Source organism: Erigeron canadensis, chromosome 2, assembly GCF_010389155.1.
Source record: "Erigeron canadensis isolate Cc75 chromosome 2, C_canadensis_v1, whole genome shotgun sequence".
NCBI classification, from domain to species: domain Eukaryota; kingdom Viridiplantae; phylum Streptophyta; class Magnoliopsida; order Asterales; family Asteraceae; genus Erigeron; species Erigeron canadensis.
The window spans coordinates 29,927,942-29,988,455 of NC_057762.1; the positions used below are offsets into that span (position 1 = coordinate 29,927,942).

Consider the following 60,514-nt stretch of genomic DNA (forward strand, 5'->3'; position numbering starts at 1 on the left):
GTTGAAGTAGAAGAAATCACTTCATTAAGATCTTGACAAAATGTTAAGTGAAACTAACTTGAATTCAAAAGATTACGCAACCATGACTAATTGTTTCACTTCATCTCCATAGATGTATAGAGATTTAGCTACTCATAGTATTAAAAGATAAAGATTCAAATAAAAAGAAAGACATAATGTACCAAATATAAAATAATAATCCAAATCGAGGATACAATCGAGCTACAATGAGTAATAAGAGCCAAAATTAGTCTTCAAGTCTTCAAATATGTTGGAGTGATGAAAAACCCTTGAAAACCCTTCAAAAACGGCTAGAAACAAAGTATGTGTGCTCAAGTGTCCAAGATTAGGGTTATGGTTGAGTGGTTGTTGGTATTTATACCTCAAGAGAAAGAAAATGGTGATGTCAGCTCGATCTCACATCGCCAGGACTTCGGGTCACGCCGCTAGAGGTGTTTTTGAGCAATTCTGATCGACGAACATCGAAACTCGCGCGGCGAGCTAGCCCCGCTAGTTTGGCCTGGAGTCGCCTATTCAGCTTTGTTCTTCATCAATACTCATCAATTAGTGCATATGGACCATTCCTAAGTCGTTTTCTACCATTTGTGAGCGATAAACTTGCTTTAGACTTGAAATCACTAGCAAATACCATAAAGCACCACAAAACTTGTATAAACGACTATCAAATGTGTCTAAAACGTCCAAATTGTATGAGGGAAACATGTATAAACTGAGACATATCAAACAATGCAAAAATATATAAAGAGACAAGGATTATAATATAAGGGGGGAGAAGTACCCATCGGGTAGGGGTTTGGGTACCCCGACCACGATCGGCTACACCATTTCTAGTGCTCAGGTATGATTCGGGTAAGGGTTTGTTTAGTGAAACCGAGCTTGGGTTCAAAACTTTTGAACGTTGGGTGGCGGACCTCACATGGACAACGACTCGTTTGGAGAATAAAAATAAAAATAAAATTAACTTCCCTCATAAAATTGTTTTTTCTTCAACTTCACCTATATATATATATATACATACGCAACTGTCTATATATGTATATATATACAACCACCACCATCCTCTATTCACCTTCTTCACAATGGAACCATCTAGAGGTAACCAACGAAACCACCGCCAGGTTTATCGTCAACCACCACCACCGAATCAAGGATATCTTCAACCACTACCAAATCAAAGTTATTTTCAACCACCACCGAATCAAGTGTACCGTCGACACCATACACAGCCACCACCATCGACTCAATATTCCCAACAACAACAACCACAATACTATACACCACAACCCGCTAGCCCAGTTTACGGTTACCACATAGGTCCTCCTCCTACCGTTGAACCTCAACATATTGAACTTGCGCAAATAGGAGACTTTGCTGCATTTGAAGATCTCGCGACCGACGACGTTATACCCGAAACATAACAGGTCGAAGAAGATGATGAAATTGAAGAGGTCGATGCGCGTGGGAAGAAATAGATGTTTGCCGGGAGGAAGCCGTGTGAACATTGGACGGAAGAACAAAAGGTCGCGTTGGCTCAAGCATGGATTCAAATCTCAGAGTGTAAGAAATATGGCAATGAACAAAAGGACGCAGGGTTTTGGAAACGGATTCTTAGCACTATGCGTGCACCTTGGGTTTGACTACGTGAACCTTTCATAGCTTGACTACAAAGTGAAAGACGATGAATATGGAGATGGGTGTTTTCAACGGGTTATGGATTCAAGCGGTATTTAAGTTTATATATATACGTACACTGTTTTCATATATATATATACACGTGATATGATATGTACATATATGTATAGGTTTAATAGTTGATGGATTGTTTGATTTATGTAGTTTCGTGCGAAGGGGAGGAAGCAATGACTTGGATGTTATGTTGACCGCTTTGTCCGATTACCATACCAAAACGGACAAGCATTTTACTCATCTACCGGCGTAGAAAGTGGTAAAAGATCATGACAAATGGAAGCAACAAGAATGTTTCTCTGATATTGTAGGAATGAGAATCGGTTCGTCTAGCGGATCTTCAAAAAGAAACTCGACGAATTATGAATCGGGAAACAACGACAATGTCCTTCCCGAGATGAATGAAGACCCATGCCTGCCCTTGGAGCCAAGAAAGATGAAGAAGAAGCAAGTCGCCTCATCCTGCAACTCGGTGTCAAATGTAGTCGAGGAACTCACCGAGTACAAACAAAGGGGGAGCCTCTATATGGACATGGAGGAGGAGAAAGAAGACTTAGCGAAGCGTTTGATGGCTACATAACTCGAGGGGGAGATGTTCAAGAACCGCCGACGTGAATGGAAGGTTTTTATGGCGCCCCATGATCACATTGTCGATCCCGCTTTGTTGGCATGCGTTCTCGAGGAAAAACGCGCTCTTGGTAAAAAAAACGGATGACCATGTAATTTTTAAATTTATTGAACTTGTAGTTTTAATTTTTATTTTAATGTGTTAGAACTATTTATTTTTATGTGATTGTGTGTTTTTTTTAAAAAACTATTATGTAATGTTTGTTTTTATTTATTGAATGTTTGAATTTAATTAGTATTCATATTTATATAGTTAAATTAATAATTTAATTTAAAAAGATGAAAAAGAAAATGAAATTGGATAAGTTTAATGAATTGGGTATGTATTGCCTGTGATTTGGGTAAGAATTAGGTAGTTGTGAGTTGAAGGGTTTTGATTGGAAGATGATTTGAGTAAGAATAATTAACTGGATAGTATTCCCTCCTAGGGATGAGAAAAAAACCGTGACCTCTGACCCGATCCGGAACTGGCCCTAACCGACCCGCCCGTAAGGCTAACGGGTTGGGTCACGGATCAAGCTTTTGTGGCATTTTCGGGTCACGGGTTGCGCGGTTCGGGCCGGGTCAAGCCAAAAACCGGAAAAAAGTGAAGGAAACCCGTGACCCGCCCGAACCCGACCCGACCCTTCACGGGCCGGGTCACGGTTCCTATTTTCATGCACTTGCGGGTCGCGCGTCGGGACATTTGCACATCCCTATTCCCCCCCCCCCCCCCCCTTACACTATGTTCTTGAGTTTTTTTAAGAAAAGAAAAGAAAGGAATACAATGGATTATTAAATTAGTTGTGTTCTTGAGTTTATTTTTAGGATAGAAATGAAGTGAAATGATATGATTTGAAGGGATAATTTATTTGTTTTTGTTTAAAAAACTTTCTCCCCACATTTGGGGTGAATAAATTTATCTTCCAATCTCTTTTTTTCTTTTATAAATTAATTTCAAGAATACGGTGTAACTGTGTAAGGGTCCAACAAATCCATGTTTGAACATTTTTTGGCCCATGAATGTTCAATATCGTGTATTGGATCATTCTTAGTGGACTCTTGTTTCTTTAACAGCTTTTATTACATTCAACAAAAAAGATTAGAACAACATGATATAGCTTAATTATTTGTGATCGTTTTCTTTCGTATCTTTTTCTGACCACCCTAGATGTTACATAAATAGAATAATTGGTTTTACCTAAGAGCCCAGGATTGATAATAGAAGAAACAAGTGGAGTAAGAGCGAAATAAAGCCAAACGTCAAAGGGCTTCAACATACATGTGAAAGAAAAAAAACACTTTCATGTGATCCCTGCTAGCTTCATATAAACTCAGCCATTTGTTTCTTCAATCCTCCTTTCATTTTTTATATACATTTAAAAAAAAAAAAGAAGTAAAAGAGCAAGTCGACAACCCAAAAGGACAAAACGACACCGTATACACTTTAATTAGTTCTACCGTAAAGAGATCTGTTAAAAATAGATTTATCGTATTTGGCGCTAATATTATTTTCTAGAGATCCTCAACCAAATAAACCTCTTCCTTTCAATACACAACACACACACACAGAGTGATATATACTTTTCTCTCTCTCTCTCTCACACACACACATACATTCAACAGTTTCAAGTAAAGGATCTTTACGTCCTCACTTCTTTGAACACTTTATATCAAATCCTAATAATCGTTGTTATCAATAGTTGTGAATTGTGATGGAGATATTGTTTCAACCATGTCCTAATTTAACGGCCGCGAAATTAGGATTTGATGCACAATTATCTGGTCGGCTGTTTGCAATCAACAACAAACGGCGGAGTAGTGCACAAAGGAAATGGTGGCATGGGAAATTGAGATGGAAGTGCAGCAGCACGATGAATATGTCGTCAGGTGATGGTGGAGGATCGAAAAAGGAAGGAGTGTTATTAGGTGCTGAGAAAGATGAATCTGGCTCTATTGTTGGCTTCAATTTCCTTTCCGCTCCTGCAGGTATATCTATATCTATATCTATATAATTCTATTACTACATTATAAAACATTTATTTCCTCCCTTTTTATTCGTTAGTTAAAATACCAATAATATTTCTAATAAATTTAATTTACAACATCTACCCTTAACTCTGAAATAACGACGCCCTTTTAGTTTTTTACATTAATAACCACACTGCTACCGCCCGACGCTACCACTACTACACCTTATCCGTACTTCGTGTGAAATATTATTATATTTTTAGTGTTATTTTTGGGTCATGTGACTTTCAGGTCCCCCTAATTATCTTTCTTAGACAATCTCCAATGGGGGTGTTCTTAGGTGTCTTTAGGTGCCCTTAGTTGTTCATGGATATCCTTTGGCATTGAAGCTTGTCCAAAGCTAAAGATTTTTTGATGTATGCCCTTACCTAAGGGCATGCCCTTAGGCTATCTCCAATACTTTTTTGTTTGTTTGTATATAGATGTAAGGAACTAAAGGATATGTAAGGATGTTTGTATGGTTAGAGGTAAAAGTAAAGGATCTTAAGGATGTGTAAGGATTTTAAGGATTTGTAAGGATATGATGTGGCAGCTCAAGAACGCCTAAGGAAGTCCTTAGCATTGGAGATAGCCTTAGTGATATGTCTGGGTTACAGGGTTCAGGACCCTACTCTTCATCTCAAGCTTCACCACTGTATGTATATGTGGGCTAAGTTATATATATATGGTTATCTATTCCATTGATAGATGTTACTTCAATTAGACAGTGTGTGTGTGTGTGTTTACTAAAAAAACTCAATTTAGATTCATTTTAGTCTTTCTGAATGTGGAGGGTAGAGTGGTAGATTGGCCGACCACATGATTGGTAATAATGTGTGAAACCATAAAATCCTTTACAGAAATTTCAGGAAGTGTGTAGTTGTTCATCATTATATAAAGTTCTTTATAGACGGTATTAGTTGTTCTTTAAGATGAATTTCAGCTATTGATGATGATGATGATGTACAATTAGTTGCCTAATTAAAATGCTTAAACTCCCAGCTGACACCAAAATCGGCAACTCTCCTGATAATATTTCAAATGATCAAGAAGAAGTCATCGTGGATGATGTCTTAGCAGAGGAAACATCTACAAAAGTGACCCACAACATTGTTTTTGTTACGTCTGAGGCAGCACCATACTCCAAAACTGGAGGCTTGGGAGACGTTTGTGGCTCTTTGCCCATTGCACTTGCAGCACGTGGGCATCGTGTAATGGTTGTTACACCTAGATATTTGTGTGGTGGACCGGCAGATAAGAAGTTTGCTAGTGCTGTTGATCTTGATTGTCGAATTAAGGTTTCTTGTTCCGGCGGGGTACAGGAGGTTGCATTTTTTCACGAGTATAGAGCAGGTGTTGATTGGGTAAGAAAGTTACCTCAGTTACTTGTTAGTTTTTTATAAATGACTTTATGTATATAACAAAAAGTAGTGAAATTTCTATTTTAGGTAATCAACTTCGTTTACCCCAGAAGCTATTTAAGTTTTGTACAATTTGATCTAAGGTAACTTGATCTGATGACCCGACCATAATATTGATGTGACAATTAATATATTGATAACTTTGATGGCCTTTTGTTCTCTGATGCATTGCAACATGGGGACTAGAAATTATTTAACTTGAAAGATCACCTTAAATCAAATTTCTAATTCTTTGAAGGTTTTTAATGCAGTATAAAAAGTTGGTTACCTGGAAGATAAATTTGACTATATGCAATTTTCCTTCTGTAAACCTTGATCATCTTATGGCAAGTTTCTTTTGGTGATTTTAGGTGTTTGTGGACCACCCTTCTTTCCACCGTCCTGGAACTCCATATGGTGACGCTTATGGTGCATTTGGTGATAATCAGGTACTAATCGAGGAAGTTACAGTATATGTGGCCAAAGTGATGGAGTAGTGGGTCAATGTGTGTTACTATTCTTACATGACAAAAAGGGTAGGGCTTTTTTTTATTTTTATCTCAGACATTTTTTTGTTACCAAAATTTCAGTCTGTCAAATGTGGTTACAAAATATTCCTTACTCCACATAGATCTCAGCTTGTTTAATCAAGTTAATTCATCTACATTTTTAAGTTATATTTTGTGTGTTATCCTATGACATGTTAAATGTTAAACCTAAAGTCCTAAACTCAACCAATTCATTTATAAGTAAACGGGTTGAAGTTGCCACCTCTAGCTATATCGAGTGTTTATTTATTTTGTTTTAACAATTACTTCCTTTTCTTTTGGAGCAGTTTCGGTTCACCTTACTCTGTCATGCAGCATGTGAGGCTCCTTTAGTACTTCCTTTGGGAGGGTTTACATATGGTGAAAGATGTTTGTTCCTTGCCAACGATTGGCATGCAGGTCTTGTGCCAGTGTATGTCATTAACTCAATTAATACTCTTGGTTATTGTTTCTGTATATCCTACTATGCATCATGTTTACAATTCCACCATTATAAAATAAAAAAGAAGCTTTTCTTGCTCTTTTTCTATCCCCCACAGTCTGACACCTTTGTGTTATGCTTTAGACTATTGGCAGCAAAGTATCGCCCCTATGGAGTTTACAAAGATGCCAGGAGTATTGTTGTGATACATAATCTTGCACACCAGGTAGGTTCCTTCTCTTAATTGTGGAAGCAAATTGTTGGTAGTCACGCAACAACTTCTCAGCAAAAGTTGCCCAAATCTTACACGAAATATCATACTGATGTGTCTCATAAGTGCTCAATAGAAAAACTTGAGTTACCTACCATCTTTATCAATAAGCAAGGATTGGTTACATATTGTATCATGTCATTCTTGTTCAGGATAATATCGTACCACCAAAAGGTTTTATTGAGTTTGCTATGTAATATTTTGTGGATTTCATCTTAATTTTCCCTCCACCGTGATTGCATGTGGCAGTTTCAACATATTTAGTTATGGATGGTTGATTGTTATTATGTTTTATCTCTAACGTATCAAACGGGTAAACTAACGGAGATAATTTAGGTCAAAGTTGCCAAAGTTATTTCTATTGCATAAATATGCTACTATGGTGTAATCATATTATATACTGATTAATTATAATATATCTGGAAAACACTCAAAAGAAATGAAATAAAGAAAAGAAATGGACAACAAACTATATAAGGTTAACCCAACCAGATCACGCCAAAAGATTACCCTTTTTTACCTTTTACCCGACCTGCCTTATCCACCTGCCATCTTTAGCTATGACTAACTGTGGCTCATTATGAAATGCATTTCTTCGCACACCCTCTTGCTAGACTAGTTGAACCCTATTGGGATGCATTAACTTTATGGTATTCAGGCAAAGGCATTCGCTTGACAAGTTTCTAATTGTTAATATTTTTTTTTTTTTGGGTGATATCATCTTGTAAATCCTGCAGGGAGTTGAGCCTGCATCAACTTATAACAATTTTGGGCTGCCCCCAGAGTGGTATGGAGCTTTGGGGTGGGTTTTTCCTACTTGGGCAAGAACACATGCTCTTGACACTGGTGAAGCTGTTAATATTCTAAAAGGTGCACTTGTCACTGCTGACCGGATACTGACAGTTAGCCAGGTAACGTATAGACGAAATTACCCACTTCATGAGGTTTTATGATCATTACATATATAACCAAGTATAAGTATATAGGATGTTTATGTGTTTGATTGTTATGATCAGGGCTATTCTTGGGAAATTACAACTCCAGAAGGTGGAAACGGTTTGGACGAGCTCCTCACTAGTCGAAAAACTGTTGTGAATGGTATGCAGTTTGCAGTCCACATATCATACTAACTTGTCAATAGTGAATGTTTATAGTAAAGGCGTAAAGGTGCCAAGACCGTGGTGTCAGGCAGATTGAGTAACAAGTATGGCTGAGATGGATTTTTAAGTAGGCGTCAAACCGGATCCGGTTGGGTTGATCCCTAACATATTTGCCCATTTCTAAAAGCAATTATAAATAGTTATCCCTCTATTATAACTACAAAAACAACATTGTACATTAATCTCTATCTAATCTTTGAACAAAACAATTTGGAGATTTTATGCTTGAAAATAGACTTTAGACGAATAATAACCTGTATGAGTTTATGGCCCTCTACTCTTTTTGCTAGTTATTTTTATGTTTGACCGATACGAGATAAAGCATGATTAAACACAGTATCTATACTCCAGAATAGAGGAGAGGGTCTTGGATGTATGGTTTCAGAACTGTATGGAGGCTTCTTTTTAAGTGAGGATTCAAGGCATGTCAAGCATAATAACTTTGACCATGCCACGTTAACTTGCCTGCTCACAATTTCACCTTGTTTTCACTCTTTTTACTTTGATCATATGTGTGAGCGATATCATTATATGGTTGTGTAGGGATCACAAATGGTATTGACACGACCGAATGGAATCCCTCTCTAGATGAGCACATTCCTTCGCATTACTCTATGGATGATCTTTCAGGAAAGGTTGTTATCTCTTCTTTTCCTTTACTTCAACAGAAGGGGGTGGTATCAATGAACTGACATATAAACACCGTAAGGGAAAAGGCTATATATTGCCACTTAAGGTCAAGCTAAAAAAGGTCTCCCAACCCATATGCATAAAAAGATAACACTTGATAAATAACAAATGGAAATAGTTAATAGCTAATGGCAAGCTAACAATCTTTGTTCATTTTCTCATATATAACTAATGCTCTAACTGTGATCATAAAAAAGATATTATTATCACAATATTAATCTAAATCTTTTATTTAGTCGATTTAACAGGTTGTATGCTTTAAGAAATGACTTTGGATGACTTTCAAACCATTTGACTACTTGACATGTTCCCCCTTTTTTACCCGTTTACAAGTAAATACCTCTAGAAATAGTTAATACTTAAAAAAACATCCATCTGTGATATGCAGATCGAATGCAAGATTGCTCTTCAAAAGGAATTAGGTTTACCAGTTCGGCCAGATGTCCCATTGGTAAGATTTATACCCATTGTGTATTTTGACAAAATACAACACAAGTTGCAGAATTTAACACTTTTTACAGATAGGATTTATTGGGAGGTTGGACTACCAAAAAGGAATTGATATAATTCTCTCAGGTACTCCAGACCTGTTGCAAGATGATGTTCAGTTTGTAAGTCTCTTACAGTCTTACTTAAAGGTAGCACTTGTTAAGAATTGAATCCCATATGAGCAAAAATCGAAACTGTTTCAGATAATGCTTGGGTCTGGAGAAAAACAATATGAAGAGTGGATGAGAGCCACTGAAGCAACATTCAAAGATAAATTCCGTGGATGGGTTGGGTTTAATGTTCCCATTTCTCACCGGATAACAGCAGGGTAAATCTCACGAGTTTATGTTCAAGAAAATTCATGATCAGAGATCGGAAAATGTGTGGGTCAGGCGGGTTATGTAATACATAAAATGGGCAACTTTGTGCTTGTGATATGGGTTGGGTTTGGTTGACCCACATATACCTTTGCGTTCTTTAGAAAGGACATTTATGCATATTTAATGAGTAGATTGATTGCAAAAACTTTGTTATTTTTATATTTATTATAAATACTATTTTGAAATTACAATGATAATCTAAATTTTTTGATGGAAGGATCTAAGGGGTTAGATGTACGAAAATCCACTTTGGTGACTTTTGACTTGTTTCACCCATTCTCTTGACTAGTTCTTTTTCAGTTTGACCTGATTTGAGATATAATATACCCCAAGTTTACCTCAGCCATAAGTAAATGGGTCGACCTGCCATTTCTTCTAAAAGGACAAGGCTCACATTAATTTTACTCGATATGCAGATGTGATATTCTACTAATGCCCTCAAGGTTTGAGCCATGTGGTCTAAATCAGCTGTATGCTATGAGATATGGAACTATACCAGTAGTCCATGGAACTGGAGGACTTGGAGTGAGTTAAAAATTTAAAATCAAGTTTATGTATGTTGTTAAAATTTCTTTCTAAAGACTACAGAAGCTGACTTTCTGTTATCCAGGACACTGTGAAGACTTTCAATCCATTTGCTAATGAAGGCAGAGGTGAAGGTACCGGGTATGTAATTGCTTAAAAAGACCATGTAGGAGGACGAAACAAGTTAAAGAAACCAGCAGATTCATTAACACGAAATATTTTCGGTCTTGTTCTTGCATTAATTTACATTGTCTTAACAGGTGGGCTTTCAAACCATTGACAAGAGAAAGCATGTTGGATGTAAGTACCGTCAAACTCCAAACAGTATGCTGGATGTCTTTCAAGTCATTCTGAATACGGTATCACTAAGAGGCTAAGAGCTAGATTTGGAAATGTCGACCCAATTACTTAATATATGGGCCAATTTGGGCTATGTTTTATCTCTAACGGGTTAAAGAGATGTAAGAAAAACAGACTAGCTAAAGAAGAAATGGGTCCAAAACAAAAGTCACCTCAAGTGTATTTCTTAAGCACATTACCTCCTAAATCATTTTACTAAAAATACATTATCGTTAAGATAATGTTATTTTATAAATGTTGGCTCACTAAATTAGTATAGAAACTCCTACAATTTAAGACAAAAAGTGTTTAGGGCAAGCTTAACCCAACCTACTTACATGAAGCTTAAAACTATAATATGGTGGATCTTGCAGGCACTGCGGGTTGCTATAGAGACTTACAGGAAACACAAACCTTCTTGGGCTGGGTTGATGAAGAGAGGAATGGAAAGGGATTACTCATGGAATAATGCTGCAGTCCAGTATGAGGAAATTTTTGAATGGGTTTTCATTGATCCTCCTTATGTCGGCTGATTAATATGGAATTTTGAGATATCCAAGGAGTTACAGTCGAGGAAGTAGATACTTGATAGGTCAACTACAAGGATCTTTATTCTGCAGAGTTCCATACATGGTTGCAACCAATCTGATTCAGTCTGCTGGATATAGTTCTACATGAGGATCTAGTCAGGTTCTAAACAACATTGCATCATGATAGCAAGTTCTGGAGTGCCAGTCTGTTCTCAGTCGGTGGGTGCCTTCCATATAACTGGAGTGTATTATATTAAAGAGATAGGTTCTAATAACATTCTTATTGACCATATCTTAGAGGAATATACAGATTTTGTTACATAAATAAGCTTGTAATAAATTACTCAAGTATGTTCATGGAAACTTGGTCCAATTTGACAAAACAATTAGAGGTGGCAAAATCAACAGGTTGGGTAAACAAGCTTTCTTAGTACGTGATAGGTTAGGTTAACCTGCAGACATTTTTATTTTGTCTTTTTTCGTATTAACAGTTAATGTTACTATATTACAAAAACTACATTATGACTATAATAACTCTTACGAATATAGTAAAATAAAACAATTACAAGCTTTGACTCTGCAGCACGTTGGAGCTTAAACGGCTGAGATAGTGCACAAACATTTTGTTTAAGGTAGAAATAAAATCAGCATGGCTTGGAAGCAATTTATTTTCAATATTCAAGCTAAACAGCTAGTTTGAACTTTGATTTAGAGGTGGAAAAAGTGGTGTGCGGCTGGAGCTGGTAACGAGTCAAAATGGGTTGTGTTGCAATCAATGGTTGATTTGTACATGTCCTAACAGGTCATATTGGGTTGCCACATAACACTTCGTCTAGAAATTTTGTTTTATTTATGAATTAATATGGTAAGAAATTTCAGTTCACAACTTGCATGTAAGAAGTTTCAATTCACAATTATTGCAGTTACGGAGTATTTGAATTCTGATACAACTGTAGATCGGTGATGTGGCACCAGTATGATGATATGGCATAACACATGACAACTTGTATAGCTACCATATCAGCAAAAATCTTACAAAAAAGGAAAGTTTACTGGTATGTGACGAAGAGGTCATCAAATACATATAGTATCACTCAGTTTAAAGTTTGGCACCTTAGAAGATTTAATTTAAACTTCAATGCTCACAGAACGAGGATTAATTGTTGGGTACATTTAGCTGTACTTTGCCCTCAAAAGTATGGCGGAAAAATTGATAACAGAAACTTCATAGAAAGGTCTACAAACAGATATAAGCTGAAGCCGAGAGTCTTGAAACTTTACAAAATCAATTCTTAGTTTTTAGTTTGTATAAGGAACAAGTTTGATCATCTAATAGGCCGAACTGTATAGTATCTGCGTATGTGGTCTGTGGTGGCTGCAATTATACCAATGGGCAAGGTAAAGGCTATACTTTCAATTTGTTTATAAATGATTTTAAATATTAAATTTATAAGCAAATTATTAATAGTAATTTATAACGAGTATGACAATACTTGATCAAACAATATCATAATAATGGCCCAATAGACCATATATGGTTTCTCTGATGAAAACGACTAACTTTTATGTTTGAAAAATTGATAAAGTTAGGTAAACATGAGAAAAGATAAATCATGTAACATTATGGGTAAATGATTTAGGGAAGAATTGGTGCTGCCATCGGTTTGATACCGGTATCTAATACCAAAAGCTCACCCGTCTCGGCTCGATGAGTAGAAACAAGTTGAATTAGAAGCAATTAACATAAATGTTTTATATTATTGGTTCTAGTTGAGCTAGTCTTATCAACTTGTTATGAACTCATTCAATTAGACACTTTTGTCACCCAATACTAATGGTGTAGTTAAGTCGAATAAAAGAAACATAAATAAATGATCAGTTAAAGTTAAGGCTGTATCGAACCTATAATTAATGAAATGGCCTCCTTCCACATGCTAGGAGCTAATGTCATTCATGTTACATTTAAGAAGAAAATTTTAATACTTTGAACAAAAGGGTGTGGTCCGTGCCAATGTGCCATAGTATATGTTGAATTGTTGATGGATGGATGCACCAATCGATAGTAATGTTTACACATAGATTATCTTCTTTTTCAATTTTTTAAGCATTTTAGTTTTGATAAATATTACTCTAACTCAAATTAGCTTTCTAATTAAAAAGAGGAAATGTCTAAATGGATTACATGTGACAATATAAGTTAACTCTAAAATTTAAAATTTTAAAGTTCACTAATTATCTTAATCTTATTATAGTAACAGAAAATTATATTTTCCCTTTGTTTCATCAATTTTCCTAAACTAGCATAGTACTAGCAGCGAGATTAAATTTTTTCTTTTATGGTGTTCAATGATTTTTAATATAGTGATTGTTTCAATTCCGTTGGTAGTCTAATAGCATAGAAGTTTAAGCGAGGCATGCAACTTTCTAAGATAAAAAAATGTTTCAATGATATCGTTTATTAATAAGTTAACCTTAAAATAGGAATCTTTTATATTGTTTTTTATGTGTATTATAATAAGAAGTAATATAAAAATAAAAATAATGTATAAGCAGAGGTAAAATTAACTGATGCCAATTATTTTTAAAAACTGCGTAGGACCAAAGGAATTAAGCAATATAATCATATCCATGAGGACCATGACATTGTACTTGAAAGATTTTAGCGTACACGAAATTTTTGTTGTTAAATATTTTTTTTTGTACCATAACTATGGCTTTCATGTCAATTTCACCTACAATGCATATCGCGTTTTATTAATTTATTGCAAACACTGTACTTCTATCGGTGTGCATATATCAATCTACCTGATCGACTATATATTCTTCACCATTTATATCATTAAAAAAATCCAACTATAAAAACACAAACGAGAAATAGATTGAGAGAAAGTAATGTGAGATCGATAGTTTTGGTTCATATTCGTTTATTGTATTTTAAATTTCGTAATTCTTTTTCTTTTAATTTAGTCTTTATTATCATCTAATTATTAGCTCATTGGTTACAATGTATAACGCATAATCCATATATATGAACATCTCTAATATTTTTATTACTAATCCTAGTATATACGGTAGCTATAGAAATTATATCATAAATAAATTCAAATATGTCTCATACATTATTCGTGAGTATAAAATAGATTGTGATTAACGTAAATCGATGATTGATGTTAAATTATAATAAACAATAATCATAAATATAATATATGTTTAATTAGTGTTTTAGATTTACCTTTTTAGAACTACAAAAAATCGGAACTTGTAAACATAATTAATAATGACAAATAGCTTATTATATAATTTTTAAGTATTTATGTTAATAACTTATTATATAATTTTGTACAACCGTGTATTTGACACGGGTCTAAAATCTAGTAACTTATTATAATGAATATAAGTAATTGTATGTAGTTGAAGAATTGAGGGGAAAAAAGACACAATTTGCTAATAAGAAAACGATCAATCAAATAAGGTTATAATATTTTTTGTATTAATAAGGCAAGAGTTAGAGTTTAATTTTAATTATAATAAGGAAATTGAATTTATATACAACTAAAAAAACTACTTCAACAAAATAAGGTTATAATATCTTTTGTATTAATAAGGCAAGAATTAGAGTTTAATCTTAATTAAGTCTAATAAGTAAATTGAATTTATATACAACTAAAAAAGCTACTTCAACAAAATAAATAAATTAAAAAGACACGTATCGATTACGCCACGTGTTGTTTCAAGAATATGTTAATCATTTTTTAGTTTATTGGTAGACTATTGTATATATATATATATATACTAGGTATTTTACCCGCACGATGTGCGACAAGAAAAAGAATTGTTTAATATATACATGGAAAAAGGTTTTTTAGGGAAAAAATATAGGGTTAAGTGCGCCGGAATACAACTATGGCTGAAACGTTATATGTGCACAATTTCAAGTTGACCTTTATTGTATACGTGGACTTCCAAAAAGAATGATAAATCTTTTTCAGATTCATTAATAAAACTTACAAACTTATTTTTTTATTTATATATATATATATTTTTGTAAAACTAAGTCATTGAATTGAAAGGATGGAAAGAACTCACATTGTTTTGGATGAATTAGAATGAAAACTCATTGTGTTGGACAGATTTTTCATAATAGACATGAAAGATATTGAAGAAAATTGCTAAACTAAAAAGATAAATAAATATATACACTCAAGATTTATAATATATGTAACTATCTTTGCCTACAAAATTTGAATCTAATATTATTATTTTTATACGGGATATGAGATTTAATGATAAATAATTGGATGCAATATATTGATGTCTTTGTATATGTTGTTTTTTTTTAAATTTAATATTTATTTAATAGAAAAATATTGTTAAAAACATATGGAGATGTCATGTAGATAAAATCCAACGTAAGAACTTTTTAACATAAATTTGGCTTTAAAGATAATTTTAAAAGGCTTGAATTACTATTCTTTTAATAATTATATAGATATATATAGTTTGACTTAATTTGACGGTCAAGAATTTACTGACTTTTTCTAAACTATTATCTCATATACGTCTAGAAAAAAAATTAATAATAAGTAAATCCTAAAATAAAATTAAAAAAACACAAATTTTTTTAATTATGTTCAACGAATAAAAGCCCAATTACCCAGGTAACCCAATGCTTCTCATCAATGAATAAAAGCCCAATTACGAACAAAATATAATAATTTTTTTCTAATATTCAACAAGCCGAGCCGAGCCTGATCCTTTTAATGGCAGTGCTTGAACCTTGATGTTTAAACTCAAGCTCAGATCGTGGTGTATTAAGAAAGACCGGGCCCAACTCGAGATCGGCTCTTTGTCATAAAAAAAAAACTAAACGAATTCGAGCTTAACTCGTTTACACCCTTAATAAAAAACGACATTTCTGCCCGCAAACGCAAACGCAAACAACGCTTAGTAGTGAAGCCCACCAGCTTTATTCGAGAAAAAACCCCACATATAGCAAAGTGAAAATTGAATATTCGTTGTGAGTAAAATCTGAATCATCACTCGCTAAATGTGGATTATTGGCTATAATAAAGTTCAAATCATTTATGGATTTTACCTAATAAAAAATTAATATATATATATATACACATTTGTCTCGTGCAAATAAAATACTCGATCAACATAGTAGTTGTAGGAGTGCATATGTAGCTTAATTGCTAGTAGTATAAAAGTATGAAGGGTGAGGTGTTATTGTTTTCATGTGAAATTGAAGGTTTATAGTAAGTAAGGAGCGTTTATAACATTCAATATGACCCCCACCCCCTCATACTACAACCCATATATACCTCTACGATCACGACTTCAATATTCACCTATCATGGACTATTCTCCGCTGCCGGACTTTAGAGAACCTTTATCTACACCACCTAAACTCTCACTCTTTTCCTTACCTTCTAAACCATCTACGCTTCCGGATGGCCCTACTCCGCCACCCAACATGGTGGCCAATGTCCCATTTCTATGGGAGGAAGCTCCCGGAAAACCAAGAAAAACTTATGTCACCACCACCGGTAGTACTAGTGCTATTGATGATGATCCAACAAAGTCTAAAGTTGTCCGTTCGTTAGACCTTCCTCCGCGACTCACAGCCACCACCGCGAGTCCTGCTAATTACAAGAGTGGTGAAAAATTGGGTAATTAATTTTATGCTTTTGCTATAAAAAAAAAAACTTTGAAATAGTTATGCACGTATATATATATATATATATATATAGAACTAATTAATGAATAACTTGTGTATAAAAATTAGGTTTCACATAAATTATATGTAGATATTTACACACTAAAAGTTGTAAATACACGACATCATATACAAGTAGCTAGACGTTGTACGAGTACACTATAGTTGTATACGTAAAATTATCATTTTTTTTTATATATAGATGAATATTTATCTGTCTATATATCCCGTTTTACATTTATGTTATATCATCCCAAAAAACATATATTCATACTCTTAAAAAGTCAAAGATCTATACTAATCATGTATTGTTATTATACTTTTCCACATTGAAAAGTGATGATATCATACGCACCTATATTATTTTGGCGAGTTACAATTTACAAGCTAAGATATATTATTTACATGTGGACAGTCTCACAAATATTTTTTTCATATATATACTACTCATAATTAATTAAGGATGGATGAGATAATGAACATTAATTATGTGTATGTACGTATGTTTGTAGTGAACAATGTTAGAATTCAGATTGTACCATCTCCGACGTCCACTGTGCTGAGCAAACAACCTTATGAAGGTGTGTGTGTGTGTACCCTTCATTTTTTATTTTAATTCTTTTGAAATCTTTACGTATTTGGAATTTAATGTAGAAATGATTTATTATGTTCACAAGAATTAGGTCTCTCACATAAATAATTTTTATATTTATTTTATCACAATTAATCTTGTTTTATTTAATATAGAGATACCGATATCCTTCAAATAAACATCTATTCAAACATGCATCATATATTTTTCTTGAAGATCATCGAAGCCAAACAGATCTCTTAAAGTGAAAATATATTTTCTACAATCTTATATTATATGCCGCACGAATATATATTTTCTTCGCGTGTTATTTACGAGTATAATTTACAAAGATTTATATATACGTGAAAAGTCTATACGACTATACACGTTTAGATTAAATGTGAACCGCGCATACGTCTCACAAATATATATCTTTTACATTTATTTATATCTAGGGAAGGGCTGTATGGGTGGAGATATTAATGAACGCACATGTATGTAAACTAATTTGTATGTTTCTTGTTGTACGTACATAGTGAACAATGTTAGAATACAAATCGTACCATCTCCGACCACTGTCCTGAGCGGACCGTATGAAGGTCATTTGTACCCTTCAAACACGCTGGGAACGTCGGTTAATAGCAGTAATGATAGTGATAATAATAAGAGTATTAAAGGGAAGATGAGGATGCCGTTGAGGAAGTTAATGAGGAAAGAAAAATCAGCAATAGTGAAGTTTGGTTCATGGAGGTGGCAAAGTTTCCGGGACAGTACTGATCATGGTGGAAAAGTGGATAGATCGCCTTCGTCAGGGAGGTTTTGCTCATGGAGGTGGGATAGTTTTGCAGATACGTTCGGTGGCAGTAGCGGATCTTTGGGCTCTTCATTTCGGGACCTTCACAAGTCTGTTGATTCGAATGGAAAAATAACAAGGAAAAATAGCTTCCCTTTCGCTAAGGGCACCACTTCTGGCCGATTCTTGGTAAGTCATCCCCTGCTTAATTAGTCTTTGTACGTGCAAGATTCGATCGGTTTAATCTGTGTTTGTTAATTAACAACAAAGATTTTTAATATTTTTTTAGCTTTTAGCTTCAATTCTAGGAAAAATTTCTTATATATTAAATTAAAAAGTGTTGTTTGGTTACAGAATGAAGCTTAAAGCTTTTAACTTGAAAGAAAAAAACCCTTTCAAAAGCTGCATAACTGATTCGTATCGTAAAATGTTGTTAAATCTGAAGACATGGTCTAGAAATGTTGTAGACTAAACAAACCTGGCTTGGTTAGTTTCTTTTCTTGGTGTAGTGGTGTACTATCACATTGAATGACTTGATTTTTCAAATCAGCCAGCAATCCAAATTGGTAAGGCTATATGCCAAATTAGTTCCAAATTACCCGTGTTAAGTTGCTGTTTTTTGCCAAACTAACACCCCACATACTACCAAAAGTCAACAATTCATGGGCCTAAGGCCCACCAATATGAATTATTTGATACTTTCCAACCTTTCATTCGGAGTACAACTTCATGTCTTGTAGAAACAGGATCAATATGATCTTTGACAAAGAAAATCAATCAAACATACGAGTAATTAATATGAGATAGATACAGGAATAATAAAAGTCGAACAAGTTAGGTGCATGGTCGTATTGTGTAACAAATCAAATCATTGATACCTTTTACTTATGGGTCCGGGGCATGTTGCATGGATTGACCTTCAACACTTTTTTGTTTATCCAAAAAGCTTCTATAAATGCTATAAAAAATTAAAAAAAATCAGTATGTCAAATTAATAGAAACATTATGAGTTCATAAGTTTTTGCATACTCAACAACTAACCTAACTGATTCTTTGACAGGCAAGCATGTTTGGGACTCTTAAACAAGCGATGCCATGGAGATCGCGAAGACAAGAGTGAATAAGTTCTATACTAAATCGTGATCATGATACGGTTACCATTATGAGTTATTTGTGATGGATACATACATATCAGCAGGTTGAATTATATATATGTTTGTTATATGTTGTAATAGCTATAATTTTTAAACATGTAGGGAGACTTATTTTCGGTTTGTAAATCTCTGCTAATTGCTATATATAATCAAGTTTGTAAAAGTACATTTCAAATATTATATATAACCTCTCTCTCTGATGCAAGAGTATGAACAGCGCGCGGAAGTCAATCATCATGTGAGTCATATATTGATCATATATCACTACTAAGAAAAACAACAATAGGAGCCAGGTGGGCAACTTTTGGTGACGCCCAAATGTCATCACTAAAGGTCGTTGTTAAACGACAAAATAAACTTTCAAATTTCATTTTGACTTTGAAAGTCAAACTATCATTTGGTGACGATATTCATCGCCGATATGGTATTTTTAATTTTATTTTTTGTTTTTTTTTTACATTAAAAGTACAGGAAAAAAAAGACCATTTAACTTTTGGCAACGATATTGTTGTCACTAAACCCAAAAAAAAAATTTCGATTTTTTGTATTCCCTCCGAATCGAAAAGAAATCCCACCGGAACTTATAACACTCGAGCAAAGAAATTTCCCAGAAAACAATATTCTTTGTTTCAAAATGTGATGCAGATGTACAATCGATTAATTTATGGCATCTGGCAACTAGCTAGAACCCTTTTTGTATTTCAAAACCATTGGGCAATAGATCAAATAAGTCTCTTGTTGGCAAGATTTTATGATTACACCTTTAATTTGTGTCACAGAACTCTAACCAGCCTGCCTGTTGTGATTTTAGGCACTTGATACCAATATTATTAGATGAAAGTAAACTTTGTAGAAGAAAAAAGACAGAGGAATTTACAAGCACATATATAGAACGAACACTACATTTACTAATTAATTAATTCAAAGCACTTGAATTGATCATAACAGTACAACATGATAGTAAGACTAATTAATCTGCCCCTTAATTTAATTAATTACAAACAAAATTAAGATAGGTAAACTAGCTAGGGGAAAAGAGCTAAACAGAATCATACACTAAATTAAGAAGATTTTAATGTAGTACCAAAAACTAAAAGACCCATGAGCTTATAATTAAATCATGGCAACATGATGAGTACATGACTAATTACCACCCTAGCTAGCTAATATATATGACGATGATAATTCAAGGATGATATATAATTAATAGATCAAGGGCATATATATAGGGGGATGATCGGATTATTGATTCTATTTCTCTTCTTGTAGCTAGCCTTGAAGCAAGCCTGCCTCAGCTTCTTTGTTTCATGAGTGAATTCAATCTCTGGCACCTTCTCCATCATCCTCTTTTGCTCTTCAAGCATCTCAATTTTCCCCTTTATTCCCAACTCCTGTGTATGTACGTAGTTTATCTCAAAATCAGTATATTAATTATATATGCAATACATATATATTCATCAATCGATACACATAATTACTTGCTCGCTCAAATACCAAATTAATTAATTTCAGTTCCTTACTTATATATGTACGTATAAACATACATCAATAATGACGATAATAACACGTTATTAATAATTAGTAGTATATAATATGCTAATGACATTATTGTCATTGTATACCTTAATTTGTTAATTAAGGAGTAGTGCATGAACATTATGTATTATATATGTATACATACGTACATGCAAATAGTATATAAATGCAAAAATTAAAATGATGGTAGTACGTAGTATATTAGTAGTAAGATTGATCACCTTGACAGTGTGAATGAGTGAATTGAGACTTTTGAGTTTTCTGTGAGGCCATCTCTTAATGTTAAGCTCTCTACATCTTTTTTTCAAAACAGTCAATCCTACCTTCATCTCCTGAGCAGCCTCAACTATTGGCAACTCAAAATACTTCTCTATCTCCTCCATCTCCAACACTCGTCTTGCCGCCGATCTCTTCCCCGCACGACGATGACCGCTATTAGTTATTGCACCCACGGCACTAATTGTCGGATTATTATTATTATTATTGTGAACTTTACCACTTACTAATATTGCACCATTATGGCAATATTCCACATTATTCTTCATATCATTATCAATGTGACAAACTAGAGATGGCAAGCCACCATCCCACCAGCTTAAGTAGTTTCCATCAATAATGGGATCAAAGTATGTAAATTGATCATCAATTCCATATACATGATGATCATCAGCTGCAGCTTTGTCTTCTCTAAGGAATACCGGGGAAACTTGGATCGAATCGACCTTCTCGAGTGTCTGGACCCTGCAACAACAACAAAAAGAAATAATAATAATATTCCACTTTGTTACATATGACACATTGTCACATATGAGACTTGAACCCGTATCAAACCGCAATTAATAAAAATAGTAAACATTTTTCATATATATATACCAACAAAGTGGTGGATTGACTTGATCAAAGTAGTGAAGCCAATCTTCAAGATCAAAGTGGTTTTGATGATCATCTGCATGTGGCTCCATTTGTTAGGGAAATTTTGGAAGAAAATAGTTAAGATGTATATATATATATATATATATATATTTTTTTTTTGGTATGGTGAAATAGTACTTGAGAAAGTGATCGAGTGGGTTATTCTACTACTCGTATTTATAGGTCTTTACAAAAAGGAAAATGATAAATCATTATAAAGATTAGCCTAAAAATCTTCTTAAAACTTTAAAAAAGTGACATGTGTATCTACTAATTCTTTTTCCTAATTTTGTCTCTGATTTTTACACATATTATCATTCAATAATTAAGAAGATTTTTAAAATATTTTATTAAAAGGATTAATTATTTCCTTTACAAAAATGTGATGATTTTTACTATTAAGGGTAGAGAAGTGAATTTATTTCATGGGATATGCGCCTCTAGCCCTCTAGCTCTGCGGTTATGGGAGTTACGTACGTTCATCATCCATTCTTGAAAATTGCAATAAATTAATAAGAACGGGGTTTAACATTTCCCGTATAATAACTCATAATTACTGCACCTTTCATGATTGTGTTAATGTTAATTAAACATCAAGTTGTTTGATTATATATGAGAAATTTTAACCACAAATAAATTGTCTTAATATATGGAGAGACTTAAAATTCAATTCTCAAAGTAAAAATATAGAATTGGGATACTATGTGGATCTCAAGTTGAATAAAAAAAAAAAAAAGTTATACGTGAAATTTCGATATTTTTTTATTAATACTTAATATAATCCAATTTTGAAAAATGAAGTGTACATTGTAACATAATCGAAGATGACGATAATACCTAGCATAACTTATGGTCGTCGGATGACACGAATGCCACAACATTGTCATATCAACCTTATTCTCATTATGTATTTATTTTTAGCCAAACTTTTATTAACTTAAAAGAATGAATTAACCGACTAGACTCACATAAGAATCAATCTAAAACTTTAAAAACTTGATATGTTTATTTTAATTTATCTCATAATTCGTCGATTTATCGTCATCCTATGGTTATGTTGATTTTTAGAGTTACGATTTAAGTTGATTTATTACTATTTTCAGGGGCAGCACAATACTAAAGACTAGTCCAGCTAAGGACTAGTGTTAATCAACATCACATCATCAAAACACCATCCAAAGAGTCAAAGACTAGTCCCCCTAAATCAACCCAATGTTAATAAGCATACGTTGCATGCTTGTTTGAGTAATAGCAATGAGATTCCCCAATATCATGCTAACAATAGCTAGGATTTCCAGAAGAAGATGTCATTCGTTTGATGAGAAATAAAAGGAATATCGAAAATTCGAGTGACTAAAGCTGAAGCAGCTACTTTCGAAGTAACAGAAAGAAAAGCAACAACTGGAGTGGGAGAGTTAGAGTCGAAAAGAGGATTCCTCACTTCTTTCTCTCATTCAAAATCGTGCACGAGACTTTCATCTCACACGGCTCCTAAGTGATAAAAGAAAGAAGAAAGTCTTGTAGACACTTTTTAATTTTTACACTTACAGTTTTTAGGAAAAAAAACAAAATGCAACAAATACTCGTCTTTATGGAAACGAGTGACACAAGAACGAATTCAAGAACAAGTCAAAGCCATAGTGTTCACTCGTTCTCGGATGACGGATGAAGGACGACATAATTGGGTAGCTTCTCATTAGTTTTACAACTTTTTATTAGTTTTATCTATACCTACGTATAAAAAAATAGCCCTCTTTATTTTTGGAAATGTTGAAAGTTACTCTATGCAATATGACAAATATACCCCTACTCTTTTACTAAATCATTAGCTTCTTTATTCACTAATTTAATTGTCCCACTAAAATACTTAAAATACCCTTAATTAAATAAATTACACAACCAGTCTCTCAAATATTAAAATAACTACATTAACCATTATTGATTACACTTACATCAATAGCCTACAACACTCGTCGTCATCACCATCAATCGCCGCCACCACCTGTCACCACCGCATTACCGCCACCGCATTATGCGAGCACCATGCTAGTCCTGTCATTAGTTGGATGATTTCGGACAACATTGTTTAAAGTTCTTAAGTTTTGTTACACAAAGTATTTTTGTAAACTATATTTAGCATAAATAAACATACATAAAAATACATCGATAATAATAATATTGACTAACTTTTAGTTATTAGAAAAATAAATAACTTGAAAAACTAATATAGTATATAATCGCACAACTAAGAAAACTTTTATAACAATGTCTACATAAAATTTATAATTTCTGGACCCTTCTGAATTTCTGATTACACATACATATATATTAACCCGCACACATATACATATTAGTACAATATTATAAAAATAAAGTAAAAATGCAAATGTCGATCTTACATTTCAGAACGAAAGGACTTGGCCGTGAATGTTTTTATTAAAGAACTAACCAATCGTGCGTCTTCACGGTTCGGTTAGCTAGAAATTTCAAACCATTTTTTAGGTTTCGGTTTGATTCGGTTAGTTAGAAATTATGAACTGTTAAGTTCGGTTACCCGAAAAAGTCAGTTAATTTCGATTTTATTTTCGGTTAACCATTTATTAAAGTTATGCTAATATAAAGTTTAAGTTTTAATTACAATAGTCAATTTACATTGCATTAATTAATTTTTTTTTATATATAATAGTTATTTAACTACATTAATATTTTGTTTTATAAATAAATATACATTTTATCTAATTGTGATGTCTTTTATATGATATTACTAATGTTTTTGATAAATATCTTAAACAAAGTTAACAACTTTTCTTAAAAAGAGTATATATATAAGAAAATTACTTATAATATTCAAAATTAATTATAGATTGTGAAAGAAAGTTAGTAAAATTGTTAATATCTTAGACAAAAAATACAAAAATTTAGCTAAAGAGATATGTAAATGATGTATTTAAGGAATACATATATGTGTAAATATACATATATATGATTATATGTAGGTATATATCAAAATTCGGTTCGGTTAACCGCGAGTGATTAATATTGAAAACCGTAACCGAACCGTTACACTTCGGTTTTTATGTTTTCGGTTTTTTCGGGTTTCAATTATTTTCGGTTTCGGTTTTTTCGGTTTCGGATCACGCAGTTCGGACCGGTTTTTCGGTTTTCCGGTTCATTTCTTACACCCCTAGTCTTCACATTTCGAATAAAAAAGATTTGTATATGCCGTTCAATAAAATAAAATAAAATGTACATGTTGTTCAAGAAAATATCAAATTTTTTTTTTGTAGATATCAAAAGTATTTTATAGCCGTCATACAAGGCATGCCATATAGATGCTCTTTCACAGCAATCATAATCATGACATATTTGTTATCCCCAATGAAGGTTAACTTGTTGGTAGTTTGTTTGTTTGTAGGATCATCATGATAGGTAAATCTTTAATTTGAATGTAGGATAATCTTTCACGGCAATGATGTAAATCTTTAGCACCCTATAGCTACTCTTTTTCCCCCTTTATTTTTTATTACCTTTTAATTTAAAAGATGATTCGTACCGTAAACTTTATCTAAACTTAGATACTGTCACATTAAAAAAAGTTACAGATTAAATCTTTAAATTTGATAAACATACATAACCCTTCTGCATTTTACATAAACCCCTTTGAATTTTACATAACCTCCCTTACTTTATATAAGATAGGTACTGCATGCTTTACTTAACATTTTCCCTAATTTTAATTGCTAAAAATTTGAATATGTTTACGGAAACCCAATATGATTTGAAAATTTTTGAATATATGCTACTAGGAAAAATTAAACTCAACTTACGGTAAGATTTTGTTGATTTCTTTTCCGACTAAATGTTCATAACAAAACTTCATGTTACAATTTTGTCAAATTAAATATGTTGATTATAATTTTGACCACACTTTATTAATCACATGTAAGTTTTGTTTTTTCCCGTCTATTATATCATTATATAGCGTTTATTTCATCTTAAAAATAATTGTTTATGTAGATTATTAGCAGTTTCATATGATTATTAGTTCATCATGAATCATAATTGATTTTTCAAGAGACAATCAGCTAAAATTAAGAATGAAAGTGATGAAAGGATTGTTACCACTAAATGGAACTACTAGTATTATTAACTTGATGAAATAGAGATGCTGTAATTGTTCACAAGCTGAAGTACTATAATATATACTCGCTAATGATTAAGAGAGAAAGTAATTTAAAATATCTTACTTACTGGTTCAAATATTATAGGTAACTAATTTAACTAAAAATAACTATAATTAACATTGAGTAGCGCAAGGTAGTTATCAGATCAGAATCAAAACATGTACCATATTAGATCAAACCAGATGATCGAAAAAATAGGAAAAAAAAAAAGAACCCTAAAAACTAGCTAGTATTGGATCAAGCACGCTTGGGTTGGCTTGTGTATGGGTCGGCTTTAACCAACTTGAACCATTTTAATGGGCTATTGCTAGGCAACTTCGATCTACTGGGATAAAACTTGTAAGAATTTTTGTTGGGGTTTGCTAATGCGCTTATTGAATAAACAAATCAAAACACAAGCAAACAATCACTGTATTTCAGCAATACATGAATAATGAACCACCATCATCACAAACAACTACCGCCACACCATTCTTTAGCCACCAACATCGTCATTTGGTGGTAACAAATCCCATTAACTCCCACATCATTTATTTGGTCCTACAAAACCATAACATGGTCAGGGCTAGGTGGTATAGCAGGTGATATCAAAACATACATCCCAATAGTACTAGCATGACATTTTATCCAACTTAATCTTTGCACTACACTTATATTCACAACCTTATTTTATATACTGAATAGGCTAAATACAACCCATAAGGTTACATTTAAAGTGTTGAAATAAGTTATAACTTTCATATCAAAAGTTCATCTTTTAAAGTTTTATGATAAATTTATAACTATTTAATGTACATTAATGAAAGCTTTATATAATATAGCGTTGTGCTTTTTGAGGCATGCAATGAAATCCATTGCTTCTGTCTCTATATTTGAACAACATGTGCTCACTTTTTCCTCCATTCTCTGGCCAACTAACTTTTTTTACAGTTTCTCAGAGGTATCTAACACTATTCTATTCTAGATAACCACTAAACTAAAATGTCTTTAAACCCTAATATGTGGGTAGTAGTATATATGTGGATCTGGATATTTATCTTCCAATGGTCATTAAGTTACATAAATAACACATCAAATATTATATTATGGGTTTATTCCATAAAAAGGTAGCCTATTTACACGAAATTCCTATTAAAGGTAACCTATTTTGTTTTCGTTTATTTAAAGGATCCTATTTTCAAAAAAATCCTAGTAAAGGGTATATCGATAGTTTTTGACAGACGGAGCTCGTTAAGTGCCACGTCACCGATGCCACGTCATCCGTTTTGATGACGTGGCACTTGACTTTGACCGACTCATATATATATATATATTGAAATTAGGACGGTCAAAGTCAAGTGTCACGTGTCGGTCAAAGTCAAGTGTCACGTCATCAAAACGGTATACCCTTTATTAGAATTTTTTTTAAAATAGGATCCTTTAAATAGACGAAAACAAAATAGGTTACCTTTTTATGCAATGTCCCTTATATTATTACATTACTATAAGGGAAAGGGTGTAATCGATTATTTTCTCGAATCTTTTCATCGGCACATTCGACACTACAATTGCCTTACACCATCTTTTACGACTCGAAACGGGTAATAGCATCGGTTATTTATACCGGCTATATGGTTCCGACACTTGTGAATGTTGGGAGTGTGCTTTATGACCTTTTTATTTCTCGGTTGCAATGCTAACAAAGTTTTCGCCGGAGACATAATCATAAATTGAGAATTTTCAATTTTGGGGCTAATATTGTATTTTTCTAGACTACTATTGCTAGAATCAATGTGTGAATCGATTTGCTGATGCTCTTCAATGTACACCATTACTATTCCGGCGAGATCTGAAACCCCTTTGTACTTTTTCGACAAACCTTTTAATCTCCGTTTGAGGGGTTTTCAAGGGTGTCAGTTTTTGGGGTTTGTATCTATTTGTTTGAGGTATGCATCTACTTGTTTGGAGGTTTCTTTTCATCATCGGCCACTGCGCTAACACTTATCCAGTGACCCCTTTTTTTGGAATTTTCGGTCACTGCTGTTGCTATATGATACTGCTATTGGTTTTATATGTTTATATGTTACTACTGCTTATGTATATTTGTTGCTTATAAATTGTTGTTATTACTATGTGATTAATTTGGTAGTGTTAATATTGCTGTAGCATTGATGGAATCTTTGTTCCGATGTAGGGTTATCGTTTTTTGTTCCATTAAAGCAATAATGGTTGGAAATCATGGTGTTACTACTGATGATGATATCGTTGAACAATTAGGTTGCCGGTTTTACGTTCCATAGACGATGATGATTACAATGTTCGTAAAAATGGGACTCAGATGATCTGGGACGTATCCTGATGGGGTAAGTTTCCGGTTTGACAGTTATGGAGTCTTCGATTTCGGAATTCCCAACCCTCAATTTCTAAGCCCTTATTTGTTTACAAAAATATTTTTTAGTTTATGTTTTCTGACAACTTTCACAAAATTCGGTCATGTTTTTATTCCCTGATTTGGATAGTTTTGACACCACACTTTGATTTTTGACAAGTTTTGGCACATATGAAAATTTTAATGTGTACCCGTGGCACATTATGATTGATCAAATTTCCTTGCCAAAACTTTATCAATTATCAGTTAACAAGTTTTGAAACTACACTTTTATCCATAATACATAGGTATCAATTAGATGGATAAGCTTCGTTTGAAAGACTTGCATGGGTGTCTATTATGGGAATTCCTCTTCATCTGAATATGACTGAAGTGATCAAACAAATTGGTAATAGAATCGGAAAAGTGATGGAACTCCCCCAGTCTCTAACCTCTGAAGCTAATTTATCGAGATGCACCTGTGGAATACTTGTCGGGGATGGATGCCCGATCAATACTTCGATGACCCTTAAGTGGAAGGATAAATTGTTTAAAATATGGATTGTTGAAAGATCCATCGACTGGTGTCCGTTGCAGTCTGTTGGGATGCCCGGTAATGTATCTGGACCTGAAGGTATACTACCTGAAGCTATCGTTGGTGACGGTGGTCAGGTAGGGGCAATTGAAAGGTCACCGGTCGAAAGAGTTGAGGATGGGAGAGGCTTGCATGGGAAATCGGAGAATGTCTCAAAGCATGTTGAAGATCTTAATTTTCCCATGCAGATTAATGATGAGGTGAGTCCTTTTGAATCTACTTCGGTTCCTGCGTCATGTGTGGACCACAAAATGGCTGGACTTAAAAAAGATAGTAAAAAGGTTAAAAGGTTTTTTTCAAAGAAAAAGAATTACAAGAATAAAAAAGATTCTTTTATGGACTCTTGGGCCAATTTGCTTAAGGAACCCAACTCTAGGCCTAAAAAACGACAAAGAGAGGAAACATGTATTGGGCTTAATGAACTGGTTGATGCTCCCTGTGTGAGAGATAATTCGGGTCCTGGGCCTAATCTCGAGGGTCAAGATAATGAACCGTCTGCTCCATTTGGGGTTCATTCTTTGAGACCTAATTTTTCGAGGGAACACAATTTGGACTCTTCCCATACGGAAGAGATAATGGAGGAAGTCGAAGAAGGCGAGATCCAGGCTAATATCAATACTAATGTTGAGATGGTGCAAGAGGTTAAAGCTACGATGGTGATGGGTGACCTTGTAGGTGTTGATCTCCATGACGCCTCAGAGAAAGTTGAAGAGGCTATTGTTATTGAAGGTATTAATGTTGTTCCTTTATGAATTGCTTATCTATAAACATTAGAGGCTTGGGGGGAGTGGGAAACCGGGTTGGATTCAAGGTATTAAAAATAAAGAAAGAGTAAAATTTATTTCTTTTCAAGAAACTCAATGTCAGTCGGTTTCAGAGTCGCTAATTAGAAGTTATTGGGGTAATTCTAGTATGGAACGGGAGTGCGTGGAATCATCAGGATGGTCTGGTGGTCTCATTTGTATATGGGACTGTAGGTTTTTCAAGAAGATGGATATTTTTAAAGATTCAAATTTTATTGTTGTGAAAGGAAAAATTAAAGGGAGTGATGAGATTTTCTTTATGATGAATGTGTATGCACCACAAAAGTTGAGGGATAAAAAGATTTTATGGGAGAAAATTACTGATCTTAGGAAGGCTCATGAGGGTTTGTGGATGGTTATGGGAGATTTTAACGCAGTCAGAATTCCAGAAGATAGACAAGGGTCGATTTTCAACCCGTCGTGTGCAAGGGTGTTTAATAACTTCATCCATGAATCTGACTTGTATGAATATGAGATGAAAGGGAACCCTTTCACTTTCTTAAAGGAGGATTGTGGTCGATTTAAATTCAGTAAAATTGATATGATATTTGTTTGTAAAGAATTCTTAGATAATTGGCCGATGGCATGCTTAAGAGCGTTACCACGCTTTCTGTCTGATCATAATCCTCTCCTTCTAGCTGTTAAGGAGTTTAATTATGGACCAAAGCCGTTCCATTTTTTTAGCTCTTGGTTAGACAGGAAAGATTTTGATGATGTGGTTAAGGATAACTTGGAGTCATTTGTTTTTGTTGGGCCTGCTGATTGCAGATTGTTGTTGAAATTTAAACATTTGCGGTCAGACATCATTAAGTGGAGGAATGAAAATCAGATTAAGGAAGGTGAAGAATTGGATAAATGTAGGATTGAGCTCGAGGAAATCGATATGCTTATGGAGAGTAGAGATCTAGATGAAGATGAGTGTTGGATCAGAACGGAATGTCAAACCAGAATTATGGAAATTGAAGAAGCCAAGGCAAAAGATCTTAAACAACAGTCTCGTATTAAGTGGGCAATCAATGGAGATGAAAAGTCACGCTTCTTTCACGGTTTCATCAATAAAAGGAAAAATGTCAATGCAATTCTTGGTCTCTTAATTAATGATGAATGGGTGGAGAAACCTAATTTGGTCAAGAAGCAGGTTTATAATTTCTTTCGGGAGAAGTTCAAGGAAGAATGGGTGGACCGCCCCAAGATGGCCAATTGGACAGGCCCAACGCTCTCTAACGATGATGCTGCCAGCCTCGTGGTCGATGTTACTGCTGCTGAAATTAAAAAGGCCTTCTTTGACTACGGAGATGATAAAGCCCCTGGGCCTGATGGCTTTAATTTTAGATTCATCAAGCGTTATTGGGCGTTACTAGAAGCTGATTTAGTAAACCTTCTTAACGAATTTTGTGTCGCAGGTAACATTAATAGGGGATGTGGGTCTTCTTTCATTACACTCATCCCCAAAGTGAAAGATCCGGGAGACTTAAATAACTATAGACCTATTAATCTTGTGGGGATTATAAGCAAAACGATCTCCAAGGTCCTTGCAAGTAGACTCAAAAAGGTGATTGGCACGATCGTTTCTTCTAATCAAACTGCTTTTCTTAGTGAGAGGTGTATTGTCGATGGCCCACTACTCCTCAATGAAGTTATATCTTGGGCAAGGAAGAAGAATAGGAAGATGTTTATTTTGAAGATTGATTTTGCCAAAGCATACGACAACGTTAATTGGAGAAATTTAATTGATGTTGTAAAGAAGATGGGATTTCCGAAAAAGTGGTGTAAATGGGTGTATGGTATTTTGTCTTCTGCGAGATCCTCTGTGCTTGTAAATGGTTCCCCCACCTTTGAATTTCAATGTTACAAAGGAATGAGACAAGGTGATCCGCGAGCACCTTTCTTATTTATTATTGTTATGGAAGCATTGACGGTTATGTTTAATAAGGCCACCGAGGCGGGAGCGATTCATGGAGTCGAGATGGGGAATAATTGTCCTCCCCTTTCTCATATGCTATATGCTGATGATTGCGTGATCTTGGGGGAATGGGCTGAAGATAACCTCGTTAATGTGGCCAGGATTCTTCGGATTTTTAATTTGTGTTCTGGACTTAAAATTCACCTTGGTAAGTCGAACTTATATGGAGTTGGGGTTGATGATGCTGAGATTTCTAGTATGGCCGCCCGGATTAATTGTGGAGCGGGTTCTTTCCCATTTAAACACCTTGGTATTCCTATTGGGGCCAACATGAACAGAATTGTCAATTGGAACTTCTTATTTGATATTTTTGAAGCAAGATTAGCACGGTGGAAGGCGGTGAGCCTCTCTATGGCAGGTAGAATCACGTTGATCAAGTCAGTTATGGAGAGCCTCCCAACATATTACTTGTCTATTTTTAAGGCTCCTGTGAGTGTGTTGGAGGGGTTGGAGAAGATCATCAGAAAGTTCTTGTGGGGTGGTTCGGATTCAGTGAAGAAAATTCATTGGGTTTCGTGGGATAGGGTTGCCTCTCCTATTAATAAGGGAGGTTTGGGGCTGAGCAGATTGAAAGATGCTAATTCGGCCCTATTGGTGAAGTGGGTATGGAGGTACAAAAACGAGCCTAACAGTCTTTGGAGGAAAGTTATTGATGTTTTGCATAGTACCAAAAGAGGTTGGAGTGTGTTGCCGGTCAACAACTTTGTGACTGGTAATTGGAAAAACATTGTCAAAGAGGCTGCCTCGTTGAAGGTGGCCAACTTGGGAGTGTTCCAGAGAGTAAAAGGGGAAATTGGAGATGGCAGGGAGATCCGTTTTTGGCTGGACTGTTGGATATGCAAAGACCCTCTCAAGGTTAGGTTCCCTACTTTGTTTAGGTTTGATAAACAAAAGAAAGCTGTGGTTGCGGACATATTCGATGATGCTACGGGCAATTTCAATGGGCTGGGGTATTGGGTCAGTACATCTGTCTCTATGGTGGAGCAAAGTGAAAGGGAGGGATTATCCAGATTACTCCAAGACGTCAATTTACATGATAGGAAGGATAAATGGATGTGGGATGGTGGAAAAGATAAGGTGTTCACTGTGCGGGCGATGAAAGAGCTGCTGACCAGTAACAGAGACTTCAACGAAAGGTATATTTTTGACTGGTGTAAATGGGTACCGAAAAAGTATAATATCTTTATTTGGAGGGCGGTCATGGAACGTATACCCACCATGGCAGCTCTCCAAGTCCGTAACTGTAGGTTTGGTGACTCGAGCTGTGTGCTTTGTGGTGAAGATAATGAGACTGCCCAACATATTTTTTGTGAATGTGGGGTCGCAGCAGAGGTTTGGCAAGCTGTGAAGGAGTGGTGTCGAACAACCCCTTTCATGGTGTTTGAGATCAGAGACCTTATCGAATTTCAAGAGCAACCGGGGAAGAACAAGGTTGAGAAATTGGCTCTCAAAGGTATAATTTTCATCAGCTTCTGGTGTATCTGGAAGGCAAGGAACGAGAAGATTTTTGAGAACAAGTCTATTAATGGGTCGAGTATTGTTCTCAATATTAAGTCCTTGGGTTTTTTGTGGTTCAAGAAAAGATCTAAGTTTAAGTCTATTTCTTGGAGGGATTGGCTTTCTTTCAAGTTGGTGTAAATTTGTATCTGTAATTCTTTGTTGCCGACGATTTGTCAAGACTTTATTAATAAAAGTTACCTTTAAAAAATAAAAAATAAAAAACTAGAAATTGATTCATTTCTCTCTAAACACCTTTTATTTGGGTGTCATCAATATCCAATATCATATATGCCACATTTAAAAGAACAAAACAACTTAAAAGAAAGATTCATGTGTTTTGTTTGGTAGTACATGTCTTATAATTATAAAATCACCAAATTTGCCTTTTTAACTCAATTCATATTTTCTCAAAAAGAAAAAGAGAAAAACAATAAGTAGATATGTTTGCCATTAGCTATCCAATATCACTTCCATTTTTCTGCTCCAATTCCTCTCTACAATAAAAACAATTCCCATTTTTACAATTTTCATGCGTATTCTTATCAAAACAAAAATATAATTTTTTTTACAAAACATGGTGTCATTTGCAGTCAAAATCTTGATTTAAAAAAGCCACATTTTCCAGAGTAACTGAAAAAGTCCAATAGCCAGTAACAGCAGCTTATTGGGTAATTTAAATTTCAAATCTCAGGTAAGTTCAAAAAGCTCAAAACTTTATCATTATTTGCTGTTTTCTGCTTCTGCATTTATGTGGATTTTGTGAAATATTGCAAGAAAATTGAAAGTATTTAATTGGGTATATGAGTTTATGCATTTTTCTTTGTATGATAATGTAATATGCTATATTGCTATTTTTTGTGTTTTTTCTTATTGGGTTATTGAGAAATTGTGTAAAGTTTCTAATTTTCTTTTTTACAAGTGAATCCCTATCTGTATAATTTATATTGCATGACCATATGTTATGATTATATGTGTATTTTTCTGAGCCTGATTTTGTTGGCTTTCTAATTTGCTATTGTTATAGTTATGTTTGGATTTTGACTTAAAAAAGCATGTTTGATATTGACATTTTTTTTTATAGAATTGTATGGTCCAAACTCCAAAGGTTAGGATTTGAAGATAGAGACATTTTGGTTATATACAATAAGTTTCATAAGGTTAAACTTGTGTTTTTTTTTTTTTTTTTGGTTTTTAAGTTAAGAACCAATCAGGGTTTGTATTTGAGCAAGATTTGGTACTTTTGTGTTTTAAGGATTGTATGCCAAATTTTGCCCAAAAAGAATGTGGGAATCTGCTTTCATGACAGAAAGGGAATGGGTGTGTAATTGTCAAGATTTTGGTATACAGTGCATTTTAGCAACTTTTTTGTATTCAGATTAGCACAAGTATTCAAAAAGATATATTCTTGACTGCTCTTTAGTATTTTTCTTTAGAATTAAGTAATATAAAACTATTAACATGAACTGATTCTCGTTGTCTCCTTGCTTTAATCAAGAGCTCTTGATTCTATCAATCTCTTTGTTTATAAACTTCAAAATCAATTATGAACTGTTATCTGACTGAACCCGAGATACCACATAGGCACATACTAGAACTGTGAATAATCAATGGGGGTAATTAAATGTGAATATTTAGAGCAATCCAATACTTGGAGAGAAACGTGCTCTTTATAGGTGCTTCTACATTTACGTTCATAATTGTTTACTCTGAGATGGCAAAATGGATGGGTCAGGTGCGGTGGGCAGCGGGTGATCAAAGTGGGTCTGGTTGGGTTCTTGGAAATCGGAATGCTTGTGTCCAGATTGTTCTGTTTTGAAGAATTAGTCCAATGTGATTACAAATATCTATTATTTGAACAATAGTCTTTTTTTAATAGATTTATTGTAGAGGCTTCAAACATATTAAACGACTTTCCACTTGTTTAACCTATTTATTTTTCAGTTGGCTTCTAGGATGCTAGAGAAAAAAAGTAACTTAATTATCTACTTTGTAAGTAAATGGGTTTAAATAACTACATCCACTTCATTATCTAGATCTTATTATTATGACATTTTCAGAAAATCAAAATTATAATACTCCATTGTGACTTCTAGCAGCAAAAAATAGCTTAATGCACATTAGATACCCCTCAAATGTTACCAATAACCATTTGTCTAATGATCTACAAAACATCATTAATTTTATTGATTATTTGTAGATTTTATTAGAGAAAAACCCTTTTAAATGGAAACACTGTCTTCATCTTCTTCAATGCCGTTTCCAAGAGAACCAGCCAATTATGATGAAATTGCAATGCATCAAAGCTTGCTATTTTCAGACAGTCTTAAGGTACTTTCTTACCCTTTTGCTCTTGTTCTTCAATTATTATATATAAAAGAAACCATTTATATTAAACTTGTTGCATTTCTTTTCAGGATTTAAAGAATCTAAGAAAGCAATTGTACTCAGCTGCTGAATACTTTGAGTTATCATATACCAACGACGGTCAAAAGCAAATGTGAGTAGATTGTGCAGGTTAATTCGCCTCTTTGACATTTGTAAGAAAGCCCATATTATGTTAAATACCACAATTAGAGGTGAGAAAAGGGTGGGTAAGTCAGTGGGTTGGGGAATAACCATCTTTTGGTACTGGCTGAAATGGCTTGCATAGGACAGAAAACTTATTGTATAAGGTTTTAATATAGTTCAGTAATAATTCAATTCGTTATGCTTAACAAAGATACACTTGCACACTTAGAAGGACTTCCAGGTTATTTTGACCCATTGGAGATAAAAATCTAACCTGCATTAATCAATTTATAAGTGAGTGAGTCAAAACGGCCACCTCTAACAATAAATAATAGGTTTGAGCTCAAAAGTAAACATGTACTCTTATCTTTTTCTTGGGGTCAGGCTATAATTAGTCCTTAACAAGGTAATCCATAAGTTCAATCGTGACATTGTCATTTATACAGAATTTCTTATAAATTGGTTCACAGAGTGGTCGACACATTAAAAGATTATGCCATCAAGGCTTTAGTCAATACAGTTGACCATTTGGGAGCTGTTTCTTACAAAGTTAATAATCTAATTGACGAAAAGATTGAAGAAGTTTCTGGAACAGAGATTCAGGTATCATGCATTGAACAGGTACCCTTTGATCTCTTCGTATTAGGTTGATATTGCACTATCTCACTATTGTTACATATACCATGGATCTTTCTTAAAAGCTTGGGGAAAGAATTAGAATTAGAATCATGTAGCGATAACAATTTTTGAAACATGTATAAATTTAGCTGCAAATTGGTGATACTTGAAATGGTAAAACATTGAGATGTAATATGGGGCGGTTGTATCAAAAAGGACCGGGTTGTCCAGCAATTACTCTTCTGTTTATTTAATGTATTTATAAATAAGTATTCGAGTCAAATACAAGTACAATACAAATATAATATAAAATATTCTGAAGAAAGCAATTTACTGGTTGTATGCATTAAGGTACACTTTCGGAGACCTTCTACCTGTTTAACCTATTTGACCGTATACGAATATAACATAACCCAATATTGACCCATTCTTAACTCTAAAGTAAATGGGTCGAATTCCCCATCTTTATAAAATAGTAAAGCTCTTTGCTGTAAATGTGATTTTCTGAAGCATACGCTTAAGAAAAGCATAGTTTTTTCGTTTGGACCAATTTTGATTTTATATCTTTGATGTTGCAGCGACTAAGAACATGCCAGGGGTATTTTGATCATGAAGGCGTTTCCCAACAGTCATTGCTAATAAATATTCCCCAGTACCATAAGAGATACATCTTGCCTGGTACTCTTGACTAGATAGTTATTCCAATGTTTAATTTTTATGTCTTGGATACCCTTTGAGAATGACAAGTTAAAGATTTTTGTGGACCCACATATGTAAATATTGACTTGAAAACTTTCTAGAAATGAAAATGTTACAATACCCACAGGTGGGAGTACTTTTTTTGTGTGTCAGTTTCATTTCCATTCATCTTGTAGTTATTGTGATATTTTCTGATTGATCTTCAGCTGATGAGATGATGCAAGAAAGCACCACCACTATATTAAAACACCAAGAATGCATAGCGGATGATGAAGATGATCTGCATGAACAAAATATTGGTAACGATTCACAATTATTGTTTTGATGATTCCAATTTTGAAACATTTGCTTGAAAACGGGTTTAATGGGCTGAAATACCTAATACGCCTAAAGAGTTCTTTAAGTGTTTTTAATCTCTTAAACCAATTTATTCAAAGATACGAGATTTCGAATGTATAGCTTAATTATCGTTTATAATACATGAACTATTTATGAATTTGAAAATGGATAAAATGAAATGTTAGTTGGTTAACCTAGCTTGTCCTAATGCATTCCCAACCTGTGTGGCCCATCTGTAGCCACCTGTGATTTACATTTTTTGTTATGACCTATGTTGATGGTGCCATGGCAGTTTATAGTTTTCATTGATTTTTGTTTTGGACTCACAGAAGTCGATCAAGCTATGACCAGTAATAAGCCCACAACTTTAGTCAGGTAAAGCTAAAAATAACAACATTGTGTGCATTTGATGGGTATTCTGTTGTCACCATTTTATCAAATTTGCAGAAAAGAACGATCTCCATCTCCTTCTCCACGGACATCCCAACAACCAGAGTTGTTTTCCTTTGCTGGCACAGTTAGAAGAAAAGATATCGGTTAGTATATCCACTTTTTAAGTTCTCTTGATGTGTGTGACGTGTTTCTTAGAGGGGGCAAAATGGGTGGGCTGCATGTTTTGGGTAATGGGTAAAAAAAGGGTTGTGTCAAATTGTGTACTTTATAAAGTATGGGTGTGGTTTTGACTCATAAGCATTTTTTACTCATATTTTTTATTAATTAATTTAAATGTGATTACAGAAACTGTATAATTTTAATAACAAGTTCATTTTTTTATTAAGTCGGTTTTAGGATTTTGTATGCATTAAATGATTAAAATGTATTTTGGTCGAGTTTCAACCCATTTGACCCATCTTATCCACTTGATTTGATCTATTTGAGATTACACGAAACCGTTACCAAGTTATCAACTGATATACAAGTATATGGGCAGAAATTGCTACATGTGGTATTTCTCGTTTGTTTATTTTGATCTGCATACTCATTTACTTGTATTTGATTTTTCTATTTATTTATTCTGATGTTTCAGAGAAGAGACCAGCTTCACCACAGAGATTTCCTCTAGTGCATGCTGGATCTTTTCCGAGCAGGCCAACCACTCCAAACTCAAGAACGAATTCAAGATCTACCAGTCCGAATCTCAGATGGCCTACAAACCCAAGCTCAATCACACGACAACAGGTAAATAACATTAAATTATTCTTTTGTTTGTAAGGATTTACCATGCAGTTTCACCCATTTGGTTCATATTCCTAATCACACCATCTTGCATGTAAAAATGCTCATATTCCGTATTTTGAAAGATTCCCGATTAATCTACCTATTTGCCGGTTATCTTCGTTTACAAGCTAAAAACTAAATTGATGTTAGTACCAACCACCCAGACGTGGTGCACACAATCTGTAATATCATAAGCATGCTTTATTCATGTGTATAATGGCTCCACCATATAACAACCACCCAGACGTTGTTAGTAAACATATATGAACAAGTATTACTTGGCTAAATGTCATCTTTTAAACCAAGTTTGTATCTAAAAGCATATAGGGGATAAACTGGTGCCTGGTGGGTTGGGCAGGTCGAATAATATGCCAAAATGGGTTTGGGTTTTAGTGCTGGTTGATGTGGGTCAGGTTGACCAACACATATTTTTCCACTTTCATAAATATATATAATTTATGTGTGAAATAATCAAATTTATGCCTCTTCAACTCAAATCAACCCGTTTATAAGCGTAAGTGATTGAAATTGTCACCCACTCACTTCTACAAGAAAAGCACAAATTCAATCTTCAACGATGCATTGCTTTTTTCTGTTACCGTCTAATCTCATCTTACAATCTCCTTTTGTTTTGAGTTGACTAATTGCTTCATCTAATGATTCATGTGCAGCATCAAGAGCCTAGGAAATCTGTATCAAAGGAAAGGAATGGTGATCGAGAGATTTGTAAAGAAGCTGACCAGATTCCAAGCAAAAGCAAACGTCTCCTCAAGGCACTGCTCAGTAGACGAAAGTCAAAGAAAGATGAAATGCTTTACACTTACTTGGATGAATACTAGGTGAAAATTGCTTCTTGAATGTAGCTACATATGTGAGACTGTGAGAGCAAGAGGCCCTTTACATCTCTTAGTCTGCCCGATAATTCATGTGTATGTTCTTGTAAGGTTTAATAGCTGCATTATGCACCTCACCTATTATGCATCTCACCTTTGAAAATGGAGATCCGTAGATGTGATTATTAGAAGGAATAGGCATATAGATATATATCCTTAGGTAATTGAAGGTTAATGTATTTTGTGGCATTATATTATAATATCAAATCATTGAAATGCAGCAGTTCCAATATTCTGTCATTTCGTTTGCCTTATTTTTGCGGCAACCTTCTTTCTAGGTAGACTTGCTACCTTGCTTGTATTGTTGCAAACTTTTAGGTTGACCACCGATAAGCGATATATCGAAGATATATCAGGGATATATCGGATTTATCAGGGATATATCGGGAATATATCATTTCGGTAGACCACCGATAAGCGCTATATCGTAGATATATCGGCCGAGATAACCGAGATTTACAACCATGATAATTGATAAAGAATGGGTTTTAAAAAGTCTTAGAATTCTATCTCAGACATCCATTTAATTAAAGACTTAAAGTAGTAGTAGGATAATATACTGTTAAAAGAAAAACTTATTTTAAAGGTGGCACATCTTTACCACGTTTGGTTATATTTTGTAGTTCGACGCCTTCTCAAAAGCCGTCAAAACTCATACTGTCAATATTGTGTATATTGCTTGTGATGCCAACCCATGTTAGCGATTTTTAATTGTTTTAATATTTACACAATCCAAAACTAGTCTTCGAAAACAAAAGAATAAATAAAAATAAAATAAAGAAATAAAATAAAAATACAAAAATGTTCACGAAGGCTATGTGCAAGCAAAGTCTAGCAATAACAAAATTATCACTTCATGTTGAAAACAAGATGCCTCTGCAGAAACATGCAATACGTATGCAAGTACAATAGAAAGTCCAATTTTACAAATGTTAAACATGATATGGTTCCATGCCTATGCCAAATTCTTCTATTGTTTTTGTCGCAAGTGTAAGCACATCCACAAATGCACTATAAGATGCACGAAGAAATCTAGCTTCAACTGCTTCAAAATGCCTGTAATATCAAATTGATGGAATTAAAAATAAACAATTTGCAGATGTTTTTTTCTTGAAATTCAGTGACACAAATCTCAACTTTGTATCATAACAGAGATGAATTTGAACTCACACTAAAAGTTTTCCATTAGATACAGACATCAATCGTCTGACTTTATCTGGCTGCAGCTGCAATTGGGAACATAAAAGTAGTAAGAATAAGCAAAGGTTGTGAACCCTAAGCCTAGACGGTCTAAATAAACGTTACTTTTTTAAAGCGGGCCAAAACGGATAGGTTTACACCTTCGTTTTTCTTAAGACTTGCAAATAATTAACGTCTCAAATACGATGAATAACTATTTTATTAACATGAATAATCAACATTTGGAATAAAACAATTTAGAATTTAGAAGGTTTTTGCATTCTGAATACATCTAGGGTCAGTTTCAACCCATATTCATTTTAATTAACTTTGTTTACCCACTTCACCAATTAGGGGGTAATTATGACTGGAATAGCACCCTTTATTTGCAAACAAATCAAAGTTTGGCACCCCTATAGAGAAGCACTACCTCCTTGTCAACAGCCAGTGCCGAATATATGATGTAAGCCTTTTCTTCAGACTTGTAATCTACTTCTAAATCACTGCCGAATGTATCAAATAATAAGATGAACAGAAAGTTGGTATGCTCGATGTTTATGTTGAACTATATAGTATATATCTTAATTCACAAATCCAAGAAACAAGTTTGACATATTTAACAGATACTATGCATGGTTCCTTAACGTCACACAACAATCCAGTCATATATATACAACATACGAAAACATACCTAAACAATGGTTCCGTGTATGATCATAATTGGCCTAGTTTTGAGAAGCAGAAAAGGTATATACAATATACGTCTTGGAATGTTAGTGTATACTAATTCCTAAGTCACGTAAAGCATTTAATTTTACCAAACAAATTCTCATTCTCCTCAACAATCAGAACATACATTAACAAGTACTAATACAAAGAATTTGACATAACTCTAGACCCTTTATCAAACCAAAAGGTTGAACATCTTACTAAAACCTTACTAGAAGTAAATTGGGGCTATCTATCAAAGATATCGATCTATATATATATTGTCCCAAATGTAACAACTTACAAAGTCCTATCCGTTTTTGCCCCAAAATTACGTCAACATGTTTACAACGACTTGCACGCAGGCATGTAATCAAGTGGTTACATAATGACTCGAATGGCATACCAAGACAAAGAGACAACGAGACCGTCGTCCCAAAACGAAAAGCACATCGATACGCAACTAAACAGCATAAGGGATAAGAGCCAGGCCATGATAAAAGCTCAAAATAGCATCAAATTTTTCGGGCTTTACAGTAAAGAAAATTAGATGGAATTATTGATATAGAGAAGATAGTCAGATAACTGACCAGCTGAAGTCCCATTGAGTGACAACATCATCCATCTTTAACTCTGGAAGCTGCAATACAACAGTGGCATTTCATCAAACAGGTTAAGTGCGTCACTTAATAATGATAATAATAATACAGTCTCAAAAGGAAACTTAAGAGGGAAAATGAGTAAGCAACCAGTTACTGAGGGAAACAAAGTAAAAGGTAAAAAAAAAAAAAAGTGGATTGCTTACTGGTGGAGATGACGACTCTGAAGATAAATTACCGGCAGACCTGATATTGTACCGGCTTACCGCCTTGCTAATGTATATACGTTAGTTATGTAAAATAACTATTATCCTAACACTACTGTATGTACTTTGTTTTCTTAATTAGGAAAAAAATAAAATCCAAATATTTTAAAATATCTTTGGTTTTTTTTTATTTTAAAATTTCTATAAAGATTAAAAAGAAATTGATATGATTTGAAAAAATTTTATAATTATTTTTGTTTTAAAAATATTTTTCTCATATTTTGAATGATTTAAAAAAATTATATTTCATCTATTCTCATTTTTTTTTCTTTTGAAATAAAACTCATAAATATTAATTCGAGCATGAAACTTTTAATTGGTCAAGTTAGGATTGCATAAGTTCAACTTAAACAACCTACAAAGTTGAACTTGTCATCGAAAAACTCGACTTGATTGTAGCCGGCTATTATTGTATTTGAACATGTGAAGGACCTTACCAGACATTTTTCTTTTGAGCTATAACGATTCAAACTAGTTCAAACTCGTTTGAACCGAGTTTAAACATTGTAGTTTTTTTTTTTAATTTAGCCAAGATAAATCATTAAAAATTGTTCGATCAATTTTACAAGGCGATCTTATATATTTTTACAAAAACGTGCTTAATTATTTTCACTTCAAATGGGTTAGACAATAGTCATGCTACCATTAATCGAGTTTGATTCGAACCCGATCACCTCTTTAATTAGGTCCACTGTGTGAGTGTGTGTTATAATCAGAACATGAATGAAAGAAAAAAGATACAAACAAATAAGTATAGTATAAGTCCATATTAAATCGTATTCTTGTTAGTACATCGAAGTTTTGTTTTGCTTGTTAGTCACCAACTTTATTGTGTTAGTGAATCAGATGAAATGAAAGGACTACACGTTGAGGAAAATGAAAGCAATGACAAATATGGGGCTTAGGCATAGGACGAAGTGGACGACCAGCCGAGGTCTGATTTTTTCTTAAAGAGGCCCGTTTTTTTTTATGCATTTATATAAAAATATATGTTATTAGTTAAGTCCGTTACAAATTTTAATAATTATCCAAAAATTAACCAATAATACTTAACAAAAAAAAAAAAACTCACATACCAATTTGTTATAATATTTATCATCGTTTTATATCTTAGTTTATATAATTATAGTTATTGCACCTAACATCTAGGGCCTCTTTTCTTTTCGCGGCCGAGATTTATAATTCCTCAAAGACGGCACTAATGACAAACTAACAACCATGGATTTATTCCAAGCTACGTAATAACGACAGCGGTGATATATCACTATTTTCTAGCCATAGGTAATTAGACATATTTTTCATATCATTATACAATACACATCTTATAATATGAAATATTCTCGACTTTCTCCAAGGATAGGGTATCTATAGAGGCGAATCCAAAAATTTTGTATGTGGGGCACAATAACAAAGATGGTAAAACGAATAAGATAAGTTCTGCGTAAAAAAAAAAAGAAATTTTAGTTATTTAGGTACAGTACCTAAATATATCCACATCTAAAGTTTTTTTCGAGTTTAAGATGTTATGGAACATGTATCGAATTGTGTATGGTCATGTAAATAAATTATACGAGTAGCTACTCACTTTTAGTGTGTATAGTTCTTATGTTGGAATAAACATGGTTTGATTCAAGGTAAAATACTCACCAGATGATCCTGTGGAACCTGTAAAAGCATTAAACATGTTTGTCATTGATTTCGGGTTCCCAAAATAAGGTGATTGAGTTAGGATGAGATGGGTAATTCGGCTGTGATGTTATGCACGAATTCGAGAGGAGTAAACACACGAATTTGTGTGGGATTATGTGTGTGTGATTCACCTTAACTTAGGGTTAATTACCCTCTATTTATAATGAGAGTAATTACACTTACCACCCTTTAGTAATTACACATTCAACCCCTGTGGTGTTTAATGTGTATACCATTAGTCATCTTATTTACAATCACCTAATGAGAAACCCTATTCTACGTCTCTAAGAGTAAATACGCTCATCATTTATTTACCTAGACATAGGGATTTCATTATGGTCAATTATCATATCAGGAATGATACATGATCAGTGACAGTCACACTAACGTGGTTCCAACATCTTATGCACATAACTTGATTGATTTATTTTTGTACAGTACCTAAATTGTCTTTTTTTTAGAACATTCAGTCAGCATACGACATCAAGGAAACTTCACCGTATAATGATAAAATTTTGCACGTATACTAAATAACGGGATGTCGACTATGAGCCATTATAAATAGTACTAAAAGAGGAAAATCTTAATGTTTGTCATCTCTAAAAATCGAATTCAAACCTAAGGTAAATCGGGAGTGACTTTGATTAGCTGGGGTAACCTTAATAGATTGAATATACGTATCATCATGTTGTTAGAATTTAGATCAATGTTAGTCACACAAATCATTCCCTAACAGAAACAATGCCAAAATTGCATGTTTAATGAATTAATGATAAAAGGTAACCAAACTAAAGTATGTGATTTCTAACACGTTATTTTAGCTTTGGTAACCAAATTTTACACGCCTCTCCACAACATACTGTATTAAATATGGCTAGCTCGTGCTACATACATCTTTTTTTCCCCTCCAAATATTATCATGTGGTTTTATGGCTTCTAAATGTAATAAGAAAAACTTGAACTAGAGTCATTGGGTGTTTGAAACAAAAAACGTGTTTGCTGATAATAACCTAAAAGAGTAAAAGGCACTGTATAATTAGAATAATTCATGTGATAGCAAATCATAATTAGAATAATTGATGAGAGAGCAAATGAAATCAGCTTAGCTGCTAGATGTATTTTTTTTTTTTTATAAATTTTGGGTTCAACTATTTGGATTTCTCTGAATTACCTATAATGATTCATGGTCTCTATTCCGTAGTTTAAAATACATAAAAGAATTTCGCCGTGATGAGATTTATCCTAATATCAAATACTTGTAAAAAACTATATATTCACGTGCTCTTTAAATAATTTATTTAATGGGTTTCTTCTTTAGATATGCCAGGAGCCTAGCCTCACCTCAACTTGAGGTGGATTTTAGGATAAAATTATCTACTTTGTCTATTTCATGTCCATAAGTATCATAATTATAATTGCTTACAAAAATTTAAATGAATTAATTTTTAATAATATATAAAATAACTTAAATTATATATAGAGATGTCAAATGACAATTTATTAAAAAAATATACAAATGATCGAATTGTGAGTAGCGATCTGCCGATCTTAAAAGCATTTTTACAATATCTTTTGCATAAAAATAACTTAGAAATACATTTTCGGATATATGAATTATCCAAAATTTTAAGAAATCTCTTACTGAATTCAAATATGAAATACAATATCCGATTCTATGGATGAATTCGAACCAAACTTTTATATACCGAAATTAAATACTACAAATATTTTGAACACCTGTGCATAAAGTGACTATATTATCATCTTCACATGCATATTATATATTAATATTTTATTTCTATATTATTTACATTAAGAAATTGTTGACTAATTCGGTTCCATTTAAAAACAATGGATTTAAAGTAAGAAGCTGTAGCTGGACTGCTCGACTAATATATATTAAAAAGAAAAAGGCTAAATATGTCTAATTATAAGCTGGACTAATATTTATTAGCCTATATATGTCTATTTTGAATTGTACTTCTCATCCTAGCTCGGTGGTTGAGCACCAGCTTTATATACTGTAGGTCTCGAATTCGAGACATGAGAAGGACATAAAAAAAGAATTTCACAATAAAATCCTTCAGTGAAGCAGTTTTGAGTCTTATAGATGGGCAATGTTTTATCACAATTAAATATCGGTTAAGAAAACGTAAACTAGATCCCGCTAATGATCCACACCTTTTAAAAAAAATATATCATATATTATATATATACTAAATATCTATGTAAACGTACAAGTACTTTATGCATAGAATGTACAAGCTTTTAAAGCACATACTAATTTTAACTAAATTTCGTTTTAACCTCCTAAATTTTAACCAAATTTCGTTTTAACCCCCTAAAATGAGTAACATTTATCCCACATCAAAGTTTTTGTTTTCATTTTCGTGACACTAAACTTTTAGGTTCTCATGTTTTCATCAAACAACTTTCACACAAAATTAGAAATTTAAAATTAGTAAGTAAATTAGAAATTTTTTAACACAGGAAGTGGGTGGACTAGCCTTTTCATGGTTAAAATCAATAAGTAAATTAGAAATTTAAAACGAACACTTAACGTCAAAATTCTGTCAGAATTGAGCTATAAATTTATAGAGATCAAAACTCGCAAGAGATATTTTGAAAACCAAACAAAGATTGCATGTCAGTACAATATAAAGGGCTTTAATGACTTCTAAAACAAACCAAACACGATAAATTAACGATGGAAGAAACCAGTTAAGTATATGTCCACAATAGTCATATAGGTGGTGGTCACAAATTTCTTTCAAATTATATACATCCTCTTAAAGAATTCGATAATTCATTTTACCACTTTATGTTTATTTATTTATTTAGGTTTAAAACTTTATGACTTAACAATTATCTATTTATAATCAATAGGATTAATTCAAGTCATTAGATTCATTTGGAAAAAAAAGAAAGGCGTACAACAAAACTCATTTCAAGTCATATTAGTCATAAGCAACGTGTCAATCCCTAATACCTTATATTAACATACTTCCATATCTAGCGAACTTAACTTTAGTTGGTCTAATATATAATCGTAATAATGCTGCAGTCATTATTATGATTATATATTAAAACACCTAAAGTTAACTATGCTAAATACTTCCATATGCTACTATAAAACAACCTAAATCACATATAATCGGTCACATTCTACGGTTTAAGTTTAGGTACTCTTTCCGGTCACGATTAAAATCCTAGATCCCTTATACCACGGCTCTGATATCACTTGTAACGCCCCACAATTTAAATTTTTCTTAAAAAAAGACAATACTTAAAATTCAAGATATATATCATCATTAGAAAGGTTCTATTAAATATATACGTAAAAATGAGTCAATATTTAATTGTTGTGGGCGTACATGAATACCAAAATCACAAGGTATGAGGGATCACTAACCCATAATGACAAATACATTTTAAGATGTCACCACCTCCAAAGCACCTTTACACATCAATCCTCTTAGTGTCTCGGTCTCCATGGTTGCCTATAAAAATAGGAACAACTAAACAATAAGCACCACGGCTTAGTGAGTACACCCATATACATATACATATATCATGACCAACACATCAATAGCCTTAGGAACATAATGCCAATCCGGTCTTACATAATGTTTCTAAGCAAATCAACCAATAGCATATGGATCTATACCAGTGCCACTAAGTACATTGGGTCGTCACTTGTCACCCGATAACGTGGTCTCTACTCATCATCAAGCCATCAACATCATAAGCTAACATGAATTAACGCATACCGGTCTCGCATAATTCATGTTAAACCTCATGTTACAAATATATGTAAATCAATGTACTCACTTTTGCTCCGGCACAATTTATCCATATGTCAATATTCGTATATGTATACCTATCAATTTAATCAATTACAATATCATTAACATCACTAGATTACTTGAAACAATACAATGAAACCCCATCAAATTCAAGTGTTTGGCTCACCGTTCTCAAACTTCTCATTTGATCATTACTTTCTTACCATTCTTTTACCACAATTGGCCTTATTGAGCCAATCTTAATTATATTGGTTATAAATCATAATAATATTTCTGTCAAAAACTATTGTGGAATTAATTTACAATATGTTATTTATAGTTTATCTAAGTAACATTCTTCTATCATTTTTCACAAATAAAATCTTAGGTTCAATTATGTTATTACTATACTTTAAATCTTCATTTATAATAATAAAAATAGCCTTAATAAATGATAATTTAAGTTAACTTTACCTCAAGCTCAAATACAAACTAGACCAATACCCGGTCGTTGACCGGGTTATGAAATTGACCTAAAAACAACTGATTTGACATACTTAATCAAAACCAATCCACTTAAAAGCATACTTGACTAACCAACTTATCTTACTTATCAACCCGCTAACTTATAATTTAATCAACTTATTTTACTTATCAACCCGCTAACCTATAACTTGTCCAACTCTGTAAACCCGGGTCAATCACGAGTTGAACTTTTGAACATGAAACTTTTAATGTTTAGAGTTAGATCAGAGAGTGCAACATGTCAACATAACTGAGTCGTGCTTATATATTATATATTATCGTAATTAAAAAGTCAATATAACAACAAATGGTAATGTAAAAACAATACAAATAAAAATTCAACTTTGTAGTAAAAAAAGGTAATTGTATGGAAATCATCTAATGTACCATTTGGTATCCACTAATCCTCCAGTCAGGCTAGTGTCCAGATGATTCTCAGTCACTTAATAATCCTTTGATTATCTCAAATTTGACCTCCCCTGTAAAGTGGTGGCTAGTGGCTACTGGACTATTACCCAAAGGTTTTCAACTTTGTAGTATGATACACCTTAAACTCTCTATGTTACACAACCCTCACGGATGCCAGCAGCCAAAAACCGTCACTTACTTTTTAAATTCATGTCCTTACGATAACATTTAAAAAATATTTGGATGCCATGTATTACACGAGCACACTTCTAATCTATGTAAAAACTCTAACATCTAGTTATTTTTGAATCTATGATTACAAAATTTTGCATGTAATGGGCTCCCTTTGGGGGTACCAGCGGTGTAAGGCATTTCGAACCCTAAACATACTGCCTGTTTGGATATCACTGCTCAACTCGATGGAACGACCTTCCCATCCGCCGTTCAAAAAAAAAAATCTATCATATTCTTTCTTATAGTATTTTTTTTTCTTAAAAATTATAAATTTGGTGTGAGAGTTTATAAGTTTACCATTTACCAAATTAACTAAAATATAAAACTTCCATTAATTTGAAACTAATCGATCAAAAATGTGAAAATATCAAACATTATTCATCATATATAATTCAAAATTAATTAAATTTTTTCCCCCATTGGGTATTTGAAATAGGCATTTCTACTTCGAGTGAGCTCTCTAGCGCGGACACGGTTAAGACAACGTATGCTAGACCTCTCGCTGTCGAATCATGACACGAAATATTCAAGAGAAATTCACCTTTCAAATAAAAAATTTTTTTATCTACTGTAGTGTAAAAATAACTAATTAAAGTATGTTGTTATACATAAACACTCTTATCATTGTCGTATGATTTGATTTTTTTAGTGTACTATGTACTTAAATTTTTTAAAGCAATTAGTTGGTATGTTTAATACAATTGAAAAGTTATCATGTTTATATCTTTTGACTTTTATAATTTTAGAAATTTGACTTTGAATTTTAAAGGCCAAGATTTAAAGGATTGTGAATTTTAATGGTTAGGATTAAAAGTTAGCTTTATTTTTTTCTCTATGCTATGGTAGCTATATATATATATATATATATATATAATAAACGTAAGGATTTGTAGCACTTTGACTCCATTTTTCTTTCATTTGAAATTCGTCCATGCACATGCACACAATTGGATCTCGATAGTTACAGTAAGAATATTGTTATCATTCCTTTTTCCATTAATAGAATTTCTTGATATCTTGCTATATGAGAATAATTTGTAGTGAAAAGAACCAAGATGGGATCGTTAAATGACGATGAGGAACAAAGTAGAGGAGATAAGAATAAAGATTTTGTATTAGGACTAATTTGGATATCAATTGCTTATATGTCATATATATATGCAAGCCACGTTTATTACACCCCAAATTTATATTTATGTTTATTTATCTAGTCACTAGCTAATAAACCCGAGTTTAACTCGGGTATATTAATTAAAAAATTTTTTAAAATGTAAAGATAACTATATATGACATAATAAATATATTAAAATCTTTTTAAGAAAAATTATGAACATGCCACATAATATTTTTTTTTCTACAAATATACTAAATTAGTTAACATAATATATATATATATATATACTATATTATAAAGCAGATTCCTTCTAGATTTTCAATATTGAGTTGAAATTTTCAATATTGATTTTAAATACATCCCCAAAATACCCCTCTCATATTCTATATTTATCTAAAATAACCATAGTACCTTTTCTCTCTCCTCAAATCTCAACCAATCATCTTTTTTCTCTCTCCTCCATAAATCATTTATCCTCCAATTCATTCAAAATCTTTTATCTCAAAAATTATACATCGATAAATTGTATGGGTGTTCTTAAAATTTCATGCTCTTTCATTAGAGATGTCATTCAATATACTTTCGACGAATTTTTAAATCCGAGGCCGGAGGCCGTAGGCATTTGACTATCACACTCTCTGACCTAATTATCACCTCCACCATCTCACCGCCGCAACGCGCGGGTACTTACTCTCGTATATATATATATATATATATATATATATATATATATATATATATATATATATATATATATAAGTACCTATTGCATTAATAAAAATAATAAAATACATTTTAAATTTAAATAGAAATTTAAAATAAACATTTAATGGATTATTTATTTTTAAAAATGTTCAATAGTAAATATGACATCATAAATAAATTAAAATCTTTTTAAGAAAAAACTATGGACATGCCACATAATATTTTTTTCTAAAAATAGTTTTAAAAGATAATCCTTTTTTATTATATAATAGGTCTTTTACTCGCACGATGTGCGAATATTTTTTAAAGCAGTATAATAATAAACTATATTATGAAACATGAAAAATATAGTGATCTCTAATCCTTGGATGATAGATTATGTAATGTGAACTCCATGCATAATGTTTTAACATACAAATAGACTTAAATTCAGGTTGAAATTTGGCATTGAGGACTTTGGCTATACTTTAAAAAATTGTTATAGTTGGTCGAATACCCGCAACATACAATTAGGTCAACAAAACAAAACAATGAAGTGTAATGTAGACCTACATGTAAAGTTGAAACACGCGAATTCGATTTATTGGAGTGCCTAGAGTATATGATCAAGAATTAGGTGAAGATGTCTGGACTCTGAACCAACCTATTTTGATACATCTATTATCGTCTATTAGTTCATATAGAGTATATTAATTCCACATCATGATGATTGAATCTTTTGACTACATAGAGCTTGATGATGAATGTTTAACTATTTTTTAAATAGCAATTATATATATACACAAAATAAAGCTTAAAAAATACCCTTTTTATAGAATTACTAATGTGATTAGATTATATTACCATTTATCCTAAATACATACAAATGGAATCAATAACAAATGAATTTGTAATCGTACGTACAATTCTAACAAATATAAGGATTTAGTAATATAGAATTTGTAATCGTACATACAAAGTGACGATTTTATTAAAAATAAAAATAAAAATAAATAACAACAACAACAACAACAATAATAATAAAGGGTATGTAAGAATTTGTGTATTTGTAATATTCATGCCAAATTAATGTTGATCAATCCCATAAATATATTGTTTTTCATATACGATATATCCAATTTTATTGTTTCTATATTCTAAAATATACTATATTTTCTATAAAAAAGATTGATAATTTAAAAAATACATGAAAATGCCATATAGGATAAATCTTATGTGGCAATATTTAAGCATAGCTTTGATTTAGGGAGGATGACTTAAAAGGCTAGGATTCCTACTATTTTAATATTTATATAGATAAAGAAGATTTTATTTGTCAAAAATCCACATTAGTCTAGAGGTTTCGATTATATTATTTCTATTTGTTTCCTCATATAACTCATATAAAATTTAAAACTTTTAATCTAATTATAATGATATTTCTTTGTTTGAATACAAAGATAAAATAACTTATTATTATTATTATTATTATTATTATTATTATTATTATTTTTTTTTTTTTTTTTTATTTTTTTTTTTAAGGTGTTACATTGTATCCCACAAAAAAAATTTTGTTTTCATTTTTATTGACACTAAACTTTTGGGTTCTCAAGTTCTCATCATACAATTTGTACACAGTTATGGTTTTACTTTTAAAGATTTGGTTTTTGATTATTTTATTCCGTTTTTATACACACACACATAACATTTTTAATATATAATAATTTTTATCATGCTTAAGTCTTAAATTAATGAAACATTTAAAACATTAATATATAGTTATTTGTTTGTGTTTTTATACGACTTATTATTCTTTTATAATATTTTTAATGTTATTGCTAGATGGTATATTGTCATTTTTAAAGTTTGAGTTTGAATATTTGACATAAATTTGTCAAAACTTTATTGTATAAAACCATACCCACAACAACGCACGGGGTGAATAACTAGTTATTTCTATATTTCTATGTTATATCCTCCGTAGTTTTTTCATCGACATATAGACATGTGGCTTGCTTATGAATTTGTCATATAGTGGTAAGGATATGCTCAATGACTCGATCTTCATGGATGTGGTCCATTAAAACTTGGGTATGGTTAATAATATATTAGTTTAAACTGTAACTTTTACTGCATCCTTGACATATTGAGATTTATGTTTGTTCCATGTATATTTTACATGATCTCGACATCTCGTGTATGATACGAGTCGATATCCAAAAAACATTTTGGTTCGATAATACCATGATTAGTAAGTGAGACTTATTAGACCTGTACTATTTTATTTTTACGATTATTCAGATATATAATTTTTTTTTTACAGGTACGGATCGAACATCACTACGAAGGTTCTAAACTATGTTGCTATAATCAGATCCACGTTAAAGAGTCTTCTCATCAAAATCTTATAGAAGGAAAAAACCTTCTATTAATCCACCAAAGCCACGACGATTAATAAAGTTAAAACATTTGCCTCATCCGATCTCGAACCTAGGTCTCAAAGAACAAACTTTCATTGAAGAGCATTATGTACCACTGGATTATCAACCCAATGGCTATTGACGTAATATCTAATCATCAATAATAGACAGTTAAATATGGTTGAGTATTTTAAAAAAAAAAAAAAAAAAAAGGGTTAAGTTAAGTTCGATTAAACTTGATCGGACTTGAATACATCTTATTTGACCCACTTAAAACCCAAATCTTGGTCGGAATCACTACCACCACCTATCATAAGTTAGAACTTTATAATATCATTGAATTAAACTTCACAATTGACACAATTAAAATAATCCTATTTAACCCACTTAAAACCAAAACCTTAGTCGAGTCCCTACCACCACCCTATCGCCTTCTTCTTTCTTTGGTGTATTGTTGACTAATAAAAAAAAATGAAAAATGATGAACTAACAAAACTCACCACATATGACCAAACCAAACATCATCTTTCACACCTTAGCCGACCAATTCTTCCTTTTCTTTTAATTTTCTTGCGTTCCTAACCTATATTATAAAAAGAATATAAAAGGAACAGACCTCATGTTTAAAATTACATGAAAGAAAATATCTAAAATATCATTAATAATTATATTACACTATCAGTCTTTAACTTTTTAAAATGTCTGAATTAACCATTTACATCGCTTACCTTTACGTCGATCATCTACACTAAACGACATCGCTTCTAACACCAACAGTCGTCCCCATCAGCACAACGTCGCCGCCACAAACACCGCCGCGTTACGTGAGTAAGGCGCTAGTATTATTTTAAACTTTTCCTTTTATCTCCTTTTTTTTTCCAATAAAAATAACGCGCTAGTATTATTTTAAACTTTTCCTTTTATCTCTTTTTTTTTTCCAATAAAAATAAAATAAAACACTTAAATCACACACATATATATCTCCTCCATGATCTCCATAATCTCTTTGACTCCATATCTTTCTCATCAATTCAACATTTCTAATACTCACATTTCTAAAAAAAGAAAGTCAGCAATAAAACGATGCCGTTTTGCGAGGTCGGAAAATACCAAACCGGCAATGACTCAATTATCAACAATGGTATAAAAATCTTTTACAGAACATATGGCGCCGGACCCATCAAAGTTTTAATGATCATAGGTATTTCCAATTATTTTTATTATTTAATAATAAATATTAATATAAATATTAATAAATTAATGAACTTTATTGAATTACGGAACTGGGTTTTGGCTCAGGATTGGCTGCGACCCATAATTCATGGAACCCACAAATTAAAGGGCTAGTTGGGTCGGATAAACCAAATTCCGGCGACGATGATTGGAGCTCCGACGAGGCTGGTGAAGAAAATGAGAAAGGTATACAAGTGTGTGCAATTGATAATAGAGGAGTGGGTCTTAGCTCAATTCCAGCTAAAAAATCAGCTTATGGGTATGCAGATTTTTCTTGTTTATATATATATATATCATCAAGATTTTCATTATTTTTCTTTCTATATAAAATGGATGAGGTTTTCATTATTTACATAATCTTTGTTTGTCCTTTATGGTGAGTTTTTGTGGGGATTTTTTTGGATTGCTTAGGGGTGTTGTGGATTGCTTATTTAAGTACCTTTTTTATATGAGATAAGCAATGACAATACTCATAAATAAGCAATCTTAAGAAGGTGTCAACCATCTTACTTTAAAGTGCTTGATTTATACTTTAAAAAAATGCAGATTAGTGGTTTCTTAGAAAGTGTTTGTAATTACTTGACTATTTCTATAAAGTTTAGCGATAGGCAAATATAAGCACATACATTAGCAATTAAACACCCACCCTATAGATTTGGCAAGACTACATTTTGGTTATCTTACTTGTGAGATTTGAAAATTTTTAGTTGAGATTAAGTTATTTATTTATTTGTGTATTAGGTTAATGGGTATAAAAGTGTGGTTTTGTTGTACTACCTTTCTTGAACCAAACCAGTGTTTCTTCTGGAATTTTAGCTGGAGTGGAATCATTTAGTGTATGCATTCATTTGTCTGTTTTTATGTATGAGTAATGGAGTAATGTAAGCTGTTTTTGGGTTGCAGCACGAGTATCATGGCTAAAGACGCGATAGCAGTGATGGACCATTTGGGTTGGAAGAAAGCTCACGTGTTCGGTCACTCAATGGGTGAGTCACACATTATTCTATTCAATTGGTTGATCATGATTTTTTTTTAATTCATTGCAATCTGAACAAACTCAAGTGTTAGAGTTGGGTTCCAGAAGTTTAGTATTACTTGGAAGAACGTGTGTTTTTTTTGTGGTTACTTTAATATTTCTGCTTATTCTTTTTTATTTTTATTCAGGTGGTATGATAGCTTCCAAACTGGCTGGTCTTTTCCCAGATAGACTACTGTCTTTGGCATTACTTAATGTAACTGGTGGTGGCTATGAAATTCTTCCAAAGGTACGACTTTTGTCGACTGACACTGTTAGTAGCTCATTTTTTAATGAGCTTATATTATGTATTTCACTTGTATTTAATGATCATAGCATATGTGTTATTAGCCATTCTATATTAAGGAGCATGCTTTTCTAAAGTCATTGGTTATCGATGGATCAACCAAAACACAAGTAGACTATTTCAAGTAGGGGTGCCATTTTAACTCCTTTAGTTAAGTACGGGTAAATTTGGGGTTATTTTTTAGATGTAACAGGTCAATAGGTCAAACGTAAAAGCACCTCATGGCTACACTGGTCAAGCATGTCAAATGGGTGAAACTTGAATGCCGCCCGCCCACCCAAAAAGTATTCAAACGTTTTTAACCTCTTAAACCATGACTGTCAAATCAAGTTAAATTTATTCTATATGTATACTTTTTATAACCATTTTTATGACATTACTTATATATAAAGGTTAAAAGAAATTGGATAAACAATATTTGATGGGTCAAGTAGACCAGTCTTGACTCTCTTAAAACATTACCATTTTGACTTAAAGCTGTTTTGACCCTTGGTCCAAAAAACTCACTTCTTACCTTTAGTCCAGACTCCAGAGTTGGTGTACTATTAATGTAAATAAACACATTAGGAGCAACTGAAGAAGAAAAGGTACTAAGCATGTAAATGAAGTATGTGGATAACCGGTTGCAATTTATCTTATCTTTGCTAAGTCTTCCTCATCATAATTCCAAGGAAATTGCAATTTTCTATAAGTTTAATCAGAAGTATAATTTTGAAGGTGTTGCATCTAAGGACGTCTCAAGTGCATATCATATTATAAATAGTGGATAAGCTTTAATTTTAGGCGATATATGATACAATATATGAACATTAGATCAATTCTAATCTTAAAGTAAATAGTAGGAAACATTGTTGTGAAAGGAATTAACTTCAGCTTGCTTACCTGATGCTTCTTACTCAATGTTTGAATTTTTTTCTTCCCTTCTGCAGCTTGACCGTCGAACCTTATCCATTGCAATTCGTTTTTTGAGGGCAAAAACTCCAGAGCAAAGAGCAGCAGTTGACCTAGACACTCACTACACACAGGTCAATGATGCTCTTTATGTTGTATTAATCTTTGTTATATAAACACAGTCCATGGAATATTTAAAAGTGAATACAAACAACAGTTTTGTGCAGTTTGTACGCATGCATATCTCATAGATGTAAATGATTTTTTATCCTTCACATTGTTGGTACCATCTTTATTTTTGTTAACAAGGTTATGGGTTTTACTAGAGGTGGCATATTCAACCAATTGACTTATGAGTTATGACTGGGCTGAATCAGGTTGTTTTCATGCTATCCAAAAGTCAGATTATCATTATTATTATAGCATACCTTTTCGAAGATTATTTGGTGAACGAGTTAATTTTAAAAAAAATTATGCAAAAATTGTTTTGAGTCAACCCGCCTGACCTGTTTCAAACTGTACAAAGGAGTTTCCCATTTTGCCTTGTTAACCAACCCCCTCATATTGCCGCGACACACAATCACATCAGTTTTCTAAATACTCCGTTGAATTCAAAAATTTTACGTTACCAACATTATTAGTACCACTTTCTTCTCTTCTCACATCCCTATACATGTTTCATGTTTATACTATTTTTTTTCATTGGTAAGCTTTACTTAAGGTTTCTAATTTTGGTTTTGACCGAAGTGTTCTCTATTTTTCTCTTTAGTGAGTGGCATTTTAAACATCTGACAATAGTCACTCACTCACACACCTCTAATTAGACTACATGCGAGAAAAATATTGTATTCCTAACTTTTAAGGGACGGAATTAAGGTGGTTTAGCCTTACAGTCTAGTATTTTTGTATTGAAGCCCTTTGTATCTTATTGGTTCCCTAGCTATCATGCTAAAGTCATCATTGAACCACTTCTATGATCTGAAGCGAACACGCTTTATTTTAGCTGCTCGTTTGTTATGTTGCCAACAGTTATTTTTTTAATTCTGCAGGAGTATCTTGAAGAATATGTTGGACTTGAAAAAAGAAGAGCAGTACTATACCGAGTAAGAATTGAATGCTGATCTAATTAGAAATTTTGGTATTTGAAACATGGATGTACTGACGTTCAATTAGTCAACTATTTAATCATGATTTTACCATAGAAATATATAATATTAAAAGTTACCAAAAGTTCATTGCAGACCATTGCATTATTAATATAATATAATGCTTTTAATAGAAGAATTATACAGGAATATGTTAAAGGAATTTCAGCAAGCGGGATGCAATCAAACCATGGGTTTGATGGTCAGATAAATGCCTGTTGGACACACAAACTTTCTCGAACAGAACTAGAAATGATCCGTAATGAAGGTTTTCTGATTTCAGTTATTCATGGCAGGTATCACTTAATGATGTCTTACTGTCTGACTGAATACTGATGATAGTTTCACTTGTTTTTTTTCGCAACGTAGAGTCAAGTAAGAAACTTATGGTGCTTTAATGTCTAGATATGATGTAATAGCTCAAGTATCTCATGCAAGGAGGCTTGCAAAGAAATTATATCCACTTGCAAGGATGGTAGAACTTCATGGAGGTCATCTTGTGAGTCACGAAAGGACCAAAGAGGTATGTATCGTGCTCTGTTATGTCCCTGAAACGTGAAAGGATTTGTTATAACCTAAATATATCACGATTTCTCTTTTGTGCCAAGTATATTCTCTGAACCTGGTAACCTTGTAATCATAAGGGTGAACCCCCTCCCTCTTAAATAAGGTTGAACCCCCTCCTTCCTTCTCTAGCTATTTTGTGCGGCGTAGCATGTTAAGTCGGCATGCTTGTTGTATACAAAATTTAATAAGCAGCAATTTGAACCAATTTGCTTATGAATGGGTTGATTTGGGAGGTGTTTTATCTTTGACTGGTCAAATGGGTCAAATAAAAAAAATTTAGCTAATAGTTGAAGGGTCAAGTGGGTTGAAAGTCACCCGAAGTCTATCTTAAATTACACTACCCCCCTGACTCATTTTGTTCAACGATTCAGACTATTTTCTTCAAATATATATTTGTAACAATATTTAACGCACCGATTATTTACAATAAACTTTTATAAGTTGCAAAAAATTTCTTTTTCCATTTGGACCTGCCGGAAAAGTGATATGTTTCAACCCAAACTCATTTTGTTATTTGACCCGCTACCCGAGCCACCCAACTTGCCAGCTATATAAGAAATAGAAAGAAAAAAAGCATTATCAAGGCGCTTAGTAGCTTACCGAGTGTTTTAGACATATTCACATATCCAAATATGAAGTCAAATTCGTGTTGTTTCACTGATGCCTGTTCCAACATTGCAAAATCAGGTCAATGAAGCTCTACTTGAATTGATAAATGCATCAGAAAGCAAAACAAGTCCACATGACTGGACAAATTTACCGGAGAAGAGCACTGGTAAGAATGTTCAAGTCAAACTGAATAACCTACCTCTCAAGTAGGCTAACATTCATCATACTACAAAATTTTGACATATTCATATACAGAATACCAGAAAGATAGTCCTACTAAACCAGTATGCTAATTTTTGTTTCTCAGGCTTCTGGTCAATGAGCCTGACGTCCACCAACACATCTAAGTTAGAAGGAGGAAGCAGTAACGGATCTACTATGATTGGCATTGCTGAAACTTTTAAACGCATCATGTTATACATATATAGCATTTTTGTATTAGCATTTGGATACATGAGAAAAATTCCAAGGCGTATAAGGCCGGTTAGGGTGGGCACTGGTTTCACATGATTGGTGATGTTATATTTATAAACATCAACAGCCTGTCTAATGGTAAGCCATTTATCTTTAAAATTGGTAGTATTCTATGAAGGCCTAATATAACCACTAGAATTATGTCACAGGTAATTTTCTGAACATATATATCAAGATGACGGATGATAGATGTAAAGGCTCGCCAGATTGCAGAAAGCATGAAAGACATAACACAATAACATATAGAAACATCAGATATACCGAAGGTTGATGGTGGGAGTTTGAATGAGAATTGAGATCAATCTGAAAGCATAATTTATATTCATAAATCATTTCATATACTGTACAATCAAAGCAAAATTTATAGTCATATTTATAAAATTATACCTGATTGTAAAAACAAAAACATCATGTTCACGCATCGAGTTTTTTCTATATATTCGACCGAAACAAAACAAAATGCTATCCAAGTACGATTTTTACTAATTCTTAACATTTTAACATGTTATGTTACTGCAAAAGAGAGATTATAAACGAAGAGTTGATACTTTGCAAAATAAAATAAAAAATAAACGAAGAGTTGATCTGTGGTGAAAGGCATCCTGATGTAATATCTCCAGCGTTATTATCACTACCTTAATACATTAATGTTCAACTTGGCAAGTTGTATGGCTGCCCGACTTTATTAAAATAAAAAAAATAGTTTAGGATTTTGCTCTCAACTATGGGATCTTTTTATTTTTGACGATCTTAAGTAGTGAAGTGTAGTTTAAGGATCCATATACCATCTTTTTAGGAAACTACATATTCCTATCACAACACAATCAATCACATACAAATAATACATGTAAATGAATCAAGTTTTTCCCTATACAAAGTTATTTTCTTTTTGGTTATTTGGAGAAAACAAGTCTTTGAGTCAGATGTATTCAGTTTAACTGGGGAATTCGATGATTTTTTTGAACATTTTCCTTGGTAATCCCCAAGATGGTTTGAACAAAAGATGTCTAACCATTCTGGTGGTTCACTAACAAGTACTACAAACGCTTAAACTAATGAGGTTTAGTCAGATATAACATGTTCTAACAAGGGTATACCACACTACAAATCATATTGCATTTGTTCACACTTTTAGGTGAGTGTAAACAAATTAAAAATTTTGTCACGCTTTTTAGTGTGTAAAAATATATTGAATTAAACTGTGGACAAATGGAGTGTGACAAAATAATTA

At 32.9% G+C, this 60,514-nt stretch overlaps 5 protein-coding genes across 6 annotated transcripts; 4 read left to right on the plus strand and 1 right to left on the minus strand.

Annotated features, from left to right (window-relative positions):
• Positions 1–3,853: 3,853 nt before the first annotated feature.
• Positions 3,854–11,439, plus strand: LOC122587157 (soluble starch synthase 1, chloroplastic/amyloplastic-like). The gene is made up of 15 exons (XM_043759247.1): positions 3,854–4,302; positions 5,326–5,687; positions 6,095–6,172; positions 6,559–6,683; positions 6,837–6,918; positions 7,701–7,874; positions 7,980–8,061; positions 8,667–8,758; positions 9,202–9,264; positions 9,335–9,424; positions 9,506–9,630; positions 10,099–10,207; positions 10,293–10,348; positions 10,468–10,507; positions 10,921–11,439. Exons 1-15 carry the CDS (start codon positions 4,029–4,031, stop codon positions 11,077–11,079), a joined length of 1,911 nt encoding a protein of 636 aa, XP_043615182.1. The 5' UTR covers positions 3,854–4,028; the 3' UTR covers positions 11,080–11,439.
• A 4,873-nt stretch (positions 11,440–16,312) lies between these two features.
• On the plus strand, positions 16,313–19,521 carry LOC122589351 (uncharacterized protein At4g00950). The gene is made up of 4 exons (XM_043761638.1): positions 16,313–16,748; positions 17,308–17,376; positions 17,906–18,351; positions 19,223–19,521. Exons 1-4 carry the CDS (start codon positions 16,364–16,366, stop codon positions 19,280–19,282), a joined length of 960 nt encoding a protein of 319 aa, XP_043617573.1. The 5' UTR covers positions 16,313–16,363; the 3' UTR covers positions 19,283–19,521.
• A 14,065-nt stretch (positions 19,522–33,586) lies between these two features.
• LOC122589253 (protein ABIL3-like) lies at positions 33,587–39,671 on the plus strand. 2 transcript variants are annotated; one of them, XM_043761519.1, is made up of 10 exons: positions 33,587–33,847; positions 35,354–35,484; positions 35,571–35,653; positions 36,135–36,285; positions 36,861–36,960; positions 37,188–37,280; positions 37,650–37,695; positions 37,768–37,856; positions 38,348–38,499; positions 39,210–39,671. In XM_043761519.1, the coding sequence occupies exons 2-10, from the start codon at positions 35,380–35,382 to the stop codon at positions 39,375–39,377; spliced, it is 987 nt and encodes a 328-aa protein (XP_043617454.1). In that variant the 5' UTR covers positions 33,587–33,847; positions 35,354–35,379; the 3' UTR covers positions 39,378–39,671. The 2 variants fall into 2 exon arrangements, with proteins under 2 accessions (XP_043617454.1, XP_043617455.1); XM_043761520.1 differs by having other exon boundaries at positions 36,135–36,267.
• A 579-nt stretch (positions 39,672–40,250) lies between these two features.
• LOC122589668 lies at positions 40,251–42,235 on the minus strand. The gene is made up of 5 exons (XM_043761984.1): positions 42,124–42,235; positions 41,909–41,958; positions 41,041–41,113; positions 40,602–40,657; positions 40,251–40,487 (listed from the first exon to the last, which is right to left on the minus strand). The coding sequence occupies exons 2-5, from the start codon at positions 41,941–41,943 to the stop codon at positions 40,364–40,366; spliced, it is 288 nt and encodes a 95-aa protein (XP_043617919.1). The 5' UTR covers positions 41,944–41,958; positions 42,124–42,235; the 3' UTR covers positions 40,251–40,363.
• Positions 42,236–54,020: 11,785 nt separating this feature from the next.
• Positions 54,021–59,720, plus strand: LOC122589564 (putative aminoacrylate hydrolase RutD). The gene is made up of 11 exons (XM_043761865.1): positions 54,021–54,243; positions 54,342–54,534; positions 55,179–55,261; positions 55,440–55,540; positions 56,527–56,622; positions 57,538–57,591; positions 57,781–57,929; positions 58,039–58,156; positions 58,888–58,975; positions 59,117–59,361; positions 59,433–59,720. The coding sequence occupies exons 1-10, from the start codon at positions 54,126–54,128 to the stop codon at positions 59,317–59,319; spliced, it is 1,203 nt and encodes a 400-aa protein (XP_043617800.1). The 5' UTR covers positions 54,021–54,125; the 3' UTR covers positions 59,320–59,361; positions 59,433–59,720.
• Positions 59,721–60,514: the final 794 nt, after the last annotated feature.

Bases quoted from the DNA above. Each gene is read 5' to 3' on its own strand.
- LOC122589564 (XM_043761865.1), top strand. From the start codon at position 54,126: ATGCCGTTTTGCGAGGTCGGAAAATACCAAACCGGCAATGACTCAATT. The intron at 55,541-56,526 runs GTACGACTTTTG...TCCCTTCTGCAG, and splicing joins GCTATGAAATTCTTCCAAAG to CTTGACCGTCGAACCTTATC. The intron at 58,157-58,887 runs GTATGTATCGTG...TTGCAAAATCAG, and splicing joins GTCACGAAAGGACCAAAGAG to GTCAATGAAGCTCTACTTGA.
- LOC122587157 (XM_043759247.1), top strand. From the start codon at position 4,029: ATGGAGATATTGTTTCAACCATGTCCTAATTTAACGGCCGCGAAATTA. The intron at 10,208-10,292 runs GTGAGTTAAAAA...TCTGTTATCCAG, and splicing joins ATGGAACTGGAGGACTTGGA to GACACTGTGAAGACTTTCAA. The intron at 10,349-10,467 runs GTATGTAATTGC...TTGTCTTAACAG, and splicing joins GGCAGAGGTGAAGGTACCGG to GTGGGCTTTCAAACCATTGA.
- LOC122589351 (XM_043761638.1), top strand. From the start codon at position 16,364: ATGACCCCCACCCCCTCATACTACAACCCATATATACCTCTACGATCA. The intron at 16,749-17,307 runs GTAATTAATTTT...GTATGTTTGTAG, and splicing joins CAAGAGTGGTGAAAAATTGG to TGAACAATGTTAGAATTCAG. The intron at 17,377-17,905 runs GTGTGTGTGTGT...GTACGTACATAG, and splicing joins GAGCAAACAACCTTATGAAG to TGAACAATGTTAGAATACAA.
- LOC122589253 (XM_043761519.1), top strand. From the start codon at position 35,380: ATGGAAACACTGTCTTCATCTTCTTCAATGCCGTTTCCAAGAGAACCA. The intron at 37,281-37,649 runs GTAACGATTCAC...TTGGACTCACAG, and splicing joins TCTGCATGAACAAAATATTG to AAGTCGATCAAGCTATGACC. The intron at 37,696-37,767 runs GTAAAGCTAAAA...TCAAATTTGCAG, and splicing joins AAGCCCACAACTTTAGTCAG to AAAAGAACGATCTCCATCTC.
- LOC122589668 (XM_043761984.1), bottom strand. From the start codon at position 41,943: ATGGATGATGTTGTCACTCAATGGGACTTCAGCTG. The intron at 41,114-41,908 runs GTCAGTTATCTG...TACATTCGGCAG, and splicing joins ACTCAATGGGACTTCAGCTG to TGATTTAGAAGTAGATTACA. The intron at 40,488-40,601 runs GTGAGTTCAAAT...TTGATATTACAG, and splicing joins TCTAATGGAAAACTTTTAGT to GCATTTTGAAGCAGTTGAAG.